The 72089-nt window shown below is 38.3% G+C and overlaps 4 protein-coding genes and 2 long non-coding RNA genes across 17 annotated transcripts in view; 3 read left to right on the top strand and 3 right to left on the bottom strand.

The window, feature by feature from the left end:
- The first annotated feature begins 16082 nt into the window (after nt 1-16082).
- Nucleotides 16083-17962, top strand: LOC113650018. The gene is made up of 3 exons (XR_007143553.1): nt 16083-16195; nt 17196-17255; nt 17375-17962. It is a non-coding gene; the product is annotated as an uncharacterized LOC113650018 (long non-coding RNA).
- A 15023-nt stretch (nt 17963-32985) lies between these two features.
- On the top strand, nt 32986-34458 carry LOC125145219. Its single transcript, XR_007143552.1, has 3 exons — nt 32986-33082; nt 34076-34135; nt 34271-34458. It is a non-coding gene; the product is annotated as an uncharacterized LOC125145219 (long non-coding RNA).
- Nucleotides 34459-48183: 13725 nt separating this feature from the next.
- dctn1a (dynactin 1a) lies at nt 48184-63630 on the top strand. Of its 9 annotated transcripts, XM_027157994.2 has the most exons (31): nt 48184-48338; nt 52462-52710; nt 52863-52944; nt 53419-53462; nt 53543-53629; nt 53805-53822; nt 54701-54724; nt 54906-54959; nt 55416-55580; nt 55749-55946; nt 56110-56314; nt 56449-56527; nt 56638-56797; nt 56942-57046; nt 57594-57785; nt 57897-58013; nt 58094-58246; nt 58383-58543; nt 58648-58816; nt 58901-58969; nt 59292-59504; nt 59605-59766; nt 59860-59991; nt 60095-60220; nt 60318-60460; nt 60569-60735; nt 60849-60979; nt 61265-61457; nt 62218-62291; nt 62386-62475; nt 62697-63630. In XM_027157994.2, exons 2-31 carry the CDS (start codon nt 52486-52488, stop codon nt 62832-62834), a joined length of 3876 nt encoding a protein of 1291 aa, XP_027013795.2. In that variant the 5' UTR covers nt 48184-48338; nt 52462-52485; the 3' UTR covers nt 62835-63630. The 9 variants fall into 9 exon arrangements, with proteins under 9 accessions (XP_027013795.2, XP_027013799.2, XP_027013796.2 ...); XM_027157998.2 differs by lacking the exon at nt 53543-53629; XM_027157995.2 differs by lacking the exon at nt 53805-53822.
- On the bottom strand, nt 48332-50884 carry LOC125145215 (salivary glue protein Sgs-3-like). 2 transcript variants are annotated; one of them, XR_007143543.1, is made up of 2 exons: nt 50563-50884; nt 48332-49142 (listed from the first exon to the last, which is right to left on the bottom strand). XR_007143543.1 is itself a non-coding variant. In XM_047816457.1 (2 exons), the coding sequence occupies exons 1-2, from the start codon at nt 49347-49349 to the stop codon at nt 48462-48464; spliced, it is 756 nt and encodes a 251-aa protein (XP_047672413.1). In that variant the 5' UTR covers nt 49350-49517; the 3' UTR covers nt 48332-48461. The 2 variants fall into 2 exon arrangements, 1 of the variants encoding a protein (XP_047672413.1); XM_047816457.1 differs by lacking the exon at nt 50563-50884 and adding an exon at nt 49275-49517.
- An 896-nt stretch (nt 63631-64526) lies between the features above and the next one.
- epdl1 (ependymin-like 1) lies at nt 64527-68610 on the bottom strand. Its single transcript, XM_027158001.2, has 6 exons — nt 68329-68610; nt 67557-67591; nt 66387-66521; nt 65305-65491; nt 64941-65028; nt 64527-64726 (listed from the first exon to the last, which is right to left on the bottom strand). Exons 1-6 carry the CDS (start codon nt 68402-68404, stop codon nt 64609-64611), a joined length of 639 nt encoding a protein of 212 aa, XP_027013802.1. The 5' UTR covers nt 68405-68610; the 3' UTR covers nt 64527-64608.
- Nucleotides 68611-69678: 1068 nt separating this feature from the next.
- alpk1 (alpha-kinase 1) overlaps nt 69679-72089 on the bottom strand; it is a 9372-nt gene continuing 6961 nt past the window's right edge. For all 3 annotated transcript variants that reach the window (XM_027158067.2, XM_047816442.1, XM_047816443.1), the window contains 2 exons: nt 70217-70403; nt 69679-70073 (listed from right to left, as the gene is read on the bottom strand). In XM_027158067.2, coding sequence (XP_027013868.2) covers nt 69877-70073; nt 70217-70403 — 384 coding nt within the window. In that variant the 3' untranslated portion in view covers nt 69679-69876. The remainder of the gene's footprint in view (nt 70074-70216; nt 70404-72089) is intronic.

Here is a 72089-nt window from a genome sequence, read left to right as displayed (position 1 = left end):
CAGTTTCGACAGCACCTACAACACCAGCACCTACACCAGCACCTACAAACGCTACAGCTACTACACAAGCAAATGCTACTACTGGTAATGTAACAGTTTCGACAGCACCTACAACACCAGCACCTACAAACGCTACAGCTACAACACAAGCAAATGCTACTACTGATAATGTAACAGTTTCGACAGCAACTACAGCAGCAGCACCTACAAACGCTACAGCTACTACACAAGCAAATGCTACTACTGATAATGTAACAGTTTCGACAGCAGCTACAACACCAGCACCTACAAACGCTACAGCTACTACACAAGCAAATGCTACTACTGGTAATGTAACAGTTTCGACAGCAGCTACAACAGCAGCACATACAAACGCTACAGCTACAACACAAGAAAATGCTACTACTGGTAATATAACAGTTTCGACAGCACCTACAACAACAGCACCTATAAACGCTACTACTGGTAATGTAACAGTTTCGACAGCACCTACAACACCAGCACCTACAAACGCTACAGCTACTACACAAGCAAATGCTACTACTGGTAATGTAACAGTTTCGACAGCACCTACAACAACAGCACCTATAAACGCTACAGCTACTACACAAGCAAATGCTACTACTGGTAATGTAACAGTTTCAACAGCACCTACAACACCAGCACCTACAAACACTACAGCTACTACACAAGCAAATGCTACTACTGGTAATGTAACAGTTTCGACAGCAGCTACAACAGCAGCACCTACAAACGCTACAGCTACTACACAAGCAAATGCTACTACTGACAATGTAACAGTTTCGACAGCAGCTACAACACCAGCACCTACAAACGCTACATCTACTACACAAGCAAATGCTCCTACTGGTAATGTAACAGTTTCGACAGCACCTACAACACCAGCACCTACAAACGCTACAGCTACTACACAAGCAAACGCTACTACTGGTAATGTTACAGTTTCGACAGCAGCTACAACACCAGCACCTACGAACGCTACAGCTACTACACAAGCAAACGCTACTACTGATAATGTAACAGTTTCGACAGCGCCTACAACACCAGCACCTACCAACGCTACAGCTACTACACAAGCAAACGCTACTACTGGTAATGTAACAGTTTCGACAGCACCTACAACACCAGCACCTACAAACGCTACAGCTACTACACAAGCAAATGCTACTACTGACAATGTAACAGTTTCGACAGCAGCTACAACCGCAGCAGCACCTACAAACGCTACAGCTACTACACAAGCAAATGCTACTACTGGTAATGTAACAATTTCGACAGCAGCTACAACAGCAGCACCTACAAACGCTACAGCTACTACACAAGCAAATGCTACTACTGGTAATGTAACAATTTCGACAGCAGCTACAACAGCAGCACATACAAACGCTACAGCTACAACACAAGCAAATGCTACTACTGGTAATGTAACAGTTTCGACAGCACCTACAACAACAGCACCTATAAACGCTACTACTGGTAATGTAACAGTTTCGACAGCACCTACAACACCAGCACCTACAAACGCTACAGCTACTACACAAGCAAATGCTACTACTGGTAATGTAACAGTTTCGACAGCACCTACAACAACAGCACCTATAAACGCTACTACTGGTAATGTAACAGTTTCAACAGCACCTACAACACCAGCACCTACAAACACTACAGCTACTACACAAGCAAATGCTACTACTGGTAATGTAACAGTTTCGACAGCAGCTACAACAGCAGCACCTACAAACGCTACAGCTACTACACAAGCAAATGCTACTACTGACAATGTAACAGTTTCGACAGCAGCTACAACACCAGCACCTACAAACGCTACAGCTACTACACAAACAAATGCTCCTACTGGTAATGTAACAGTTTCGACAGCACCTACAACACCAGCACCTACAAACGCTACAGCTACAACACAAGCAAATGCTACTACTGGTAATGTAACAGTTTCGACAGCAGCTACAACAGCAGCACCTACAAACGCTACAGCTACTACACAAGCAAATGCTACTACTGACAATGTAACAGTTTCGACAGCAGCTACAACACCAGCACCTACAAACGCTACAGCTACTACACAAGCAAATGCTCCTACTGGTAATGTAACAGTTTCGACAGCACCTACAACACCAGCACCTACAAACGCTACAGCTACTACACAAGCAAACGCTACTACTGGTAATGTTACAGTTTCGACAGCAGCTACAACACCAGCACCTACGAACGCTACAGCTACTACACAAGCAAACGCTACTACTGATAATGTAACAGTTTCGACAGCGCCTACAACACCAGCACCTACAAACGCTACAGCTACAACACAAGCAAACGCTACTACTGGTAATGTAACAGTTTCGACAGCACCTACAACACCAGCACCTACAAACGCTACAGCTACTACACAAGCAAATGCTACTACTGACAATGTAACAGTTTCGACAGCAGCTACAACCGCAGCAGCACCTACAAACGCTACAGCTACTACACAAGCAAATGCTACTACTGGTAATGTAACAATTTCGACAGCAGCTACAACAGCAGCACCTACAAACGCTACAGCTACTACACAAGCAAATGCTACTACTGGTAATGTAACAATTTCGACAGCAGCTACAACAGCAGCACATACAAACGCTACAGCTACAACACAAGCAAATGCTACTACTGGTAATGTAACAGTTTCGACAGCACCTACAACAACAGCACCTATAAACGCTACTACTGGTAATGTAACAGTTTCGACAGCACCTACAACACCAGCACCTACAAACGCTACAGCTACTACACAAGCAAATGCTACTACTGGTAATGTAACAGTTTCGACAGCACCTACAACAACAGCACCTATAAACGCTACTACTGGTAATGTAACAGTTTCAACAGCACCTACAACACCAGCACCTACAAACACTACAGCTACTACACAAGCAAATGCTACTACTGGTAATGTAACAGTTTCGACAGCAGCTACAACAGCAGCACCTACAAACGCTACAGCTACTACACAAGCAAATGCTACTACTGACAATGTAACAGTTTCGACAGCAGCTACAACACCAGCACCTACAAACGCTACAGCTACTACACAAACAAATGCTCCTACTGGTAATGTAACAGTTTCGACAGCACCTACAACACCAGCACCTACAAACGCTACAGCTACAACACAAGCAAATGCTACTACTGGTAATGTAACAGTTTCGACAGCACCTACAACACCAGCACCTACAAACGCTACTGCTACAACACAAGCAAGTGCTACTACTGACAATGTAACAGTTTCGACAGCAACTACAACACCAACACCTACAAACGCTACAGCTACTACACAATCAAACGCTACTACTGGTAATGTTACAGTTTCGACAGCAGCTACAACACCAGCACCTACAAACGCTACAGCTACTACACAAGCAAATGCTACTACTGGTAATGTAACAGTTTCGACAGCAGCTACAACATCAGCACCTACAAACGCTACAGATACTACACAAGCAAATGCTACAAATGGTAATGTAACAATTTCGACAGCAGGTACAACACCTGCACCTACAAACGCTACAGCTACTACACAATCAAACGCTACTACTGGTAATGTAACAGTTTCGCCAGCAGCTACAACAGCAGCACCTACAAACGCTACAGCTACTACACAAGCAAATGGTACTACTGGTAATGTAACAGTTTCGACAGCACCTACAACACCAGCACCTACAAACGCTACAGCTACTACACAAGCAAATGCTACTACTGGTAATGTAACAGTTTCGACAGCACCTACAACAACAGCACCTATAAACGCTACTACTGGTAATGTAACAGCTTCGACAGCACCTACAACACCAGCACCTACAAACGCTACAGCTACAACACAAGCAAATGCTACAGTTTCGACAGTACCTACAACACCAGCACCTACAAACGCTACAGCTACTACACAAGCAAATGCTACTACAGGAAATGTAACAGTTTCCACAGCAGCTACAACACCAGCAACTACAAACACTACAGCTACTACACAAGCAAATGCTACTACTGGTAATGTAACAGTTTCGACAGCAGCTACAACAGCAGAACCTACAAACGCTACAGCTACTACACAAGCAAATGCTACTACTGGAAATGTAACAGTTTCCACAGCAGCTACAACACCAGCACCTACAAACGCTACAACTACTACACAAGCAAATGCTACTACTGGTAATGTAACAGTTTTGACAGCAGCTACAACACCAGTACCTACAAACGCTACTACTGGTAATGTAACAGTTTCGACAGCACCTACAACACCAGCACCTACAAACGCTACAGCTACTACACAAGCAAATGCTACTACTGGTAATGTAACAGTTTCGACAGCACCTACAACACCAGCACCTACAAACGCTACAGCTACTTCACAAGCAAATGCTACTACTGGTAATGTAACAGTTTCGACAGCAGCTACAACAGCAGCACCTACAAACGCTACAGCTACTACACAAGCAAATGCTACTACTGGAAATGTAACAGTTTCCACAGCAGCTACAACACCAGCACCTACAAACGCTACAACTACTACACAAGCAAATGCTACTACTGGTAATGTAACAGTTTCGACAGCAGCTACAACACCAGCACCTATAAACGCTACTACTGGTAATGTAACAGTTTCGACAGCAGCTACAACAGCAGCACCTACAAACGCTACAGCTACTACACAAGCAAATGCTACTACAGGAAATGTAACAGTTTCCACAGCAGCTACAACACCAGCACCTACAAACACTACAGCTACTACACAAGCAAATGCTACTACTGGTAATGTAACAGTTTCAACAGCAGCTACAACACCAGCACCTACAAATGCTACAGCTACTACACAAGCAAATGCTACTACTGGTAATGTAACAGTTTCGACAGCATCTACAACACCATCACCTACAAACGCTACAGCTTCAACACAAGCCAATGCTACTACTGGTAATGTAACAGTTTCGACAGCACCTACAACACCAGCAACTACAAACGCTACAGCTACTACACAAGCAAATGCTACTACTGGTAATGTAACAGTTTCGACAGCACCTCCAACACCAGCACCTACAAACGCTACAGCTACTACACAAGCAAATGCTACTACTGGTAATGTAACAGTTTCGACAGCATCTACAACACCAGCACCTACAAATGCTACAGCTACTACACAAGCAAATGCTACTACTGGTAATGTAACAGTTTCGACAGCACCTACAACACCACCACCTACAAATGCTACTACTGGTAATGTAACAGTTTCGATAGCATCTACACCAGCACCTACAAATGCTACAGCTACTACACAAACAAATGCTACTACTGGTAATGTAACAGTTTCGACAGCAGCTACACCGGCACCTACAAACGCTACAGCTACTACACAAGCAAATGCTACTACTGGTAATGTAACAGTTTCGACAGCACCTACAACACCAGCAACTACAAACGCTACAGCTACTGCACAAGCAAATGCTACTACTGGTAATGTAACAGTTTCGACAGCACCTACAACACCAGCACCTACAAATGCTACAGCTACTACACAAGCAAATGCTACTACTGGTAATGTAACAGTTTCGACAGCGCCTACAACACCAGCACCTACAAATGTTACTACTGGTAATGTAACAGTTTCAATAGCATCTACACCAGCACCTACAAACGCTACAGCTACTACACAAACAAATGCTACTACTGGTAATGTAACAGTTTCGACAGCAGCTACACCGGCACCTACAAACGCTACAGCTACTACACAAGCAAATGCTACTACTGATAATGTAACAGTTTCGACAGCATCTACAACACTAGCACCTACAAACGCTACAGCTACTACACAAGCAAATGCTACTACTGGTAATGTAACAGTTTCAACAGCATCTACAACACCAACACCTACAAACGCTTCATCTACAACACAAGCAAATGCTACTAATGGTAATGTAACAGTTTCGACAGCATCTACAACACCAACACCTACAAATGCTACAGCTACTACACAAGCAAATGCTACTACTAGTAATGTAACAGTTTCGACAGCATCTACAACACCAGCACCTACAAACGCTACAGCTACTACACAAGCAAATGCTACTGCTGGTAATGTAACAGTTTCGACAGCACCTACAACACCAGCACCTACAAATGCTACTACTGGTAATGTAACAGTTTTAACAGCATCTACAACACGAGCACCTACAAACGCTACAGCTACTACACCAGCAAATGCTACTACTGGTAATGTAACAGTTTCGACAGCACCTACAACACCAGCACCTACAAATGCTACTACTGGTAATGTAACAGTTTCGACAGCATCTACAACACGAGCACCTACAAACGCTACAGCTACTACACAAGCAAATGCTACTACTGGTAATGTAACAGTTTCGACAGCACCTACAACACGAGCACCTACAAACGCTACAGCTACTACACAAGCAAATGCTACTACTGGTAATGTAACAGTTTCGACAGCACCTACAACACGAGCACCTACAAACGCTACAGCTACAACACAAGCAAATGCTACTACTGGTAATGTAACAATTTTGACAGCATCTACAACACGAGTATCTACAAACGCTACAGCTACTACACAAGCAAATGCTACTACTGGTAATGTAACAATTTCGACAGCATCTACAAGACCAGCACCTACAAACGCTACAGCTACTACACAAGCAAATGCTACTACTGGTAATGTAACAATTTTGACAGCATCTATAACACCAGCACCTACAAACGCTACAGCTACTACACAAGCAAATGCTACTACTGGTAATGTAACAGTTTCGACAGCATCTACAACACGAGCACCTACAAACGCTACAGCTACAACACAAGCAAATGCTACTACTGGTAATGTAACAGTTTCGACAGCACCTACAACACCAGCACCTACAAACGCTACAGCTACTACACAAGCCAATGCTACTACTGGTAATGTAACAATTTCGACAGCATCTACAACAGCAGCACCTACAAATGCTACAGCTACTACACAAGCAAATGCTACTACTGGTAATGTAACAGTTTCGACAGCACCTACAACACCAGCACCTACAAATGCTACTACTGGTAATGTAACAGTTTCGACAGCATCTACAACACCAGCACCTACAAACACTACAGCTACTACACAAGCAAATGCTACTACTGGTAATGTAACAGTTTTGACAGCAGCTACAACCCCAGCACCTACAAACACTACAGCTACTACACAAGTAAATGCTACTACTGGTAATGAAACACTTTCGACAGCAACTACTCCAGTGGCACCTATAAACTCTACAAATACTTCAACAGTAACTACTATTTCCAGCTCCCCAATAACAACAACAACAATAACAACAACACCAGCTGTAACACTTCGTCCACAGCCAACTGTCGACCTGAGTGTTGGTCTCACTACTCCCTTTACTACAGAATTAGGTGATCCAACTACTACTCAATTCAAAACTTTGGCTGCACAGGTGACTGAAACGGTACGTGTCAGACCATCCACTGAAATATTATGTAATTATGTGAAATAATTCATGAAATAATTTAGAACAGAAAACTATACATTTCACAATTGTGGTCAAAATTTAGATTTAAAATAGATGTTCTGTGAGATACATTTACAAAATATTTGTCTATTGACTGAACAGAAACAGTAATAAAAAGCTCTAACTGTAGGATAATAATAAATATCATCTTTTTGCAGTTGAATCCAATCTATAGAAATCGCTTTCCTTTTTTCCGCAACTGCAGAGTCAAAGCTTTCAGGTGAGACCGGTCTTAAATTTACAATTAACACATTTTTATAAATGCATGTTTCATACATTGTAGATAAGAAATTATGTTTTTATTCACAAGTAAAACTGTAATATTTTTCTGTTTAAAAGAGTAATTTATTCATGTTAATCCATCCCTAAGACAAATTCAGAGTTAAAGTTTGTTAGGACAAATTAGCATATTAAAAATGAGTTCGAAAGAATTTTATACAACACAAGAATGTAATATTAATTTTTATATTACATATTTTTATATTATATTTTTTGATTTTTTTCCTGCAGAGGTCGATCTACACGTGCTGTACAAAATACAGATGCAGATGTCGAGCTGATATTCGACGAGAACTCTACAACTCCCATCCCATCTGGACAAGCAGCAGCAACTGTTCTGAAGGAGGCTGTAGATAGTAACAGTAATTTGAGTGCGCTAATTAATTCCAGCGCAATCACTGTCCTTAGTGAGTATAACCTTAAAAAATAATAATTCTCAGAGGATTGGAGGTTATTATAACAAACAAGGGTGTAAAGGGAGAATTCTAATTAAAAAAAAAGTCAAATGACAAATTAAAACACTGTATTTGCATCATGTTTATCCTTCCAAATATTTGCATCCATACCCTATATTTCTCTTTTCAGGCCAGCCAATCGGTGTGACTGTGATTTTCGTAACAAATGGCACTTTTACAGCAGATCTCTCAAATACTAGTTCAAATTCATTCACAACCAGAACATTAATGATTAAAAAAGGAGTAAGTATGGAATTAGTACACCTTGGTTTAATTGATGAATGCGAAACAGAATTAGTTGCTTTCACAAATACAGCATAAAATGCAGAAATACAGATATAGACTAATAGTCACAGTAAGTTCAACTAATAAAAATCACTCAAATTTGGGATTTAATCACTGAAAGGCACATTAGAAACATTTTTATCTATAGCAAACTTGTCAAGTATGTCAAGAATATTATATAAATGTAAAAAGTTTTGTTTTATATTTAGATATTTTTATATATTATTCTTGACATATTTGACAAGTTTGCTATAGATAAAAAAGGTCCTATGACGGTGTAGTCTGATAGCTTGTTACCTTTAGATTACAGGTTCCTGCAGAGCTGAAAGAACACAATACACAATGATCACAAACTCTGCAGTGTTTTTATTTCAAATCCTACTAGAGTTGTACATGGTCCTGTTGTGCCTGTCTTGTATTTGTATTTATTTGCAGAATGTATTTTTCTAATTATGTACAGTATACGGTATATACATTTCAGCACTTTGCACACATGCTTGTATATGTGAAAGCTATTGATGTTGTTTTAATATATATATATATATATATATATATATATATATATATATATATATATATATATATATATATATATATTATTACATTTTAATATTATGATATTAATTGTAGAAAAGTTTCCCTTGTTAATCAACTGTTGACTTCTTTGCAGCTTAACCCTTTTTTCACTCAAGACTTCCCAAATTCATTCAGTCTCTTAACCATGTTAAACTACAGGTACTTAAAAGTTTATTTTAAGCATTTTGCCTCATAAACCATCCATATTCATATTATAAAACCAAATTTCAATACACACAGTTCTCTTTACTAACTTACTTTATCTTTGTCTAACCAGCACCGGAACGTTTAAAGCAGTTACTGATTCAATTCTGAACAGCATGGACTTGGCTTTTAACAGCTCTGCTGGAAATCCCAACACCACCCAAATTGCTCAAACTATGTTTCGAGCAGCCAAAAATGGCAACCTTCCATTTCAGATCTCTATCACCAGTATCACAGTGAATGGCACGGGTAAGTAATACATACATATTTTATGTAGTAAGAAATATCCATGCTTGGAATAAAACACTTAGGGATATTCAATAATATAATATCCTGTGACAGGGTGTTGTGGCATGACCCTGTACAAAGCAGAGTAACTGTTAACATGCTATAACTTTACAGGAATTTAGACAGAGACTGCAATTTGTAGTTTATAAAACCATGACATTTCATACTCTTTAACCATGAATCTTTATATCTAACATTATGGCAGCTAAAAGTGTGTTTTTAATTATGGGGATTATTTGGAGCGCTCGCCAGACAAGTTCATGAGTAAGCTGATTCAAAAACAATAACCTATTAGTCGGAATGTCAGATTTATTTGATGACTTCTGACCGATCAGCATTGAGAACTCGGAAGAACTTCGATACATTGGGGAAATGTTATTTCAGTGTTTAAAGTTCAAATTATAAATCACTGTATCACGGTATACTGTCCAACTGATAAGTCATCATGGTCCTGGTCCTGAGCATTAGAGAACACACCTTTCATTTTTATTTAACAACTGATCATCCTGTATTGTTGTTATCATAGTGCCTTTTGTTCTAACAAGTCATTTCTGATTTATTTCAACAGTATTTAATTCAGGTGATGTCAGCAGCAGGATCAGTGTGCTCATGGCGTGCTTCATGGTGGCTGTGTCGCTTCTGTTCACACGGTCCAGCTGATGCTAAACCACATCCTCCTCTAAGAATGAGAACTATTACCAAGTTTGACTCTCCTGTTCCCTCAATGTATCATGTGAATATACCGAGCTAAGATTTTAAATAATGTGTATGTGTAAAAAGTACAATAACAACAGCATTATAAGGATCTGCCAACCTGTATGAAAGTGCAATGATATGGATTGGTCAATACTTGTAGCTTTAATTATTTTGACATCTTGTAACATATTCTTTGTATTTGATTGTGGATTACTCAATCCTGGAGTCCAATTTACAGTGATAAATACAGTTGAATTTATCAAATGGAAACTATTCTATTATAGATCTAAGTTAACATTAGTAAGTACAGTATATTTGCACAGAAATGCACATACAAAAACATTAAGTATTACGGGTTTCTGCAAATGATTAAATATAATCCAGACGATGTAACATGCATGAAATAACAAATAAATGAACTGTTCTGTAAAACCCAGAATTGTGGTTTGACTGGATTTAATACATGTCTTTACCTGGAGTTCTTTCCTAATATATGAAGCAATAAAGGAGAAAATATGTTATTTAAACTGTAAGTTCTATAAACTGGTGCACTTTACAAAAAAATCCTCTTTTTTTGTTCTTTTGTAAGGTGCTTACATATACTATATATATTTATTTACTGCAGTGGGTATCTAGGTCTTTCTAAATTTTCTGTTTTTCTTAAAATAAGATTCATGGTGTATTGTACTTGCATTGAATGCAGCATTTTATATTTATAAATGGATAAATCAGTTTCAAATAAACTCATGAGGATCTATACTACTGGCTCTTATTTAATGTCAATTATCTTCTCTCATATAATCACTGCTTAGACAGTCGTTACTCCTTTAGGCAGCTTTTTCCTCCTGCTCTTGTATGTCCTATCCAAACCAGTTTAAGGTGTGACTATCCAGTATTTGTAATAATCCAGTCTAATCATTTTAATTGTGGTTATTTTTAAGTGTCTGACTGGCATAGTTTATCAACTGTTAGTGGTTTTCATTTTTAAAGCACACCCTCATGGTGATGGAGAAAAGGAATTTTACATTTGTGCATCCATAAAACATAAAATGTTCGAAGGGAATGTTACGATTTAAACTGGTAAAAAAAATATATATCATAAAAGTATTATAAATATAATCAGAATCACAAAAGATTCAGTATCATATACAAAATCAGAATCATAAAGATTCAGTATTATAAATCAAAATCATAAAGAGAATCTGTATTATAAATTGAATCTGAATAAAGAACTGAATCAAAATCATAAGTTGAATCAGTATCATAAACAGAATCAATATAATAAACCGAATAAGAATCATAACCAGATTCAGTGTCATAAGCAGACTCAGAATCATCATACAGTATGTGCCCACAAATGTATGTCACCTCCCTGGGACAGCTTTCTTGTGGTTTTAAATTTGTTCAGTCTAATTATTTGGGAATCTCCTTGATATGAGGAAGATTTATTCAAAAGAGTTCAATTTCCAGTCAAAAAGATACACCCAACTCCATATTGTGTATGTAGGTCAAACAAACTGTCTCCCTTTCCACTTCCCCTTACCACATCACTTCCTGTCTAACATGGCTGCCTACAGGAAGTGCCAAGGCAGGTGCAACTCTTCCGATTCACCACAGGGGAGCACAAAACACCATAAACAAGTGAACACGAACGTTGAGATAGTAAACGGTAAATTTACAATATTAAATACATATTTTACTTCATGGCTCCTACATTATTTGATTCTTTCCTAATTAATTCACTGACAAATTACATATCATTAGTTATGCACATGACAAGTAAACTTACAGAGACTGAATAATATTTCCAGAAAAAAAAAATAGTTTAATAGTCTTAAACCCCAAATTAGCTCTGAAATGTGAAATGAAACCTTTTTGATTTTCACTTTAATTTTTTGTTGGAGGCTTTAGGATCATTTTAATCTCTCCTTTAGTTCTTCTTGGTAGTACTTCATCCTGTTTAAATTAGACCACTAATTCAATCTCATCAGGAGTGAAATTGAAGAAGATTAAATCTGTATTTAAATATTTCTGATTACAATCTGAGTTGAGGATAATAATTTTTCATGGTGGTTCACAGCTTTCTAACAACGTAACTGAAGTGTGGCATTTGGTTTATGAAGAATGTAGTTTGTGAGGTTTTATTATCTTTATTATCTTTTTGGGACCGGTTTGCCTTTCCATGGGCTAGAGAGCCGTCATAGAGCCAAGTCTTACGTCACTGTATACGTCTTTCCCAGCAACGTTAGTGCAGCAGCAGCAAACACAAACACAACATCAACAGTGGCGGATGTTGCTTTACTGTTAATGCTCATGGCTTTGCAAACCTACATTGGAATCCAAACGCGATGAATCCAAAGTGTACAGTACGTGCAGCTCCATGTAATTTGTATAAACGGAGGTTGTAATCGAGAATAACGGAAAACACCTAACATCATTTTATCATTAACACAGAAAAAAGGTAGCCTTAGCATGTAGCTACCTACTATCATGTTTGCTGATAATTGATCATAAAGTAAAAGTGTATTAAACATTGGTATACTTAGGGTACATTATCAAAGGCGTTAACAGTAACCCAGCCCCGACCCCAGCCCCTTCTTAAGGTACATTATTAAAGGCATTAACAGTAACCCTGCCCCCAGCCCCAACCACAGCCCCTTCTTAAGGTACCTTATTAAAGGCGCTAACAGTAACCCTGCCCCCAGCCCCAACCACAGCCCCTTCTTAAGGTACCTTATTAAAGGCGCTAACAGTAACCCTGCCCCTAGCCCCTGACACAAGCAGTTCTTAAGTCTAGACCAGTTTTGGTGCTACTTAAAGGTGGTGTGCACGATGTTTGAAAGCCAATGTTGACATTTGAAATCACCAAAACAAACATGCCCCTAACCCAAATGGGTGCCACCTCTCTTTTGATAGCTCTGCCCCACACATACATACATAACCCAGGCAACTATTAAGGCAGAACCTGTTGGGGCAGCTGGCCGAGGGGATATTTTTATCAATAAATGAACACAAAGAGTAATACTATGGTAATTCAGGTCAAATGTGTTTTTGTCGTACTGTGTGTTGTACCGTGAAAGCTTTAGCTCCGTTTCCTATGTAAGACGTTCAGTTCTCTCCAGCGCTGGAAAGCTGATCCTATATTAACACGGGTCCTGCTTCTTGCCTTATCGTAAGACTTTTTTCGCTTTTTGTTTTTATCCGCCATGTCAATGATTCGATTGCTTTTGGCTAATGTCAGACATGCGCACTGAACACTCTCTCTGCCGCATATTGACAAGACATGCCCCTTTCTGCTCATTGGCTAAACGTTTGTTTTGTTAGTCGGCCCGACTCAGTTTTCTGAAGCATTTTTCAAACATTGTGCACCCCACCTTTAAGAACCACTTTTCCAGGTACAGAGCTGGTGATTTGGGTGTCGAAAAAAACACCCGCTGTTGGAACTCCCCCGGGAAAAGTACTGCAGTGAGACGCTCTTGCGTTCCTCCCCTCACTTCCACAGACACCTGCTGATTGTAGACTCTGTCTGGGACCTGATCAAGGTTGTCTCCATGGCAATTTGCTGTGTATCGCTATGACAATCTTGCGGACTGAGGCACCTAGATTTGATGCTGGGAGTAGCAACTCTCCAGGCCTACACATACAAGACAAGAACTTTGACATACATACATACACACACACACATTCGCACATATATAAAGATATGCATTCAACCCCCCACCCCCATCCCACACCTTCGCCGCTTTGTACCGCCAGTCTGACAAGCCGGTCTGTGACCAGCACTGAGAATGGCTGTAGGACCGGATGGCTGCTTGCCTGTGCTGGGTTACCTCCACCCCCCACTTCCCTCCCCTGTTGCAAGTCATGTGTTTTTATGGCATACTGATTATGTGCTTTTGTTTCTGAGGTGCTTTTCCTGTTCCCACACTGTACACCCCACAGGAGCATAGTCTGGGGGTTGTTTTTTTTTCTCCTCCCCTCCCTCATGTTATGCTGTATTTTTTCCTCTATCCCCTGTATTCCTGTCCTCCCCCCCCCCCTTTGTCATATTGTATGTATTATATGGACAGGTTGATGGCTAATTTCGCTGGTACCTGTGACCAGTGAGAATAAAGGCTACTACTACTACTACTATGTTTCTGAAAACAGGAGCCTTAATTAACATAACATTAAGTAAACCAGTGAGGAATGTGTAAAAATAGAAACATGCACATTGCATATGCTGTGAATCATAACATGATGTTGTGCGTATATGTGTCAGTTGTACATAGGCATCATGCTATTTCTAATATTTTATAAAATAGCTTCAACTTTCTGTGATTGCATGTGTGTTGATGAGGGAAAAAACATAACACTCAGTTTCTCATTTGCATAATTTAATTCTTAAAAAATAGAAAAACCATCAAGCATGCTAATTTAATTACCACATAATTCATCTAATTTAATTCATCATAATTCATCTACCTTTCTTTCTGTTCATGGTAATGCAGAGACTGTCAGAAATATACACAAGTGCTTCATAAACAGTTTTATATATTCAATTTTAAAAAACACAAAAATCAGTTCTAAATCATTATAAATAAATCAAGTAATTGTGGTTCTGTAAGAAATTCAAATAAATTAACCTACCTTCCCTACCATGACAGTTATTTGCTTATATGTCAGTAGTCAGATGCTAATACTAAGAAGTTCCATTATTAGTCATGTATCACTTAGCTCAAAGCAACAAACATGAAGAAACAGAAAACAAATGCGTCAGTGATGGATAACAAACTGATGCCTTGTCTTACGTCTTTAGACATCAGAATGCAAACAAAAAAATGTTCAGCATGTGAAAACCAAAATATCGTAGATGACATGCATTTATTAAACAAGGAAAGAGCACACACTAAAATAGAAAATTAATTCATTTTACCATCAATGTCTGTAAAAACATTTTTCAGCACATAAAATCGAGAAATCACATTCACATTAAATCAAATATGAATAAATTGTCAATTTTAATACATTTCACATTCAACTCCCTATGGAGTGAACCTGGAAGTTAAAGAAATCGGATAACATATACAGAAAGGCTATATAACATATACAGAATACATTTTGTGTGATTTTCATAAATTACAGTATATTTGCAGTAAATTTAGGTTAATGGCAACTTTTTCTCTTGTTACTATCTATACAACAAAAGATGCTACATTATCCAAGCCATTTAGGATTTCTGTATTTTAGAACCAAACAATAAATCTGTGATGAAACACAGTAGTGAAATTTAAGAGATTCTAAAATTACTGTTGTACAGCCTCTTTTGCATATATTTTAGAAGCCTACAAAACACCACATACATTATTTGTACTTCAAACCTTTATTTACTTTATATACATTTTATACTTCAAAATGATGTACTTTATCTGGAATGCCCAGATATATATATAAATATCAAATGTTGATTTTCAGCTTTGTTTCAAAAAATTTGTAATTGAAATATACTTCTATATAGGTTTGATAATACGGCTTATGATGCATGCTCCATCTCTGAACATAAGTCAACAGTGGAATGCAGTCTTTAACGTAAATACCAGACAAGCCTGAAGGTGTCATCAAGTTATGTGTGACGACGTGAAAGCTGATGACACGAATCACACCCAATCAGCATCACAGAGAAAAAAAAAGTGTTTATTCATTGTGTCAACTCATTGCCTATAAAAGCCACAAACCGACAAGCCTTAGTATCCTGAATACTGGGACTAAGATTCTGACCTGAAACTGAGGACTTTTTATAACACTCTAACTGAACACTTACGAAGATTACAAATCATCTGGGTGAGTTTAATATCTTGAGTTTAATATCTTAATATCTTATAAACTAGTGATGAAAGTAATAATGTATTCATATCTATGAAATAATGATCAAACTTATAATACATAATCAGTTTTTTAGATATAAATTGTTTGTATACAAGACTGATTTTAAGAAAATATTTTGTCATCTGTTTAAATGTTATTTGCTTTTTTGCTCTGGTTTTACCAATCAGGTACAATTCTAGACATAAGGATACTGTTCAATGAGATACTGTTAAATAAGCAAAGGCAGACCTAAATTGAAAATTCTTTTAGTTCTTTTGAATCTTGTGATATAAGGTGCATTCTATGTGTGCCGTTAACCAGATTAAAAAAAATAAAAACCTTTAATTGTCTGTGAATGCATATGTATATATATACCCGTATGTGTGTGTGTCAGCTAAGATCATAGATATTGCAAAGGAGAAAAATTTCAAGCTAGTTTAGATGAAAAATATTTAGTAATCTCTAGAAATCCACTGAGACCTGGCACTATCATGTTCTAGAAAGAATTAAGTAAAGGTTTTTCTTTCATTTTCCTAAAAGAATTAAGTAAAGGTTTTTAGTGAAAGAGCAGAGGAAAACATAAGACATGATTTTTAATTCTCAACCTGATATTAAATGTTAACAGTTATCTTAAAGCTGTCTTAAAAATATCTTGCCATCTTTTCTTGGAAATATCTTTACACATGAAGGCAGGCAGGTATTTCAGCATTGTGAAAACATCCCAGACTGGTTTAGGTGTTAAAACTTTAGCAGAAGTGAATGTCAGAGTGTTCAATAAATGCTGGTAGAAAAAAAAACACTGGTATCTAAAGATGATTAATAGTCTGTGATATTGCTTACCAATGTATAAAACTCTATAGAATGCAGATAAAGAATATTGTGTAATGTAATACAATAGAAAACACAATGTGGTAAAACATTTGAAAACGTTTTGATTTCTGAAAAGTATATAATAATTTGTGTAATATTATTTAAGGTTGTTATTGGGAAACATTCAGGATGACGAGAAAAGAACTGAGAATCGTGTTCATACTGAGTAAGTTCTTATTCTAGTCTTATTCTTATTATTTCACCCATAATGCCGTACTGCAGATTTGTAATAATAATAATAATAATAATAATAATAATAATAATAATAATAATATAATTCTATAGGTATCATTCTGAGATCTGTAACTGGACAAAGCACAAATGAAACATCTACAACACCAACACCTACAACACTAGCACCTACAAACGCTACAGCTACTACACAAGCAAATGCTACTACTGGTAATGTAACAGTTTCGACAGCAGCTACAACAGCAGCACCTACAAACGCTACAGCTGGTACACAAGCAAATGCTACTACTGGTAATGTAACAGTTTCGACAGCAGCTACAACACCAGCAACTACAAACGCTACAGCTGCTACACAAGCAAATGCTACTACTAGTAATGTAACAGTGTCGACAGCAGCTACAACAGCAGCACCTACAAACGCTACAGCTACTACACAAGCAAATGCTACTGCTGGTAATGTAACAGTTTCGACAGCAGCTACAACAGCAGCACCTACAAACGCTACAGCTACTACACAAGCAAATGCTACTACTAGTAATGTAACAGTGTCGACAGCAGCTACAACAGCAGCACCTACAAACGCTACAGCTACTACACAAGCAAATGCTACTGCTGGTAATGTAACAGTTTCGACAGCAGCTACAACAGCAGCATCTACAAACGCTACAGCTACTACACAAGCAAATGCTACTTCTGGTAATGTAACAGTTTCGACAGCAGCTACAACAGCAACACCTACAAACGCTACAGCTACTACACAAGCAAATGCTACTGCTGGTAATGTAACAGTTTCGACAGCAGCTACAACACCAGCACCTACAAACGCTACAGCTACTACACAAGCAAATGCTACTACTGGTAATGTAACAGTTTCGACAGCAGCTACAACATCAGCACCTACAAACGCTACAGGTACTACACAAGCAAATGCTACTTCTGGTAATGTAACAGTTTCGACGGCAGCTACAACAGCAGCACCTACAAACGCTACAGCTACTACACAAGCAAATGCTACTGCTGGTAATGTAACAGTTTCGACAGCAGCTACAACATCAGCACCTACAAACGCTACAGCTACTACACAAGCAAATGCTACTGCTGGTAATGTAACAGTTTCGACAGCAGCTACAACATCAGCACCTACAAACGCTACAGCTACTACACAAGCAAATGCTACTGCTGGTAATGTAACAGTTTCGACAGCAGCTACAACATCAGCACCTACAAACGCTACAGCTACTACACAAGCAAATGCTACTGCTGGTAATGTAACAGTTTCGACAGCAGCTACAACAGCAGCACCTACAAACGCTACAGCTACTACACAAGCAAATGCTACTGCTGGTAATGTAACAGTTTCGACAGCAGCTACAACATCAGCACCTACAAACGCTACAGCTACTACACAAGCAAATGCTACTGCTGGTAATGTAACAGTTTCGACAGCAGCTACAACACCAGCACCTACAAACGCTACAGGTACTACACAAGCAAATGCTACTTCTGGTAATGTAACAGTTTCGACAGCAGCTACAACATCAGCACCTACAAACGCTACAGCTACTACACAAGCAAATGCTACTACTGGTAATGTAACAGTCTCGACAGCACCTACAACAGCAGCACCTGCAAACGCTACAGCTACTACACAAGCAAATGCTACTGCTGGTAATGTAACAGTTTCGACAGCAGCTACAACAGCAGCACCTGCAAACGCTACAGCTACTCCACAAGCAAATGCTACTTCTGGTAATGTAACAGTTTCGACAGCAGCTACAACAGCAGCACCTGCAAACGCTACAGCTACTACACAAGCAAATGCTACGGCTGGTAATGTAACAGTTTCGACAGCAGCTACAACAGCAGCACCTGCAAACGCTACAGCTGCTACACAAGCAAATGCTACTTCTGGTAATGTAACAGTTTCGACAGCAGCTACAACAGCAGCACCAACAAACGCTACAGCTACTACACAAGCAAATGCTACTGCTGGTAATGTAACACCAGCACCTACAAATGCTACAGGTACTACACAAGCAAATGCTACTTCTGGTAATGTAACAGTTTCGACAGCAGCTACAACAGCAGCACCTACAAACGCTACAGCTACTACACAAGCAAATGCTACTACTGGTAATGTAACAGTTTCGACAGCAGCTACAACAGCAGCACCTACAAACGCTACAGCTACTACACAAGCAAATGCTACTGCTGGTAATGTAACAGTTTCGACAGCACCTACAACAGCAGCACCTACAAACGCTACAGCTACTACACAAGCAAATGCTACTACTGGTAATGTAACAGTTTCAACAGCACCTACAACACGAGCACCTACAAACGTTACAGCTACTACACAAGCAAATGCTACTACTGGTAATCTAACAGTTTCGACAGTATCTACACCACCAGCACCTACAAACGCTACAGCTACAACACAAGCAAATGCTACTACTGGTAATGTAACAGTTTCGACAGCATCTACAACACGAGCACCTACAAACGCTACAGCTACTACACAAGCAAATGCTACTATTGGTAATGTAACAGTTTCGACAGCATCTACACCACCAGCACCTACAAACGCTACAGCTACAACACAAGCAAATGCTACTACTGGTAATGTAACAGTTTCGACAGTATCTAGACCACCAGCACCTACAAACGCTACAGCTACTACACAAGCAAATGCTACTACTGGTAATGTAACAGTTTCAACAGCAGCTACAATACCAGCACCTACAAATGTTACTACTGGTAATGTAACAGTTTCGACAGCATCTACACCAGCACCTACAAACGCTACAGCTACTACACAAGTAAATGCTACTACTGTTAATGTAACAGTTTCGACAGCATCTACAACACCAGCAACTACAAACGCTACAGCTACTACACAAGCAAATGCTACTACTGGTAATGTAACAGTTGCGACAGCATCTACAACACGAGCACCTACAAACGCTACAGCTACTACACAAGCAAATGCTACTACTGGTAATGTAACAGTTTCGACAGCACCTACAAACGCTACAGCTACTACACAAGCAAATGCTACTACTGGTAACGTAACAGTTTCGACAGCACCTACAACACCAGCACCTACAAACGCTACAGCTACTACACAAGCAAATGCTACGGCTGGTAATGTAACAGTTTCGACAGCAGCTACAACAGCAGCACCTGCAAACGCTACAGCTGCTACACAAGCAAATGCTACTTCTGGTAATGTAACAGTTTCGACAGCAGCTACAACAGCAGCACCAACAAACGCTACAGCTACTACACAAGCAAATGCTACTGCTGGTAATGTAACACCAGCACCTACAAACGCTACAGGTACTACACAAGCAAATGCTACTTCTGGTAATGTAACAGTTTCGACAACTACTCCAGCGGCACCAATAAACTCTACAAATATTTCAACAGTAACTACTACCAGCCCCCCAATAACAACAACACCAGCTGTAACACTTCGTCCACAACCAACTGTCGACCTGAGTGTTGGTCTCACAACTCCTTTTACTACAGAATTAAGTGATCCAAACACTCCTCAATTCAAAACTTTGGCTGCACAGGTGACTGAAACGGTACGTGTCAGACCATCCACTGAAATATGAAATAACTTATGAAGTAATTCAGAACAGAAAACTATACATTTCATAGTTGTGGTCAAAATTTAGATCTAAAATAGATGTTCTGTGAGATACATTTACAAAATATTTGTCTATTGACTGAACAGAAACAGTAAAAAGCTCTAACTGTAGCATAATAATAAATATCACCTTTTTGCAGTTGAATCCAATCTATAGAAAACGCTTTGGCTCTAAGTACCGTGACTGCAGAGTCAAAGCTTTCAGGTGAGACCCATTTTAAGTTGACAATCAACACATTTTTATAAATGCATATTACATGTTACATACATTGTAGATAAGAAATGTTTCTATACTAGGATACATTGTTTAAAAATTTTCACATACAAGTAAAACTGTAATATTTTTTTGTTTAAAAGAGTAATTTATTCATGTTAATCCAACCCTAAGACAAACTCAGAGTTAAAGTTTGTTAGGACAAATTATATTATAATATATATTATATATTAAAAATAAGTTCGAAAGAATTTTATACAACACAAGAATGTAATATTAACGATTATTTTCCTGCAGAGGTCGATCTACACGTGCTGACCAAAATACAGATGCAGATGTCGAGCTGATATTCAACGAGAACTCTACAACTCCCATCCCATCTGGACAAGTAGCAGCAACTGTTCTGAAGGAGGCTGTAGATAGTAACAGTAATTTGAGTGCGCTAATTAATTCCAGCGCAATCACTGTTCTTAGTGAGTATAACCTTATAAAATAATAATTCCCAGATGAGTGGAGGTTATTATAACAAACAAGGGTGTAAAGGGAGAATTCTAATAAATAAATGTCAAAATGACTTTAAAACACTGTATTTGCATCATGTTTTTCCTTCCAAATATTTGCATTCATACCCTATATTTCTCTTTTCAGGCCAGCCAATCGGTGTGACTGTGAATTTCGTAACAAATGGCACTTTTACAGCAGATCTCTCAAATACTAGTTCAGATTCATTCACAACCAGAACATTAATGATTAAAAATGGAGTAAGTATGAAATTAGTACCCTTTGGTTTAATTGTGAACTTTTGAAAATGCAAAACAGAATTATTCGCTTTCACAAATACAAGCATGAAATGCAGAAATACAGATATAGACTAATAGTCACAGTAAGTTCCACTAATATAAATCACTCAAATTTGGGATTCAATCACTAAAATGCACATTAGAGACATTTTTATCCATAGCAAACCTGTCAAGTATGTCAAGAATAATATATTAAACATATCTGAATATAAAAAGTTTTGTTTTATATTCAGATATTTTTTATATATTATTCTTGACATACTTGTATAAAACAAAACTTTTTTATGTGTAAGTCTGTTGAATTTATTTGTGAGCAGCCATGACTACATTGTATTAATGTTGACGATGTAGCTTGATAGCTTGTTACCTTTATGTTTAATATCAAGATTTTAATTGTAGAAAAGTTTCCCTTGTTAATCAACTGTTGACTTCTTTGCAGCTTAACCCTTTTTTCACTCAAGACTTCCCAAATTCATTCAGTCTCTTAACCATGTTAAACTACAGGTACTTAAAAGTTTATTTTAAGCATTTTGCCTCATAAACCATCCATATTCATATTATAAAACCAAATTTCAATACACACAGTTCTCTTTACTAACTTACTTTATCTTTGTCTAACCAGCACCGGAACATTTAAAGCAGTTACTGATTCAATTCTGAACAGCATGGACTTGGCTTTTAACAGCTCTGCTGGAAATCCCAACACCACCCAAATTGCTCAAACTATGTTTCGAGCAGCCAAAAATGGCACCCTTCCTTTTCAGATCTCTATCACCAGTATCACAGTGAATGGCACGGGTAAGTAGTACATACATATTTTATGTAGTAAGAAATATCCATGCTTGGAATAAAACACTTAGGGATATTCAATAATATAATATCCTGTGACAGGGTGTTGTGGCATGACCCTGTACAAAGCAGAGTAACTGTTAACATGCTATAACTTTACAGGAATTTAGACAGAGACTGCAATTTGTAGTTTATAAAACCATGACATTTCATACTCTTTAACCATGAATCCTTATATCTAACATTATGGCAGCTAAATGTATGTTTTTAATTATGGGGATTATGTGGAGCGCTCACCAGACAAGTTCATGAGTAAGCCGATTCAAAAACAATAACCTATTAGTCGGAATGTCAGATTTATTTGACGACTTCTGACCGATCAGCATTGAGAACTCGGAAGAACTTCGATACATTGGGGAAATGTTATTTCCGTGTTTAATGTTCAAATTATAAATCACTGTATCACGGTATACTGTCCAACTGATAAGTCATCATGGTCCTGGTCCTGAGCATTAGAGAACACACCTTTCATTTATATTTAACAACTGATCATACTGTATTGTTGTTATCATAGTGCCTTTTGTTCTAACAAGTCATTTCTGTTTCAACAGTATTTAATTCAGGTGATGTCAGCAGCAGGATCAGTGTGCTCATGGCGTGCTTCATGGTGGCTGTGTCGCTTCTGTTCACACGGTCCAGCTGATGCTAAACCACATCCTCCTCTCAGAATGAGAACCTTTACCAAGTTTGACTCTCCTGTTCCCTCAATGTATCATGAGAATAAACCGAGCTATGATTTTAAATAATGTGTATGCGTAAAAAGTACAATAGGAACAGCATTATAAGAATCTGCCAACCTGTATGAATGTTCAATGATATGGTTTGGTCAGTACTTGTCCATTCAAAATAATTAAAGCTACATCCAATTTAAGCTACATCCAATTTACTGTGATGGAATTGTATTTATCAAATGGAAAATATTCTATGATAGATCTAAGTTAACATTAGTAAGTACAGTATATTTGTACTATCAAACAACCTTTAGTGATGCATGTGACATTAAATGCACGCTTTGGCTTTGGCTTAAAGTACTTTCCAAAGTATTATTTTCCAAAGGGATTCTGCAAATGATTAAATATAATCCAGGCGATGTCCTATATTATGTTTTAGTCAAAATTAATTAAGCATGAATAAACACATGAACACAAATTAATTGTTCTGTAAAACACAGAATTTTGGTTTGACTGGATTTAATACGTGTCTTAATCTGGAGTTCTTTCCTAATATACAAAGCAATGAAGGAGAAAATATATGTTATTTATACTGTAAGTTCTATAAACTGGTGCACTTTACAAAAAAATCCTCCTTTTTGTTCTTTTGTAAGGTGCTTATATATATTTATTTACTGCAGTGGGTATCTAGGTCTTTCTATATTTTCTGTTTTTTTTTTATTAAGATTCATGGTGTATTGTACTTGCATTGAATGCAGCACTTTATATTTATAAATGCATAAATCAGTTTCAAATAAACTCATGAGAATCTATACTACTGGCTCTTTTTTAATGTCAATTATCTTCTCTCATATAATCACTGCTTAGACAGTCGTTACTCCTTTAGGCAGCTTTTTCCTCCTGCTCTTGTATGTCCTAACCAAACCAGTTTAAGGTGTGACTATCCAGTATTTGTAATGATCCAGTCTAATCGGCTTAATTTTTCAGTTTCTGGCCGTCATAGTTCATGAACCATTAGTGGTTTTCATTTTTTAAAGCACACCCTCATGGTGATGGACAAAAGTATTTATTTTTTTCATTTGTGAATCCATAAAACATAAAATGTTATGATTTAAACTGGTTCAGAATCAGAATCACAAAAGATTCAGTATCATATACAAAATCAGAATCATAAAGATTCAGTATTATAAATCAGAATCATAAAGAGAATCTGTATCATACACTGAATCTGAATCAAGAACTGAATCAAAATCATAACTTGAATCATTATCACAAACAGAATCAATATAATAAACATAAGTATCATAACCAGAATCAGTGTCATAAACAGAATCAGAAATATCATACAGTATGTGCCCACAAACGTATGTCAGCTCTCTGCGACAGCTTGCTTATGGTTTTTAAATTTGTCCAGTCTAATTATTTGGGAATCTCCTGGGGGGTATTCCAGAAAGCTTGGTTAACTTACCATTTGATAAATCATAACCGGGTTGATTTACCCCAAACAGGCATACCATGAGAATGTCAGTTCCAAAACACCTGAGAAGAGTTTGTTTAATCAACCTCCAAATGGTTACCCAGAGTTTATGCGCGTGCACGGTGCATGTATAAAAAGACATTTTCAATGGATCGCCGATTTCACGAGTCACCATGGAAACTCAAAGCGAAAAAAAGAGAGCGGCGTATTTCACAGAGGCGGAGTTGGAGGATTTAATGCATGCTTATGAGGAGTTTAAGCCAGTAATATTAAAAAGAAGCGATACAGCTGCATCGGCTAAAGCAAGAGAGTTGGCTTGGCAAAAAATAACGGACAGAGTAAATGCATGAGTGTATTAAAGTTCTTGTGGCTCCAGAAGGATTACACCTTATTAAATAAGAAATATACATTATTATTTTAAACTAAAGAAATAAATGGCAGTAAAAGTAAATGCTTTCATAGTGATATAACGTATTCAAAAGGATGTATAAGTCATACTTCATTATTTTGCATTATAATAAAACGGGAGCCAATACCAAATTTGTAATTTAAGCCAAGTCAAAATGAAACACAAAAACATTCTGCAAAAAGGTAATATTTGATTACACAATTACTGAACTATTATTAACAGGATTTAGTATATTCATTCTGTCATAGAAAGAATAGAAAGAAGACTGAAGCCCGTCTAACTGGCGGGGGCCCACCACCACCTCCCTACAAGTGATGGTGAAAAAATGGTGACATGTAAGTTTACCTCTATGATTTGTTTTCATCTCTGTCACTTAAAGGCTTTTTGAACAAGATTAATTTTTATGTAGGCCTACTTTATTTAACTGCATATGATGTATGGGCTACTGTGATCTTAGTCTGACATGTTACTCTTTTCATGTATTATTTTCTTTGATAATATTGAGAATTTAATGGGTTGTGTGTTCTTATAGATACTGATGGACGGATTGTATTATTGGACCCTCCAGAAAGAACAGTCTGTCACAGTGATTTGTTGTCAGGTACCTTTAGATGCTTTTAGGTTGTGTTTTTTTTTTTGCCAGATAATGTATACTTGAATATTTCTCCTGTAGGATGAAGATGATGAAGATGACGATGAAGAGACCACATCTGCTGTGACAGAAGTGGACAATGCTGGTAGATCCACTGAGGTATGATGCATACCATTATAATGTATGGCCCCTTTTTGCATTAGAGTAACAAACTGTTATTGTCCTTTCACAGTACATACCTAGGGATTTGCCCACACATGAGGGTCCTTCAACCTCAGCACACAATCTAAGCAGGGTAAGAATTTGTGTCCAGGTGTCCATATTTGAATTTTATTGTCTGACCAAACAATCTCATTCATTAAATTTTTTCCACCTTCCTAGTTGCCAGCAAAGGAGCTGTATAAGGTCCATCTTCAAAAACAAATGAGAAAAAGTGACATGGAGATGGACCTTATACAGCTTCAAATGGAAGAGAAAAGGCTCCTCATTAAAAAAAGCAGCACTTGAAATTGAATTATGTATGTATGTATGTATGTATGTATGTATGTATGTATGTATGTATGTATGTATATGTGTATGTATGTGTAAAGCAATATAAAAAAAAACATTTTATTGAATTTTACTTTTATTGTTTTTCAGGAAATAAAGAAATAACCTGCCTGGCAGACCGGTGTAAAAAAATTAATAAAAGTCATTTTTTTACAGATCCTGTCTCTCAAAAGTCTTCTGTCTCTGTTGGCCTCTAAAATCTGTAGGTGTTCCTCTGGGCCATCTTCCTCAATACAAGGAGGGTGGCTCTCTCCTCTTATAGTGGCAATATTGTGAAGCACAACACAAGCCACTAAAATGTCGCATGCCCTCTCTGGACTAACCCGGAGCCCACGCAGACACTGAAACCGAGATTTGAGGATCCCTATAGTCATCTCCACCGTGGCCCGTGTTCGGTTGTGAGCCAGGTTAAACCGTGTCTGTGGTCCACGCTCAGGTTCAGGGTAGGATGTCATTAAATAGGGCAGACAAGGGTATCCTCTGTCCCCCAGCAAGAAACCATTGTACTGTCCTGTAATGATTGCAGTGTACAACACAAATGGAATGTAAAAAGGAAAAAAAAAAACAATTGTATAAAGCAAAACATACCCTGCTGAAATGTCTGGCATAATGATGACTCGCGGAAAATTCTGGCATCATGCACAGATCGTGGCCATTTTGCCTCGACATTGGTAATGATTTGGGTTGCCTCACATATTACCTAGTTAGTGGAAAAAGTAATGACTTTAATGATTTTAAGAAGGGAAAAAATTAAGTTGTTACCTTCACATTGATACTATGAATAGATTTCCTATTGACATATTCTCGCTCATTTATTGGTGGAGCTTTAATAGGAATGTGAGTGCCATCAATGCACCCAATTACATTTGGAAACCAGGAAACAGAAAGTTATGGAAGTAGGAAGTGTGTGTGCGCATAATGAATACATGTATAGATATAAATAATATGACTAAATATGCGTCATAGATTTTACTACAAAGGACAAACCTGCCACTCTGTGGAATTTGTCTTTAATAACAAGCAGAGGTTTATGGCCAGGGAACTGCACAAACGTGAGTAAGAACTGTTTAAGTGCCAGACATACTGTACGAACGGCTCTACACACAGTTGCCTTTCCCACATGCTCTGAATTGCCCACACTGTACAAAGAATGGCCAGACGCAAAAAAAAAATTTAAAAAAATTGCTAAGCGCATAAGTTTGTCACATTTGCGATATGTGGTTTTAAAAGACGTGTTAAATAAACTAACAAATCTTTTGAAAAACGATAACACTCTTTCAAATATTCATTAGGGTATGCAAACACATCAATACGCGGTCTTATAACCCTCTCCAGGCGGAAAAAACTCGTATAATTTGTGCTTCTACGTCCACAGGATCCTCATCAAAAGGGCACGCCATGCTCACCAACCTTCTGCAACGAAGTTACACTGAAACATAACCTGCTCCCGAGCAGGTTATCTTCAGAGAGTCAGTTGCTATGGTTACATACATACCCAGAAAGTTACCTCCGTTTTTGGAACCGAACTTACCCTTAAACATACCCAGGTATGTCACATAACCTGTTTTCTGGAATACCCCCCAGGTTCTTTGTTTTTGTTTGTTGTTCTTTCCCGCTCTCTCTTTGCTCCGCTATCTGTCTCCTCAGATCCCTGCCATTGGACACCTTTTCTGTCAATCCTGATTACCCTATGTGACGTCGCTCGCCGATTCACTAATCACCGCCTGATTCCACCTATTTAAACCCGCCACTATTCATTCATTCATTCATTCATTCATTCATTCATTCATTCATTCATGTTTGCCGATTTGTTTGTTGCGTTGTGTTTTTCTGTTGTATGTCATACTGTTCACATAACCCAACTCGTTAGTCACTCGTTCTGCGTCTGTAGGTTAGTGTTCATTCGCCCTGTGTGTGACACTGTGTATATTGGGGAAAGTGGACAGGTAAGTACGTCACGTGACATACATTGTGCAACACGTAGGTACTTGTTTCTGTATTAGACACATTAGGTTAGGAGCATGTGCCACACCCTCTGTACGTTTTGTTTGGGTAGGTAGTGTAGGTTAGTTAGGGCGTCTCATTACTTTTCCTTTGTAGGAAAATCCGTCTCATTACTTTTCCTTTGTAGTTTAGGATAGAGGGTTAATTTCAAGGTAGAGTGGTTTTTGTTTTGCTTATTTCTTTGTTTTGGCACAGCTCGTGTCCCTTTCCCACTTTGTGTCTTTTGTTATCTGTTTTTGTAAGTATTGTAAATATTGTAGATATTAGCTGTTCTTTCACTTGTCACCACCACTTGTGTATATAAAATACACAGCTTTTGCCCTCTATTTTGTTGTCCTGGTTGTTGATTGCCACATACACACCAAAGATGATCTAACCTTATCCTTTCATGTGTTGCATCCCATACTCCTAAACACCTTCTGGGATCATAACACTATCTATACAACAAAAGATGCTACATTATACAAGCCATTTAGGATTTCTGTATTTTAGAACCAAACAATAAATTTGTGATGAAAAACAGTGGTGAAATTTGAGAGATTCGAAAAATTGTACTTCAAACCTTTTAGAGATTTAAGCACTTCTGTACGTCGCTCTGGATAAGGGCATCTGCCAAATGCTGTAAATGTAAATATCATTAGTTATGCACATGACAAGTAAACTTACAGAGACTGAATAATATTTCTAGAAATAAAAATTGTTTAATAGTCTAATAGTAACATTTGGTTTATGAAGAATCTAGTTCGTGAGATTTTATCTTTATTATCTTCTGACAAAACTGTTAGTGTTAGTACTGCAGCAACATTAGTGCAGCAGCAAACACATCAACAATGGTGGATGTTGCTTTAATGTTAATGCTCATGGCTTTGCGAACCTACATTGGCATCCAAACGCGATGAATCCAACGTGTACGTGCAGCTCCATGTAATTTGTATAAACGGAGGTTGTAATCAAGAATAACGGAAAATACCTAAAATCATTTTATCATTAACACAGAAAAAAGTAGCCTTAGCATGTAGCTACCTACTATCATGTTTGCTGATAATTGATCATAAAGTAAAAGTGTATTAAACATTGGTATACTTAAGGTACATTATCAAAGGCGTTAACAGTAACCTTGCCCCCAGCCTCGACCCCAGCCCCTTCTTAAGGTACATTATTAAAGGTGCTAACAGTAACCCTGCCCCAACCCATGACGCAAGCAGTTCTTAAGTCTAGACCAGCAACGTTTTGGTGCTACTTAAAGGTGGGGTGCACGATGTTTGAAAGCCAATGTTGATTTTTATAATCACCAAAACAATCATGCCCCTATCCCAAATGGGTGTCACCCCTTTTTTGATAGCTCCACATATACATACATAACCCAGGCAACTATTATGGTGGAACCTGCTGGGGAAGCTGGCCAAGGGGATATTTTTTATCAATAAATGATCACAATGAGTAATATTATTTAATACAGGTCAAATGTGTTTTTGTAGTACTGTGTGTTTTACCGTGAAAGGTTTAGCTCTGTTTCACATGAAAGACGTTCAGTTCTCTTCAGCTCTGGAAAGCTGATCCCATCCCACGCCTTCGTCACTTTGTACCGCCAATCTGACAAGCCGGTCTGTGACCAACGCAGAGAATGGCTGCAGGACCAGATGGCTGTTTGCTTGTGCTGGGTTACCTCCACTCCCCTCCCCTGTTCCAAGTCATGTGTTTTTATGGCATACTGATTATATGATCATGTTGCATAGGTGTTTTTCCTGTTCCCGTACTGTACTCCCCAGAGGAGCATAGTCTGGGGGTTGGTTTTTTCTCCTCCCCTCCCTCATGTTATGCTGTATTTCTTCCTCAATACTTTGTCTTCCTGTCCTGTCCCCCCTTGTCATATTGTATGTATTGTATGGACACGTTTTAACCCCGATTTTATCATCTCTACACTGGCTACCTGTTAAGTTTTGAATCGATTACAAACTGCTGCTACTTACGTACAAGGCTCTTAATGGTTTAGCTCCCATGTATCTAACTAGTCTTCTAACACATCCTAGTTACAATCCTTCACGCTCTCTGAGATCACAAAACTCAGGACTTTTGGTAGTTCCCAGAATATCTAAGTCTACTAAAGGTGGTAGAGCATTTTCTTATTTAGCTCCCAAACTTTGGAATAGTGTTCGGGGCTCAGACACACTTTCCCAGTTTAAATGTAGATTAAAAACATCTCTTTAGTCAGACGTACACATAATACATCGTATAATATCATGCACCAATACATCAGACCTGTACATTTTTATGAACAGCAGATATGTTAATCCCTCTCCACTGCTTCTCTCTTTGTACCCATCCCGAGGCATCCAGACATTGTACCAGCTCCCAACTTCCTATGTAGGACGAAGCCTTTGGACGTCCACTGAGCCGAGGCGGACTCTAAGAATCCCGAGACATCTCCAGTTAGACTCTGTGATACTAAGGAGATCTGAAGTCCATGATCCTTACACCAATACAACATTTGTTTGACTGTATATTACAATCACACCCCCAGTGTCACCCATATGAGGATGAGGTCCCCCTTGAGTCCGGTTCCTCTCAAGGTTTCTTCCTTTAACAATTTAAGGGAGTTTTTCCTTGCCATTGCTGCCTGAGTCACCTCAGACTTGCTCATAGGGGGATAAATACATACAGATTGTGAACTATACTGTATATATCTAATAATAATCTTGAATTTTTATTCTGTTAATTCTTTTTCTTTGATTATTCGTTATTTCTTTTATTATTCCTTATGTTTACCTTCTGCTCTATGTTTATGGTCTGTAAAGCTGCTTTGAGACAATGTCTATTGTAAAAAGCGCTATACAAATAAACTTGAATTGAATTGAATGGCTAATTTTGGTATCTGTGACCAGTGAGAATAAGGCTACTACTACTACTACTACGTTTCTGAAAACAGGAGCCCTAATTAACATAAAATTAAGTAAACCAGTGAGGAATGTGAAAAAATAGAAACATGCACATTACATGTGCTGTGACTCATAACATGACGTTGTGTGTAAATGTGTCAGTTGTACATAGGCATCATGCTATTTCAAAAATTTATAAAATAGCTTCAACTTTCTGTCATTGCATATGTGTTGATGAGGGAAAAAACAACACTCAGTTTCTCATTTGCATAATTTAATTCTTATAATTGGAAAAACATCAAGCATGCTAATTTAATTACCACATAATTCATCTAATAGTCACTAGCACATACTGCTTCCTTATCAGACCTTTCTTTCTGTTCCTGGAAATGCAGAGACTGTCAGAAATATACACAAGTGTTTCCTGAACAGTTCTATATACTCAATTTAAAAATAACACAAAAATCAGTTCTAAAAAATTCTAAATAAATCAGGTAAATGTGGTTCTGTAAGAAATTCAAATCATTTAACCTACCTTCCCTATACTGACAGTTATTTGCTTATATGTCAGTAGTCAGATGCTAATATGAAAAAGTTTCATTATTAGTCATGTATCACTTAGCTCAAAGCAACAAACATGAAGAAACAGAAAACAAATGCGTCAGTGATGGATAACAAACTGATGCCTTGTCTTACGTCTTTAGACTTCAGAATGCAAACAAAAAAATGTTCAGCGTGTGAAAAAAACAAAATATCTTAGATGACGCATTTATTAAACAAGGAAAGAGCACACACTAAAACAGAAAATTAATTCATTTTACCATCAATGTCCGTAAAAACATTTTTCAGCACATAAAATCTAGAAATCACATTCACATTACATTTCAATCACATTTCACATTCAACTCCCCGTGGAGTGAACCAGGAAGTTAAAGAAATCGGATAACATATACAGAAAGGCTATATAACATATACAGAAGTACATTTTGTGTGATTTTCATAACTTACACAGTATATTTGCAGTAAATTTAGGCTAATGGCAACCTTTTCTCTTGTTACTATCTATACAACAAAAGATGCTACATTATCCAAGCCATTTAGGATTTCTGTATTTTAGAACCAAACAATAAATCTGTGATGAAACACAGTAGTGAAATTTAAGAGATTCTAAAATTACTGTTGTACAGCCTCTTTTGCATATATTTTAGAAGCCTACAAAACACCACATACATTATTTGTACTTCAAACCTTTATTTACTTTATATACATTTTATACTTCAAAATGATGTACTTTATCTGGAATGCCCAGATATATATCAAATGTTGATTTTCAGCTTTGTTTCAAAAATTTGTAATTGAAATATACTTCTATATAGGTTTGATAATACGGCTTATGATGCATGATCCATCTCTAAACTTGTATAAGTAAACAGTGGAATACAAAGTTTAATGTAAATACCAGACAAGCCTGAAGGTGTCATCAAGTTATGTGTGACGACGTGAAAGCTAATGACACGAATCACACCCAATCAGCATCACAGAGAAAAAAAATAAGTGTTTATTCATTGTGTCAACTCATTGCCTATAAAAGCCACAAACCGACAAGTCTTAGTATCCTGAATACTGGGACTAAGATTCTGACCTGAAACTGAGGACTTTTTATAACACTCTAACTGAACACTTACGAAGATTACAAATCATCTGGGTGAGTTTAATATCTTAATATCTTATAAATTAGTGATGAAAGTAATAATGTATTCATATCTATGAAATAATGATCAAACTTATAATACATAATCAGTTTTTTAGATATAAATTGTTTGTATACAAGACTGATAAGAAAATATTAAGAAAATATTTTGTCATCTGTTTAAATGTTATTTGCTTTTTTGCTCTTGTTTTACCAATCAGATACAATTCTAGACATAAGGATACTGTTCAATGAGATTGAGATTTTTAAATAAGCAAAGGCAGACCTAAATTGAAAATTCTTTTAATTCTTTTGAATGTTGTGATATAAGGTGCATTCTATGTGTGCCGTTAACCAGATCAAAAAAAAAAACATTTAATTGTCTGTGAATGCATATGTATATATATACCCGTATGTGTGTGTGTCAGCTAAGATCATAGATATTGCAAAGGAGAAAAATTTCAAGCTAGTTTAGATGAAAAATATTTAGTAATCTCTAGAAATCCACTGAGACCTGGCACTATCCTGTTCTAGAAAGAATTAAGTAAAGGTTTTTCTTTCATTTTCCTAAAAGAATTAAGTAAAGGTTTTTAGTGAAAGAGCAGAGGAAAACATAAGACATAATTTTTCATTCTCAACCTGATATTAAATGTTAACAGTTATCTTAAAGCTATCTTAAAAATATCTTGCCATATTTTCATGGAAATATCTTTACACATGAAGGCAGGCAGGTATTTCAGCATTGTGAAAACATCCCAGACTGGTTTAGGTGTTAAAACTTTAGCAGAAGTGAATGTCAGAGTGTTCAATAAATGCTGGTAGAAAAAAAAACTGGTATCTAAAAATGATTAATAGTCTGTGATATTGATTACCAATGTATAAAACTCTATAGAATGCAGATAAAGAATATTGTGTAATGTAATACAATAGAAAACACAATGTGGTAAAACATTTGAAAATGTTTTGATTTCTGAAAAGTGTGTGATAATTTGTGTAATATTATTTAAGGTTGTTATTGGGAAACATTCAGGATGACGAGAAAAGAACTGAGAATCGTGTTCATACTGAGTAAGTTCTTATTCTAGGCTTATTCTTATTATTTCACCCATAATGCCTTACTGCATATTTTGAATAATAATAATAATAATAATAATAATAATAATAATAATAATAATAATAATAATAATAATAATAATTTTATAGGTATCATTCTGAGATCTGTAACTGGACAAAGCACAAATGACACAACACCAGCAACTACAAATGCTACAGCTACTACACAAGCAATTGCTACCTCTGGTAATGTAACAGTTTCGACAGCAACTACAACAGCAGCACCTACAAACGCTACAGCTACTACACAAGCAAATGCTACTACTGGTAATGTAACAGTTTCGACAGCAGCTACAACAGCAGCACCTACAAACACTACAGCTACTACACAAGCAAACGCTACTACTGGTAATGTAACAGTTTCGACAGCATCTACAACACCAGCACCTACAAACGCTACAGCTACTACACAAGCAAATGCTACTACTGTTAATGTAACAGTTTCGACAGCATCTACAACACCAGCACCTACAAACGCTACAGCTACAACACAAGCAAATGCTACTACTGGTAATGTAACAGTTTCGACAGCACCTACAACACCAGCACCTACAAACGCTACAGCTACTACACAAGCAAATGCTACTACTGTTAATCTAACAGTTTCGACAGCATCTACAACACCAGCACCTACAAACGCTACAGCTACAACACAAGCAAATGCTACTACTGGTAATGTAACAGTTTCGACAGCATCTACAACACCAGCAACTACAAACGCTACAGCTACTACACAAGCAAATGCTACTACTGGTAATGTAACAATTTCCACAGCAGAAGCACCTACAAACGCTACAGCTACTACACAAGCAAATGCTACTACTGGTAATGTAACAGTTTCGACAGCATCTACAACACCAGCAACTACAAACGCTACAGCTACTACACAAGCAAATGCTACTACTGTTAATGTAACAGTTTCGACAGCATCTACACCAGCACCTACAAATGCTACAGCTACTACACAAGCAAATGCTACTACTGGTAACCTAACAGTTTCGACAGCATCTACAACACCAGTAACTACAAACGCTACAGCTACAACACAAGCAAATGCTACTACTGGTAATGTAACAGTTTCGACAGCATCTACAACAGCAACTACAAACGTTACAGCTGCTACACAAGCAAATGCTACTGCTGGTAATGTAACAGTTTCGACAGCACCTACAACACCAGTAACTACAAACGCTACAGCTACTACACAAGCAAATGCTACTACTGGTAATGTAACAGTTTCGACAGCATCTACACCAGCACCTACAAACGCTACAGCTGCTACACAAGCAAATGCTACTACTGGTAATGTAACAGTTTCGACAGCACCTCCAACACCAGCACCTACAAACGCTACAGCTACAACACAAGCAAATGCTACTACTGGTAATGTAACAATTTCAACAACTACTCCAGCGGCACCAATAAACTCTACAAATATTTCAACAGTAACTACTACCAGCCCCCCAATAACAACACCACCAGCTGTAACACTTCGTCCACAACCAACTGTCGACCTGAGTGTTGGTCTCACAACTCCTTTTACTACAGAATTAAGTGATCCAAACACTCCTCAATTCAAAACTTTGGCTGAAAGGGTGACTGAAACGGTACGTGTCAGACCATCCACTGAAATATTATGAAATAATTTATGAAATAATTCAGAACAGAAAACTATACATTTCATAGTTGTGGTCAAAATTTAGATTTAAAATAGATGTTCTGTGAGATACATTTACAAAATATTTGTCTATTGACTGAACAGAAACAGTAATAAAAAGCTCTAACTGTAGGATAATAATAAATATCACCTTTTTGCAGTTGAATCCAATCTATAGAAAACGCTTTGGCTCTAAGTACCGTAGCTGCAGAGTCAAAGCTTTCAGGTGAGACCCATTTTAAATTTACAATCAACACATTTTTATAAATGCATATTACATGTTTCATACATTGTAGATAAGAAATTATGTTTCTATACTCAAATTTACGTTTCTATACTAAAATTTTCACATACAGTACAAGTAAAACTGTAATATTTTTCTGTTTAAAATAGTAATTTATTCATGTTATTCTAACCCTAAGACAAATTCAAAATTAAAGTTTGTTAGGACAAATTAGCATATTAAAAATAAGTTTGAAAGAATTTTATACAACACAAGAAAGTAATATTAATGATTTTTTCCTGCAGAGGTCGATCTACACGTGCTGACCAAAATACAGATGCAGATGTCGAGCTGATATTCGACGAGAACTCTACAACTCCCATCCCATCTGGACAAGCAGCAGCAACTGTTCTGAAGGAGGCTGTAGATAGTAACAGTAATTTTAGTGCGCTAATTAATTCCAGTGCAATCACTGTCCTTAGTGAGTATAACCTTATAAAATAATAATTCTCAGATGGGTGGAGGTTATTATAACAAACAAGGGTGTAAAGGGAGAATTCTAATAAAAAAAAATGTCAAATGACTCAAATGACAAATTAAAACACTGTATTTGCATCATGTTTGTCCTTCCAAATATTTGCATTCATACCCTATATTTCTCTTTTCAGATCAGCCAATCGGTGTGACTGTGAATTTCGTAACAAATGGCACTTTTACAGCAGATCTCTCAAATACTAGTTCAGATTCATTCACAACCAGAACATTAATGATTAAAAATGGAGTAAGTATGAAATTAGTACCCTTTGGTTTAATTGTGAACTTGTAAAAATGCGAAATAGAATTATTCGCTTTCACAAATACAAGCATGAAATGCAGAAATACAGATATAGACTAATAGTCACAGTAAGTTTCACTAATATAAATCACTCAAATTTGGGATTCAATCACTAAAATGCACATTAGATACATTTGTATCTATAGCAAACCTGTCAAGTATGTCAAGAATAATATATTAAACATATCTGAATATAAAAAGTTTTGTTTTATATTCAGATATTTTTTATATATTATTCTTGACATACTTGTATAAAACAAAACTTTTTTATGTGTAAGTCTGTTGAATTTATTTGTGAGCAGCCATGACTACATTGTATTAATGTTGACGATGTAGCTTGATAGCTTGTTACCTTTATGTTTAAAATCTCGATTTTAATTGTAGAAAAGTTTCCCTTGTTAATCAACTGTTGACTTCTTTGCAGCTTAACCCTTTTTTCACTCAAGACTTCCCAAATTCATTCAGTCTCTTAACCATGTTAAACTACAGGTAATTAAAAGTTTATTTTAAGCATTTTGCCTCATAAACCATCCATATTCATATTATAAAACCAAATTTCAATACACACATTTCTCTTTACTAACTCACTTTATCTTTGTCTAACCAGCACCGGAACGTTTAAAGCCGATAATGATTCAATTCTAAACAGCATGGACTTGGCTTTTAACAGCTCTGCTGGAAATCCCAACACCACCCAAATTGCTCAAACTATGTTTCGAGCAGCCAAAAATGGCACCCTTCCTTTTCAGATCTCTATCACCAGTATCACAGTGAATGGCACGGGTAAGTAATACATACATATTTTATGTAGTAAGGAATATCCATGCTTGAAATAAAACACTTAGGGATATTCAATAATATAATATCCTGTGACAGGGTGTTGTGGCATGACCCTGTACAAAGCAGAGTAACTGTTAACATGCTATAACTTTACAGGAATTTAGACAGAGACTGCAATTTGTAGTTTATAAAACCATGACATTTCATACTCTTTAACCATGAATCCTTATATCTAACATTATGGCAGCTAAATGTATGTTTTTAATTATGGGGATTATGTGGAGCGCTCGCCAGACAAGTTCATGAGTAAGCCGATTCAAAAACAATAACCTATTAGTCGGAATGTCAGATTTATTTGATGACTTCTGACCGATCAGCATTGAGAACTCGGAAGAACTTCGATACATTGGGGAAATGTTATTTCAGTGTTTAAAGTTCAAATTATAAATCACTGTATCACGGTATACTGTCCAACTGATAAGTCATCATGGTCCTGGTCCTGAGCATTAGAGAACACACCTTTCATTTATATTTAACAACTGATCATACTGTATTGTTGTTATCATAGTGCCTTTTGTTCTAACAAGTCATTTCTGTTTTATTTCAACAGTATTTAATTCAGGTGATGTCAGCAGCAGGATCAGTGTGCTCATTGCATTCTTCATGGTGGCTGTGTCGCTTCTGTTCACACGGTCCAGCTGATGCTAAACCACATCTCTCAGAATGAGAACTATTACCAAGTTTGACTCTCCTGTTCCCTCAATGTATCATGTGAATATACCGAGCTAAGATTTTAAATAATGTGTATGTGTAAAAAGTACAATAGTAACAGCATTATAAGAATCTGCCAACCTGTATGAATGTGCAATGATATGGTTTGGTCACTTGTAGCTTTAATTATTTTTAATGGACATCTTGTAACATATTCTTTGTATTTGATTGTGGATTACTCAATCCTGGAGTCGAACTTTTGTATGATAGATCTAAGTTAACATTAGTAAGTACAGTATATTTGTACTATCAAACCAGTTTTAGTGATGCATGTGACATTAAATGCACACCTTGGCTTAGGCTTAAAATACATTCAAAAATATTACGGGTTTCTGCAAATGATTAAATATAACCCAGAGGATGTCTTAAATTATGTTTTAGTTAAATTAATTAAGCATGAATGAAATAACACATAAATGAATTGTTCTGTAAAACACAGAATTGTGGTTTGACTGGATTTAATACGTGTCTTAATCTGGAGTTCCTTTAATATAAAAAGCAATGACGGAGAAAATATGTTATTTATACTGCAAGTTCTATAAACTGGTGCACTTTACAAAAAAATCCTCTTTTTTTGTTTTTTTGTAAGGTGCTTATCACTATATATATTTATTTACTGCAGTGGGTATCTAGGTCTTTCTATATTTTCTGTTTTTTTTAAATAAGATTCATGGTGTATTGTACTTGCATTGAATGCAGCACTTTATATTTATAAATGCATAAATCAGTTTCAAATAAACTCATGAGAATCTATACTACTGGCTCTTTTTTAATGTCAATTATCTTCTCTCATATAATCACTGCTTAGACAGTCGTTACTCCTTTAGGCAGCTTTTTCCTCCTGCTCTTGTATGTCCTAACCAAACCAGTTTAAGGTGTGACTATCCAGTATTTGTAATAATCCAGTTTAATCGGCTTAATGTTTCAGTTTCCCGACTGTCATAGTTTATGAACCATTAGTGGTTTTCATTTAAAAGCACACCCTCATGGTGATGGACAAAAGGATTTTTTTTTCATTTGCGAATCCATAAAACTATGGAATTTGAAGGGAATGTTATGATTTAATCTGGTTGAAAAACATATTATATTATATTAAAAAAGTATTATAAATATAATCAGAATCACAAAAGATTCAGTATCATATACAAAATCAAAATCATAAAGATTCAGTATTACAAATCATAATCATAAAAGAGAATCTGTATCATAAATTGAATCTGAATCAAGAACTGAATCAAAATCATAAGTTGAATCAGAATCATAGCTTGATTCAGTATCAAACAGATTTAATACAATAAACTGAATCTAAGTTATAACTTGAATCATTATCACAAACAGAATCAATATAATAAACATAAGTATCATAACCAGAATCAGTGTCATAAACAGAATCAGAAATATCATACAGTATGTGCCCACAAACGTATGTCAGCTCTCTGCGACAGCTTGCTTATGGTTTTTAAATTTGTCCAGTCTAAATATTTGGGAATCTCCTGCTCAGTATTTGAATCTTTCGTAATTAATTCATTTTCAAATTACATATCATTAGTTATGCACATGACAAGTAAACTTACAGAGACTGAATAATATTTCAGAAAAAAAAATAGTTTAATTGTCAACCTCTTTAGGACCGCCGTGCCGTGCAAGGCACGGAAGACAAAGTGACCACTAGGGGATGAGCCAGAAACAAGCCTCATTGTAGCTTTAAAGCATTAAATCCTCTAAAAACACGAAAAAACCTATTTAGCTAGTAAAGTTTATACTCTCAAGATTTTTTTAAGCCCACAAACAAAGCATAATATGATTCATAGCCGTCATACTATTTGAAATTTTTTTTGGAGAAAACTGACCTAGGTGGCGCTAGACCAGTTTTTCTCTTACCTTTAGACGCTTCCCTTTCTTCACTGGGGTAATATATTACAAATATTCCACAAAAATCCACACAGGTCCAAGGAACTGGAATCTGTAAGCCTTTTAATCCAAAACGCTTTGGTCGCCTCGCAAATATTCCGTTTGTGTTCCGAAAACTGGAAACAGTAGTGCGCCACCATCTTGTTTTTCGGCTCTAACTTCTCATTGGGGGTGTCGCTACTCGATCCGTACAACAACACGATCGGTTCCGCGCATGTGCGAAATGACGTCACTTCCTGTCATGGCCGACCGCAGTTTCGGAAATTAACGCTATCCTTACCGTTGTCATAGCACTTTATTTGTATTGCTCGTTTAATGTCTGTTTTGTGTGCAAGTTTGCTTTCTCTAACTTGTTTTTATGGTATTGTTGTCCTAAGCAGTCACTAAAATAATGTATCAAATTTTTAAGGTTAATATGTGACACAAAATAAAACGTATGAGAAAATGTAGTAAAATTAAACTATAGTTTACATATGTTACACATAATTTGGGAAATACAGATGTGTGTGTTTACATTTACAAAAACACAGGACTAAACTGATTTATTCAACTGATTTATTCATAAATTAATTTGTTCCCTCCCTCCCTCACTGTACATTGCATTGACCTTTAAGCCTTTTTTTATCAATGCAGTAGAACAAAAATGTTTCCATGTCCTCTTGACATTGAAAAATAAACATAAAGTCATCCTTTGCCTCAGAGAATTCATCACACATGACCCTTTTGAGGGCAGTTTTTATTATTTTTTTTTATTTTCCGTGAGTGAGGGAGGGAGGGAACATGAATAAATCAGTTGAATAAATCAGTTTTGTCCTGTTTTTGTAAATGTAAACTATTGAAAGGCAGACAAATAAGAGTTGCAAATAATAAGACTTGCAAATAAAGTGCTATGACAACGGTAAGGATAGCGTTAATATCCGAAACTGCCATCTGCGATGACAGGAAGTGACGCCATTTCGCACATGCGCGGAACCGATCGTGTTGCTGGTACAGATCGAGTAGCGACAGGGGGTTTCAAAAATTCTAAATTTACGTCATATTTATAGCCCAGGGCCTAACGAATCAAACAAGCCCTCACTTGAACCAATCGGCGCTTGTATTGCAGAGATAGACGGCTGAGAAGCCAATGATGTCATGACATCATTTTTGGGAACCCGCCTTTGACTATTACTCCTTCCAATAGCAATGAAATGGGCCGGGACCTCTACAGCTCTTTAGCCAATAAGGAGACGATTCCAACGGTATGCAACATCCCCCGTCTCCGCTGCCTGGATCTGCGTGAAAAAGCTGCGCACAAGAATTATTGCGCAATCCTTGACCTTTTCATGCTCTCACAGCTCAGGGTGTCAGGTCACACCCGACTTGTAGACAGAGAGGCTCTGTGTGTTTTAAGCCTTTTAAACTGAGCATGCAGTCTTTTAATTCAAAGTTATACAGTAAACAAGTACACAAAAACACATGACCGGACGGACATGTCCGTAGAAAAATATTTTTATTGAAGCCATTTTTGGGTCTTTTGACTTGAATTTTTTTTTGGTGAAAGCCAAGACATGTGGCTATGACCCTCAGTTGTTATTTGGTCCCTAATATGTTCCAGAGAAATAAGATTAATCAGTTTATCAGGTAAACAACCCAGGCAGAAATCAAAACTTCCATTCTAGCCTCTGTAACTTTGTGCCAGTAAGGCCTAGAATCAATCTGACACTTGTATCTGAAACCAGAGAATCTCTTCTTTCCAAGAGACGGCTCATCCCTGTGTGTCAAAGTATGTGGGAGCTGTACCACTTTTTGTTGGGTAGGTCATGTAGGCGAAAAACCTGCAATAGGGGGCGAGATCCTTAAGAGGAAACCCGGAATCAACTCTAAAATGTGAAATAAATCCTTTTTAAATTTCCCTTTAATTTTTTTGTTTGAGGTTTTAAGGATCATTTTAAGCTTTCCGTCGGTTCTTCTTGGTAGTACTTAATCCTGTTTAAATTAGGCACTGATTATACAGTTGTTTGTGCTCATAACTAACCCATTGGTTTACATGTATTTAACTGCACCTTTAATAAACATGGAATGTCATCCTCCCCACTTTGTAACTTCCTTGCATGACATAATTCTATATTCATAATTCTTTCTTCCTGGTTCTATTCTGAGCTATGTGCTTGTCACTAAAATTTATCTGCTAATGTGTGAAGCAATTTCTAAAAGGATGCTTGTCTATTCAGTGGTTATCTGATGTGCATATGAATTGAATATTCAGCAGGTCAGACACGACGTGCGTCACACCTGTATGTCAACAACTGATGAGAACAGGTACATGATAAGCAAGAGTGACGACTGATCACTTCAGAGACTGACAGAGAGCGAGAGAGAGAGAGAGAGAGAGAGAGAGAGAGAGAGAGAGAGAGAGAGAGAGAAGAAATGCATGCCTTGCATTCAAGGTGTAGCTGGTGTATATTTAAAACATTTGTCTAAAAGGTATTACAGTGTACATCCGCAGTCCTTAAGGTAATTAAGTGACTTAAGTGTACCCTTGAGCATGCCCCGCCCCCCATTTGTTAACAAATGCACTGACTTTACTATTTTGAATCACCCATGGTTATGAAAAGATGTTTGGATGTGATGTACAGTCATTTATTTTATTTAAACACTCTTTATATACTGTTTTAAAACCTCAGGGTTTTTTTTTTTTCACACACAATTAGAATGAGGGTGTGACTGGTTTTCACTTTATTTTCAATGTCTTCACTCCAAATTCATAACACTAGAATTGTACTGAAGCATCATTTTCTTTTGAATTAAATTTAAAAATCAAAACTGACATTTCATTTCATTTATTTCTTTGTTTCTTTCCATTATTTGATTTGTTTGTAAGTATCCTTATAACATCCCTGGAGCAATCCATGTCTGTATAATTATTACAATCATATAATCTTTATAAGCTATTTATGGCTTTGCTATTTAAATCTTTATATGGGTTACTTAAACGATAACAGTATGATATGGGTGGGACCCTAAACAAAACCTGATGAATCAAGTCCAGCCCAAGCATTCTGTGTCACTTTTAGAAACATGAGTTTCCTTTTGTCTTCAAACCTGTTTTATACCAGACGTGTTAAGACAGAGAGAAAGACGTTGATCCGAACACGACCAACCAAAACATTCCTGGTCAGGGCGAAGCAGGAACTTTAATTCCATTCTTAGCATTTACGAGATGGAATCATGTCCAGTCAACGTTTCATTTCCTTTATTCCTCTGTGACACTCTAGCAAGCTAAATATATCATGAATTCACCTGGATGTTAAAATACAAATATGAGGACTCATTTGCATCTAGTGTTAATTTTGTCACCTATTTTTAATTTAGTCTTAGTCTTGTGCCAAAGGTCCTTGTTAGTTTTAGTTATATTTAGTCATTCACATATCTTTTTTTGTTAGTCAAGTTTTAGTCGCCTAAAAGTCTCGTCATTTTAGTCTAGTTTTAGTCAAAAGAAAACTCAAGGTATCTTAGTCAAGTTTTAGTCGACTAAAAGTCTTTTAACTTTAGTCTTGTTTTAGTCAAAACAATTGTAGTAATTTCTGATTTAGGAGACACATGATTAACCTGTTCTGAAGGGTATTTTATTTTAACCAACACAATTCAAAAGCTGGGGCCCAACAGACTCCGACTGACAACTAAAGTTACAAAGGTTTTAAAGTTTTGGTTGCCTTGTGTCTCATGTTTCTGTTCAAATCATAGATAAAATAAATATACTCAGAAAAACTGAAAATAATAGGCCTACTTTACTGTGGGCCTGTGGGAAATATCATTTAACACAAAAAGCCACCTAGACGGTGCACTTGTGCTCAGGTTTTTTTATTTATTTATTTTGAGCGGCGTGTGGACGAATTCTTTCTACTCACACACTAAACAGCACTAAACAGGGTAACAAAACTAACAGATGTCCAATACAGGAAGCTGCAATTCAACTTGACTCAGGAAAACATCAAATAAGAGACTAAACAGTCAAATTGAGTTACATGGATCATTTGATTTAAAAGATTTAATTTAAGACTATTATTAACATGTAACACATGCCCAGAAATTATGTATTGTTCACAAACGAGTCGAGTCATTGAATTGACTCTTTAAGGTCAATTCTTCTTAAAGCATAATTTAATTAACATACTTTGGTGTTATAAAACTTCTTAATAATTAACAAAACAGTAGACTTAGTAATATTAATTAATATAATCAATACTGTATTATTAAGTGAATTATACTGATCTATAAAATGTACAATATCACGTGTAATATCATACCATGTGCAATATTATTTTAATTCTCAATCACTCTATTTACTTCTCTTGCATTGATAAAATCTCTTATTTTATTGCATTGATAATTCTCTTATTTCATCTTTTCTTTCGTACCAGAACCAGCATGTTGATGGTCAGTATTTTCCCACAACCATAAACCTACTGATGACCTCTATATTATGCATACTCTCTGTACCTACATTGTATATTATCCTGGTTATTGTTGTACATACAATGTACATAATACACACTTATAGCATCTGTCTGTCTGGCTGTCTGTCTGTTTGTCTGGCTGTCTGTCGTTTTCAAATGTGTATGTATTTTTATTTGAATGTAAAGAAAAAAAAAGAAAAAAAAAACACCCATACTGCCACCTAGTGACAGAAGTACAGAGACGATCAAAATGAGCTGCACTGTGGATTTAGAGAGAACATATGACAGGGTGCCGAGAGAGGAGCTATGGTACTGTATGAGTATGAGTATGAGGAGTGGCAGAGAAGTACGTCAGAGTAGTTTAGTGTATGTATGAGAGGAGTATGACACCAGTGAGACGTGCTGGAGAAGAGTGTCAGAAGAGTGTCAGGAGTGTTGTGCATGACAGAAGAGTGTCAGGAGTGTTGTGTGTGTGACAGAAGAATGTCAGGAGTGTTGTGTGTGTGACAGAAGAGTGTCATGGGTGTTGTGTGTGTGACAGAAGAGTGTCATGGGTGTTGTGTGTGTGACAGAAGAGTGTCAGGGGTGTTGTGTGTGTGACAGAAGAGTGTCAGGGGTGTTGTGTGTGTGACAGAAAAGTGTCAGGGGTGTTGTGTGTGTGTGTGTGACACAGAAGAGTGTCAGGAGTGTTGTGTGTGTGACAGAAGAGTGTCAGGGGTGTTGTGTGTGTGACAGAAGAGTGTCAGGGGTGTTGTGTGTGTGTGTCACAGAAGAGTGTCAGGAGTGTTGTGTGTGACAGAAGATTGACAGCAAGAATCATAGGAAAGGTGTAGAAGACAGTAGTGAGAGCAGCTCTGCTGTATGAGTTAGAGACTGTAGCAGTGAGGAAAAGACATGAGGTAGAGATGGAGGTAGCAGGGATGAGGATGTTGAGGTTCTCTTTAGGAGTGACGAGGATGGACAGGATTATGAACGAGCACATCAGAGGGACAGATCAGGTTGGCTGTTTTGGAGACAAGGCCAGAGAGACTAGATTGAGATGCGGACATGTACAGAGAAGGGAGGTGGTTATACTGGTAGAAGGATGTTGGAGATGGAGCTGCAAGGTAAGAAGAGGTCAAGAGGAAAGACAAAGCGGGGATATATGAATGTGTTAAATGAGGACATGAAGGTAATTGGTGTGAGAGTAGAGGATGATGAGGATATAGTGAGATGGGAACAGATTATTCACTCTGGTGACCCTTAATGGGAAAGTAGAAGTAGATTTAGTGGTTGCAAAAATAATTATTGTCCATCAAGACAATGTAGAAAAGTGCAAAACAACATTGAAGTCTTGAGGAGGGAAAATATTAAAATTCATTCATTAATTCATTTTCTACCGCTTATCCGAACTTCTCGGGTCACGGTAAATATTAAAATATCGTAGAATATTTTTTAAATATGAATTGATCAATCTAAAGATTTCTTGATTGATTAAAATAAATTACTGATTAAACTGATAAAATGTTTTAATATCATGTCATAAAACCCCTGAGTTTACTAAACAAGATGCCTGCGTAAGTAGTACGAAGTTTTGACACAGAGAATGGTGCAAACGGTGTATTTCCGGCACAGGCGACTGTCGCGAAGTCACTCTAAATACGTCAGCTTCGTCGCCATGTTGGAGGGGGCAGATTCCCCAAAAGAGCTCATTGACTTGAATCATGACATCAGATCTGTGCGCAGGTCTGTTGTTTAAAACCAGCTCCTGCTTGCACATTTTGCTTTTTTTTGTTTTTTTGTTTTTTAAATAATAAACAGCATTTGGACTTCAATAATAAAAACCTCTGCTGGGTGTTTTGTACACATGGAGTACATACACAGGTCCTTGGTGTAATAGCTTTCTGAATGGAATAATAGGCTGTTATATTTTTTTCACTATTTTGTGCCGACCTGCCTGGAGAGAACCTACTGATTTTTATTTTATTTGTGACTCTGGAGGTAAAATTTGGTGGCTGTATGTTTATGTGATTGTCATTTAATATTATTTATTATTGTTGCTTCCTGTTATGGAAAGTAAAAATAGTTGTTTTTTTTTATTTATTCTCTACTTCTCTGATATTAGTAATCTGTTATTTTTCACAACCGATTATTTACTCTTTTTTCAACACTTGGAGTTTGTAATCGGCTCAATCCGATGTCTATGTCCATGAATCCAATCCAATCATCATGAATCACCTTTAATACATTTATGTGAGGATATGGTTAAGGTGTTGGATGATTGACCAGAAGGTCATGAGTTTGAATCCCAGGTTCACCAAGCCCCTGAGCAAGGCTCTTAACACTCAATTGTAACCCTTAACCCCACATTGTAAGTCACTGTGGATAAAGGTGTCTGTTAAATGTATACATATTTATCCAGTTATTTTTAGACTACATATCAGCGTGTTGCTAGTATTGAAGAGTAATAAGCCTGTTATCCTTTTTGTACAATATACAGCAGCATTAGTGTGTGTAACGTATACGGATGATGTGATGACTGACAGTTCTGATAATGCAGCACTTATAGATATGAAGCAGGGAATCTAATTATGGTGTGTTGTTAATCAGGGTGATTGTCTGGGGAAATAAACTGTTCCTGTGTCTGGCAGTTTTGGTAAACAAAGCTCTGTAGCGCCTGAGAAAAGGGAGGAGCTGAAAGAGGTTGTGTCCAGGGTTTGAAGGGCCAGTAGTGATTTTCCCTGCCCGGTTTCTGGTTCTTGTATTGTAAAAGTCCTGGGGAGTGGGCAGAGTACATTCCCATTTCAGGTCTTGGGGAAATGGTAGTGCCCAGAAACTTGAAGGACTCCACAGATGACAGCGAGTTGTTGGATATTGTGAGTGGGAGTAGTGTTGAGGGGTCTTTATTAAAGTTCACTATCATCTGCACAGTTTTGAGGGTGTTTAGCTCTAGGCTGTTCTGACTGCACCATAGCACCAGCCGCATAGTATCATCTGCAAATTTCAGGAGTTTAAAGAAGTGAGAGAAAGTGGAGTGTCCTTGGAGCTTATGGTTATACCAAGGATCCTCTAGTTGTGAGGTGACAATGCAACCTCAACCATATTAGTTTTAGATAGATAGATAGATAGATAGATAGATAGATAGATAGATAGATAGATAGATAGATACTTTATTGATCCTGGAGGAAATTTAATCAATTATTTTAAATTATTAGTTTCTTTGGAAATGTTTTGTGTCAATAACAAATCACACGTTTCAAATTCAATTTAATTTTAATATGAGGGGCGGACCGGCGTGTCTCAATAGAGCAAAATAATAAATATGTAAATATTTATAAAAAATGACCTTTTCAATATGGCGGACGTGTTGCCGTATGTCAATATCTAAGAACAATGGCGCACAGCGACCTGCATAATTATTGCGCAGCCTTGACACAGAGAATGTCTCCGTCTGTTTGTTTCCGGCACCTCTCTGAGTTGGAGCTTTATTATTGTCTTGAACAAGCAAATGATTTAAACTGCACACTTTCCTGGAATAAACAGATTTTCAGCATAATTATCAGGTAAGGATTGAAGAATTAACTGTTTTTTTTAGTGGACAAATCGTACTAAGAAAGCTGTAGTGAATATTGTGAAGCTAGCAACGTTAGCAAGCTAGCATTAGCGTTAGCATTAGCAACAAAACACTATTCTAATAAGAAATGGAGCATCGGGTCTTGTGTAGTGGGACATCGGGTCTTGTGTAGTGGGACATCGGGTCTTGTGAAGTGGGACATCGGGTCTTGTGTAGTGGGACATCGGGTCTTGTGTAGTGGGACATCGGGTCTTGTGTAGTGGGACATCGGGTCTTGTGTAGTGGGACATCGCGTCTTGTGAAGTGGGACATCGGGTCTTGTGTAGTTGGGACATCGGGTCTTGTGTAGTTGGGACATCGGGTCTTGTGTAGTTGGGACATCGGGTCTTGTGTAGTGGGACATCGGGTCTTGTGTAGTGGGACATCGGGTCTTGTGTAGTGGGACATCGGGTCTTGTGTAGTGGGACATCGCGTCTTGTGTAGTTGGGACATCGGGTCTTGTGTAGTTGGGACATCGGGTCTTGTGTAGTTGGGACATCGGGTCTTGTGTAGTTGGGACATCGGGTCTTGTGTAGTGGGACATCGGGTCTTGTGTAGTGGGACATCGGGTCTTGTACAGTGGGACATCGGGTCTTGCACACATGGTAATGCTTGCCCCTCTCTGTCCTGGCACATAAACTGTGGCCCTTTTTCCAATTATATTTCGTCCACGTCGACGCCTTTTGGATAGATTGAATCCTGCCTCATCTATGTAAATGAATTCATGAGAGTCCTGGTTGGCCTTCAATTCTGTCTGAAACAAAGTTTATGTGCATCATGTCATTACTGTATACCATATTGTACTGTAACCTATTACTGTGTAGGTTACCTACTGTACAAGTGCAGAGCTTATAGAACTGGACATTGAATTGAATATACACTATACCTGGACATATTGTCGTCGTAGCTCCTCGACTCTCTCACTGTTCCTCTCAAAGGGAACAGTGTAGAGCTGCTTCATCTGCGCTCTGTGTTTGGACAATGTCCATGTAATGGTTGTGAGGCTGATGCTTTCTATATTGCCAAATATCTCATGGTCCTCCACAATTGTAGTTTTAATTTCATGCAGTTTTATTGCATTATTTGCAACGACCGTTTCTACAATGGCAAGCTCTTGATCATTACTGAGGAGCTTTCCTCTTCCCCCAGAGGGTGGAAGATGTTGCATTCTTTGGAGGTGAAAAAATCAACATATGCATTACTGTATGACCTTATTGACATGTCAAGTGAGAATATAACAATCCATGTATAAGCTCAATCCTAGCAAAACTGACCTGCTGTTCATCCCAGGTGATTTATCCCCAGGTCATGATCTTGCTATATCTTTGCACAACGATCTGATCTCCCCTTCAGCCACAGCTCGCAACCTTGGGGTAACCATGGACAAGCAACTGTCCTTTTCCTCTCATGTTGCTAATGTGACTCGCTCATGTCGGTTTCTTCTCTACAACATTAGAAGGATTCGGCCATTTTTGTCCACACAGACTGCTCAGGTACTTGTTCAGTCTCGTGTCATTTCTAGACTGGATTACTGCAATGCGCTGATGGCAGGTCTACCTATGAACACAATCCATCCTCTGCAAATGATCCAAAATGCAGCTGCCTGGCTTGTTTTCAACCTGCCAAAGTTCTCTCATACCACCCCGCTGCTGCGATCCCTCCACTGGCTTCCGGTAGCTGCACGCATCCGATTCAAAACACTGATGCTGGCCTACAAAGCCAAAAACAAACCAGCTCCCTTTTACCTCAAAGCCCTCATCATTCCTCGCACTGCACCCCGCAACCTCCGATCTACCAGCACTGCTCGACTGGTCCCACCATCTCTCAGGGTAAGAGGCAAGTATACTACTAGACTCTTCTCTGTTCTGGCACCAAGGTGGTGGAATGAACTTCCCCTTGAGGTCCGGACAGCTGAGTCACTGGCTATTTTCAAGCGGCTTATTCAGGAAACACTTCAACTAGCACTTATTTCCTTATCTTTTGCATTAAAAAAAAAACCCCTTTGACACTTTTTCATTGTAACTTTGAACAAATGTTTTAAACTCATGGTATCTTAAGTATGTAACCTAGTGAACCAGCATTAATGTATTCAATGCTAGAGATTTAAGCACTTCTGTATGTCGCTCTGGATAAGGGCGTCTGCCAAATGCTGTAAATGTAAACGCAATACTTACCTGTTGGTTTGTTGAAAGATGCGAATAATGGAGGCAACCGTTGACCGCCTCAAATTGGGTTGCAGTCTTTCACCAGCCTCTCTTAGTGAGAGACCGTGTTGATTACATGGTCAATGATAGTGGCACGAATTTCATCACTGACTACTGTTCTTGCAGCCCTTGGAATGCCACCACCACACATTCTTACACCTCTACCTTGCCCTCTCCTTGGGCCTGCTCCTCTTCCTCCCCCTGCACCTCCCACTGCACCTCCCCCTACACCTCCCCCTGCACCTCTCACTGCACCTCTCACTGCACCTCTCACTGCACCTCTCACTGCACCCCCCACTGCACCTCTCACTGCACCTCCCACTGCACCTCCCACTGCACCTCCCACTGCATCTCCCACTGCACCTCCTACTGCACCTCCTCCTGCACCTCTCCCTGGCCCTGCATCTCTCACTGGAGCTGGTCTTCTCCCTGGGCCCCTTGCTCTTCCTCTTCCACGTCCAGACATTACAGTGTTTTTTTTTCCTGTTTCTGTTTCCAAAAGCATCTCTCCTCAAAGTCCTCATTTTATAGTAATAGAAAAAAATGAACCCCTGCCACTGAGTCTAAGCCAGACTGTGCTCAGCTGTGGTTGGCCCAATTCACCCAACATAAATCAGCTGTGTGTCAATTATTCAATTGTTTGTTTATTATCAGCTGAGAGATATATTGTTTTTGAACTGATATCATTGCAGAAGCAGAGGTTTTTATATTGTATCTAAGGTTTGGAATATTGTTTTTTACTATTGTGGGATGTTGTGTGTTAACATTCGTGAATACTACAAATACAATCTATAATTTTGTTGGGAGCTACAGTATAGCTTGTCTGTTAAGAAAATGTAAGCATTGTGGAAATGTGTTCACTGTTTGCATATTGTGTGAAAATGACATGAAATGTGTGAATGGTATGGCCACAAAAGACCGATGCTGTGCTAATTGTGTTAAAAATGTGACAACTGTTTGGACAAACGCTTGTTAGCGACTGAAAAAAACTGCAGTCATAATAATAATAATAATAATAATAATAATGAATCCGTCCCCCTTTGATTGTCCTGTGGTGAGAGAGTCCTGCTCACTCCTCCCTGTTTGCTGAGCTCTTATTTAAGACTTTTATAAACCCACATTACGTTCTAAAGACACACAGCAGGATGTCTATGGCAAGGAGAAGCTCGTGTACACCCAGGGTGAGTGAACAGGGTATAAATACTTCTCTTTACTCTAATGGATTTAGAGACGATTCATTTTTTTACACTAATTCTGTATCACTGTGTCGACCTGCTCTTTACCCACAACTATAAACAGATTTGATGTATTTTTATAGCCTCACCGTAACGCGAGCCTTGAGCTGTTCCGTCTTCGCTGTAAATCCCCTCCATTGCCGTATAGTTTAGAATAAATTTTGTGTTTGATATACAAATATTTTATGTTCATCTGTTTCTCAGTCTGATGTAAAAAAGAAAGGAAACAGCCTGGTCATGTACTAAAGACATGTGATGTGCAGAAGACGTTTAGCCCTGGAGGGACACACGCACACACTCTCTCACTCACACACACACACACACACACACACACACACACACACACACACACACATACTTACACACACACACACACACATACACACACACATACTTACACACTCACACACACACACACACACACACACACACATACTTACACACACACACACACATACTTACACACACACACACACATACTTACACACTCACACACATACACACACACACACACACACTCACACACATACACACACACACACACACACACACACACACACACACAGTTTTGTTTTAATTTCTTTCTATGCCACTAAGGCCTCTCCCTCCTTCTCCCTCTCTCCCTCCTCACCAGCTGTCAAGTGGAGTGATAGCGAGGATGAGTTCAGATGGAGGGAAGCCAGTGAAGGTGGGCTCTCTGGTGGAGGTGATTGGTAAAGGACAGCGTGGCACTGTGGCATACGTTGGTGCAACACTCTTCGCCTCAGGGAAATGGGTCGGCGTCATCCTGGACGAGCCAAAGGGCAAAAACGATGGCACTGTGCAGGGCAAGGCCTACTTCACCTGCAAGGAGAATCATGGGATATTCGTCCGCCAGTCTCAGGTCAGAACACACACAGAGAGAGAGAGAGAGAGAGAGAGAGAGAGAGAGAGCTGTAAATGGCTCTACATAACTGTTGGGTATAAATGATGATGTAAAATATCAAAACGCTCAGTGATTTTATCATAGTCTCTTTCGTATGTCCGTGTCCTCAGATCCAGCTGATTGAAGACGGAGGAAGCTCAGCTACTTCACCTGACACGCCCGAGTCAGGCATCGCCAAAGTGCCTCGGAAAGGTACGACCTCTGCTTCTGACTCTGACAGTTTTAAGGACAGTGGCACAAATAGAAACGTAAAGAAATATCAGCATGAATAGAATTAAGACTATCAGAGTGAAAGGAATGATTGGGCCATTTCTGTTGTATTTAGGAGAATGGCCAGGTGGAGGCGCTGTGTTCACCATAACACAAGAATACTTTTATAAAAAAGTTACAAATAATTTTTAATTATATATATATATATATATATATATATATATATATATCCCTGATCCTTAAAAAAAAAAAAATATATATATATATATATATATATATATATATATATATATAATTAAAATATATATATATCCCTGATCCTTAAAAAATATATATATATATATATATATATATATATATATATATATATATATATATATATATATATATATATATATAATAAAATCATTTTATTATAATATGATATTAAATTTGTGTTGTTGTTTTTCCCCCCAGCTGTTTCGGAAATTGCAGAAACACCTGGAAAAGGAAGCAGACAGGTTTGTTTCCTTTATTTAATCCCTTCAGTGGTTTGACTGAACTAGCTGTAATGAAAAAGAATGAATTCTTCATGTTTCAGATGTTTTATCATGCGATCAATCGTTCAGCTTTAAAAGGTCTTTATAAGACGAACAGAACCTCCTTCGGATCACCATCGGTAGAAAAGGTCTATTGAGTTTGATCTGTTTTGCCTTTCAGCGTTATTTATTAAAACACGTTGTCTGGTGTATTTTTCTCTCTGGTTCGTCTCCCTTCTGTTTATTTATTAGCACGTACACTGACAGAAGATCTGCTCTCTCTTGTATTTATGTGTGTGTTTATTTGCTAACATGACGTTAAAGACTCCAACTACAAAGAAGGTACAGATGTTTTAAGTGTTTCGTGTTCACCGGTGTTTTGGTGTCATCTCACTTGGCTTCGTCACCATGGAATGAATCCATGACTCTCATGCATTGTCTTTTTTATTTCTCTCTCTCTCTTTTTTTTTTTTTTCTTTCTTCCTGTCCAGTCACATTGGGTCTTGTTACATTCACAGTCGTGTTTTCATTACAGCGACACACTCATCACCCTGTGGATTGATGACATTTGGTCAGAACCCATTTTTTTTCACTGGGATGTTACACAATATTGTTGATGATTGATTGATAAATAAATAAATAAATAAATAAATAAAACTCAGATGTAGGCTACAGAGAATATTTATAGTGCTGATGATCATGTTGATCGTTTCTGAGAATGCAGTTGATGCTCATTTCTGTGTGTTTCTGCTTTTTGAAATCCCTCTCAACTCTTTTTCATTTGTCCTTTCTTTCATCATCCTGGCATCTTTCATTTCTTTCTCTCTCTCACTCTTTCCTTTCTTTTTTCCTTCATCATCCTAACCTCTCTCCTTTCCATCCTTCTTTTCCCCTCTCATTTCTCTCTCTTGCGCTCTCTCTCTCTCCTTTCATCATCTTAACCTCTCCTTCCTTCCTTTTCCCCCCTCCCATCTCTCTCTCTCTTGCTCTGTCTCTCCTTTCTTTTTTTCTTCATCATCCTAACTTCTCTTTCCCTTCCTACTTTCCCCCTCCTATTTCTCTCTCTCTCTCTCTCTCTCTCTCTCTCTCTCTCTCTCCCCGTTCTTTCTTTTTTCTCTATCATCCTGACCTCTCTCTCTCTCTCTCTCTCTCTCTCTCTCTCAATCTCACCCCTACCCCTCCTACTTCTCTCTCTTCCCCCCCGATGTCGTTTCCTCCAGGCCGTCGTGCGCCGTAGCGCCAAGGTGAGCATGAACAAGCAAGGGATTCTGGGAAATGTCGTTTCTGCAGTAATTCACAAACGCACGTCTTTCACCGTGGTCACTGTTAGCGCAGTCACACACTCACTCAAAGTTAACCGGTCTGTGTAGATTATAAACACTCCGAGTGTACAAGCTAATATATTCGCTCTGTATTCACGTACAGTGGAATACTCTGGGACGACTCTCCTACTCCAGCTCCCTCCCCTCCCTTGTAATGGTATGTCCCAAAGCTCTATATCACCCTCATTGTGGTGGTACAGCCCAGTCCTGGAGGTGCTGCAAAAAAGACTAGTTTCTAAATGTTCAGGAAATCATTTAAATCCCAGCGTCCCCTCTCATGACTGAGCTTCATCTTGTTGAGCACGGTCGGTGAATCTGACTTCTCAGGAAAAGTCAGTCTCTTCACATGGAATATTTGGGTTTTCCTCTGTTTTTTTCTCTCTCTGCACTATGGACTTCATCCTGTAATAAACACAGAGGACTGATATCTCATGGACGTGGGTTTAAACTGCTTGTATACTGAGTAGAAAAATGATATTTTTTGTTTTTTTTCCTAATGAAATGCGGCACAAGCATATATTTACTCCCTCTCTTTTTATTGCTTGTCTCTCTCTCTGTCTCTATCCCTCTTTCACTCCCTATCCTTCTGTCTCGTTTTCTCCTATTTGTACAGACTGGCCGTCCCTCTGTTGCTGGATCTGATCTATCAGGATCAGTCTTGGTGGAGAGCGACCAGGCCGCTCCTTCCCAGACTGCACTGGGGGCTCCCATGATGCCACAGCCCAGCAGGACCTCTAGTGAGCTGCCCAGCAGCCCTGCTCCATCTATCTCCAGCAAAGTGAGACTGAAATAAATAAATACTATAATGATAATAATTTCTTTCATTCTGTCTTCTTTTACTCTTATACACGTTCATTTTAATTTGCAAGTCGGTTCTTTTAAAAACACGGTCTTTATATTTGTGAGTTAAAGTCTGACGAGTCGTCCGATTCTCTGTCCGTCTCAGGAGGAGGAAGCTCTGCGTGGTCAGGTGAAGGATTTGGAGGAGAAGTTGGAGACGCTCCGTATGAAGCGGACAGAGGACAAAGCAAAGCTGAAGGAACTCGAGAAGCACAAAATCCAGCTGGAGCAGCTGCAGGAGTGGAAGAGCAAAATGCAGGAGCAGCAGAACGAGCTGCAGAAACAACTCAAAGAAGCCAAGAAGGTCCGGCGTGCACACACACACACACACACACACACACACACACACACACACACACACACACACATATATATATTATTAAATAATATTAAATATATATACACACACACATTAAATTTACACTGTTGCTTGCTTTGTTTTCTAACGTTGCGTGTAACGTGTGCAGGAAGCACGTGAGGCTCATGAAGCTAAAGACCGTTACATGGAAGAGATGGCAGACACGGCAGACGCGATCGAGATGGCCACTCTGGATAAAGAAATGGCCGAGGAAAGGGCGGAGTCTCTGCAGCAAGAGGTGGAGAGTCTGAAGGAGAAAGTGGAGGAGTTAACCATGGACCTGGAGATCCTTAAACATGAGATTGAAGAAAAAGGTGGGACACACACTCTGACTTGTGCTTTTTAAATCGATCTAGCACTCGTAATGGAGTGTTGTGTGAAAACCGATTCCATAAAACACTCTCAGACTCGATTCGACACTCATGTCTTTATTTTCCTTCGTGCGCAGGTTCCGACGGTGCGGCTTCCAGTTATCAGGTGAAACAGCTGGAGGAGCAGAATGCACGACTGAAAGAGGCGCTGGTCAGGTATTAGTTAGTATTAACATTTAGCAGAGCTGCAAGCATAAGCATAAAAGCTTCGGGCTCTTGTGCTCGATCGTTTTAGTCTAACAGCTGCTTGTTGGCTTTGTACCCAGGATGCGTGACCTGTCATCATCTGAGAAGCAGGAGCACGTGAAGCTGCAGAAGCAGATGGAGAAGAAGAACTCTGAGCTTGAGACGCTGCGAGTGCAGAAGCAGAAACTACAAGAGGAGATGAAGCAGGCCGAGGCCACGATCGATGAGCTTAAAGAGCAGGTCAGATAAAAGACGAACAGCCAGCTCGGTCTGTAACGTGCACAGCAGTGTACTGTAAAAGAGTATTTTCAATTGCAAAGAAGACAACAACGCACTTGGGTTCATTTATGCAGTTTAGGTCACGTGGAACTTGTCATGTCCTAGGTGGATGCCGCACTGGGAGCAGAAGAGATGGTGGAAACTCTGACTGAGAGAAATCTGGATCTGGAGGAGAAAGTGAGAGAGCTCAGAGAGACCGTCATTGATTTGGTAAGACGACTACAACGTACCGATACTAACACAGACTTATTGAAATATATCCGCCAGATGGAACTGAGATAAGGGGCACGGTGGCTTAGTGGTTAGCACGTTCGCCTCACACCTAAAGGGTTGGGGGTTCGATTCCCGCCCCCGCCTTGTGTGTGTGGAGTGTGCATGTTCTCCCCGTGCCTCGGGGGTTTCCTCCGGGTACTCCGGTTTCCTCCCCCGGTCCAAAGACATGCATGGTAGGTTGATTGGCATCTCTGGAAAATTGTCCGTAGTGTGTGAGTGAATGAGAGTGTGTGTGCCCTGTGATGGGTTGGCACTCCGTCCAGGGTGTATCCTGCCTCGATGCCCGATGACGCCTGAGGTAGGCCCAGGCTCCCCGTGACCCGAGAAGTTCGGATAAGCGGTAGTGAATGAATGAATGAATGAATGGAACTGAGATACCGGCCATACACGATCTAAAATAAAATAACAATGAAAATACAAACATGTTAGACCTTCTTCTACTCTCCTATGATTTTATTCTGACCCATGAAACTTGGTTCTCCAGGAAGCAATAAATGAGATGAACGATGAGCTGCAGGAGAATGCGCGAGAAACGGAGCTTGAGCTGCGCGAGCAGTTGGACTTGGCAGGAGCTCGAGTCCGTGAAGCCAACAAGAGAGTGGAAGCAGCTCAGGAGACTGTAGCTGATTATCAGCAGACCATCAACAAATACAGGGAACTCACTACTCACCTACAGGTCAGACATGGGGCAAAACCAATAGATAGACAGCTGAAAGAACATCAGTGCTGTGTGACTAACCTACTAGACTGTAAATTTCTCTTCGCCGCTTTCTCCTCTCAAAAACAGGAAGTAAACCGAGAGCTGACCAATCAGCAGAGTGCCACTGCCGAGCAGCTCCAGCAGCCTCCCGCTGAGCTTTTTGACTTCAAAATCAAATTCGCTGAGACCAAAGCTTATGCCAAGGTAGTTCTTCTTCTGTAGATCCATTATACTCATCAGTGTAAAAGTTGCACAGCTATATCTGTGTATGTTTTCCTGTGTAGGCCATTGAGATGGAGCTGCGTAAGATGGAGGTCCAGCAGGCGAACAGACAAGTGTCACTGCTTACGTCATTCATGCCCGACTCCTTCTTGAGGCACGGAGGAGATCATGACTGCATCCTGGTGCTGCTACTCATCCCCAGACTCATCTGTAAGGTACTACAGCAGTGTAGGAGTCTTTGGCTCTAGATAATCACCAGGAATACTGGAGAATTAAGCACAGGAATGTTCTCACCACTCATTGGAGCAGCAAAACGCCGATCTGAATATTATTTTCTTTGTGCTTCCGCAGGCAGAGTTAATCAGTAAGCAGGCTGAGGAGAAGTTTGAACTAAACGAGAACATTACAGAGCGCAGTGGGCTACGTGGATCAGCTGGGGAGCAGCTTAGCTTCGCCTCGGGCATTGTGTATTCCCTCACAATGCTACAGGCTACACTGCACAAATACGAGCAGTACGTGTCACCTACATACAAACACCGGGAAACAAAACTACATAAAGAAAGAAAAAGAAATGCATCAAATTTTCCCTGTCTGTTTTTTTCTCTTCTGCTCTCAGGGCACTAAACCAGTGCAGCGTGGATGTGTTTAAGCGGATGGGGACTCTGCACTCTGAAATGAGCGTACACGAGCGCTCTCTCGACTTCCTCATCGAGCTACTGCATAAAGATCAGCTAGATGAGACGGTGCAAGTGGAGCCTCTTACCAAGGCCATCAAATACTACCAGGTACATATACTACCAGAAAATTCTGATTGAAAACTGGATGTGACCGTTCAATCTTTCATGAATTATTTTTTATTTTTTTCCTAGCATCTGTACAGCATCCACCTGGCCGACCAACCCGAAGACTGCACCGTGCAGCTGGCAGATCACATCAAGGTAAACACAGACTGACCGGAACTAAACATTCTGTAATCACACATTCACTAACACGTATAGGGTAGATAAGGGGACGTCCAGTGGTTAAGGCATTGGACTAAAAACCCCAGGTCTACCAAGCTGCCCCTGCCGAGCACCTAAGCAAGGACCTTAACCCTCAATCGATCAATTCCTCAGTTGTATAAAATGAGAGAAAATTGTATGACGTGCTGGATATACAGTAGGTTGTAATGTCAAAACATCATCTGCTACACCTTCACGCCAGAGAAATGACAGCTTGAGTACAGCACCATAAAGATGGATTCTGTGTTTCTCCCTTTAGTTTGTCCAGAGTGCCCTGGACTGTATGGGGGCAGAGCTTGGGCGCCTACGTTCCTTCCTGCAACCTGGGCAAGAAGGGGCGGAGTTTATGGTGCTGCTGAAGGACCTGGAGACTTCCTGTGGAGACATTCATCAGTTCTGTAAGAAAATCCGCAGGAGGATGCCTGGGACTGATGCTCCCGGGATACCTGCCGCACTCTCTTACTCTCCTCAGGTGTGTGTGTGTGTGTGTGTGTGTGTACATGTACAGATCCAGATATAAGTGCCTTTAGTCGTATCAGTGTGTGTTTTAATTCATATTTGTGTGTTTGCAGGTGGGCGAGGCCCTGGCGGAAAGCAGGAAGCAGCTGAGTTGTGTAGTTGCAGTGCTCCAGGAGACAGCAGCAACAGGAGCTCAGCTCATTGCTACCCTTTCAGAGCAGGAGGGGCTCAGCGCACACACGCTCCAGGATGAAATCTTTAAAGCATTGGAGCAGGTAATCGCACACTTTTCTTCATATGACACTGGAAACGAACAGACACGAGAGGTTCGAGTATTTCCGTAACAAAGCGTGTGCGCCTTTGCATAGATTTACGGCCCTCACGGACAGAACCTGCGCGAGTGCCTGCACCAGTCTTGCGCCGGCGTCATAGCAACCATGAACAAGATGGCCACTGCCATGCAAGAAGGAGAGTATGATTCGGAGAAACCGCAACGTGTGGTGAGATACAGAGTCTTTTGTAGACCTTACAGGTGAATAGAACTTTGAAGAAAACATGCCCCTAATCTTAATCTGCATGTGTATATTTATGCATGTGTTACAGACTCCTCCTGTAGAGTTGCGTTCCACTGCTCTGAGAGCCGAGATCACAGATGCTGAAGGACTCGGCCTTAAACTGGAGGACAGAGAGACAGTCATTAAAGAACTTAAGAAGTCCCTGAAGATCAAGGTAAGATACAAAACCCTGAGTCAAGTAACTGACTCTAACTTAGATTAATAGCTTAAATGGAGAACGAGAGACTCCCATCACATCGTATCTCTTTCAGGGGGAGGAGTTAAGTGAGGCAAACGTGCGTCTGAGTTTGCTGGAGAAGAAGTTGGACACGTCTACTAAAGATGCAGACGAAAGAGTGGAGAAGATCCAGACCAAACTAGACGAGACAAACGCACTGCTGAAGAAAAAAGAGAAGTGTGTTCTGTGTGTGTGTGTGTGTGTGTGTGAACATGTGCATGTGTGGATGTCTTTTGTCATCTATAACGTACAGTAAGTGAGTTATTTGTGTGTGTGCACGTACAGAGAGTTTGAGGAAACCATGGATGCACTGCAGGCTGATATTGACCAGTTGGAGGCAGAGAAGGCAGAGCTTAAACAGAGGCTCAACAGCCAATCACGGATGACTATCGAAGGGCTGCGTGGAACACCAGCATCTGGCATCGCCTCCATTGTCACAGGGGGCAATACAGGTGACACACGCTGTGGCGCTTGGGCTTAATGTTTATTATGAATCTTTCTTTTTTTATTATTATTATTGGTTATAATAATTCTGCATAGCGGTGATGAGTGTTTGTGTGCTCAGGAGGCGTAGTGTCCGGTATCGCGAGTGTACCAGGTACCGTGCAAGTGGTGGATTCTCCTCTTCTGAAGCAACAAATGGATGTTCAGAGGCTTGCAATCAAACACCTGAAGAATGAAAACTACAGACTCAAGGTGAACAACACAGGACAAGCATAATAGGTTTTATTCAAGGAATCATATGAATCAATTGTCAAAACCCCGACTTAATAACTTAGGATTGTCATAGAATCCTAAAATCTAACATCAAATAGGAATCAGAAAAATGGTAAACAAATTGTCGAATCTTACAAAAATCAATCTAAGAATTTTTAGACTCATGGACGATTGAATAAACAATTTTTGACTAATGGTTATCAAAGAACTACTGAAACAGAGAGTCATTGTCATCTTAATGTTCACCGTAACCGATGAATCCAGGCTGAGAAGATGAAGACTCAGCTGGCGTCTCTTCCTCCTTTGAGCGTGCCCAACATGACTGGTGTGATGAAGGACGGTTCACTGAATGATGGTATTTCTGGAACTCTGTACCGGAGAACGGACCTGCTGCTGAGCAACCTGCTCAAAATGAGCGCCGGTGTCAAAGTGGTGGATATCACAGGAAAAACACCTGGTGAGTGTGTGTGTGTGTGTGTGTGTGTGTGTGTGTGTGTGTATGTGTGTGTGTGTATGTGTGTGTGTGTATGTGTGTGTGTGTTTGAGTGTGTGTTTGAGTGTGAGTGTGTGAGTGTTTGAGTGTGTGAGTGTTTGAGTGTGTGAGTGTTTGAGTGTGTGAGTGTTTGAGTGTGTGAGTGTTTGAGTGTGTGAGTGTTTGAGTGTGTGAGTGTTTGAGTGTGTGTGAGGGTGAGTGTGTGTGAGGGTGAGTGTGTGTGAGGGTGAGTGTGTGTGAGGGTGAGTGTTTTATTGATTGAGTTTTTTAGTTTTATTTTTTGTTATGTTTATTTTTTGTTATTTTGATTATTTTTTATTTATTTATTTTTTTTTTTTTTATTTTTTTATTTTTTTATTTATTTATTTTTTTTATTTATTTATTTATTTTTTTATATTTTTTATTTTTTTTTTAATTTTTTTTATTTTTTTTCTTTTATTTCTTTCATTTTGTTATTTTTTTATTTATTTTTTTATATTTCTTTATTTTTCTATTTATTTATTTTTTTAATTTATTTTTTTTTTTTTTCTTTCTTTTTTATATTAAATTATTTTTTTATTTATTATATTTTTTTTATTTTTTTATTTTTTTTTTTTTTTTTTTTTTTTTTATTTTTTTTAATCTTATTCATACTTTTTTATTTTTTTTTTGTCTTTTTTTTTTTTTTTTTTTGTGTTGAGAGAGAGTGTAAACACTAACTTTGTGTTTATCTCTCATACCGCAGTAAGTGCCAGCGCTCAACTGTTAGAGCAGACGGCTAGACTGCAGTCTCTGAGTGATGCACTAGACAAACTAAAGGTAAACACACAAATAATAATAATGTTCAGTTGCACTTACAATTTTCTTTATTCTTATATTAATTATATTGTTTTTGTTTCTTTCACCATCTCAGAATGAAGTATCAGAGCATGTAGTAAGCCAACAGGTGGGAGCTCGAGTTCGCTCTGATTTCGCCACGTTCCCTTCATCCACGTTCATCAAGGTGAGACCACACACACTTGTATATCAGCGCAGCACTTGTTCTGTTCTCTTCTGATGATCGTTGCGAAAAGAATCTCGTACTATATTTAGTCACGTATCCATACAGACAGAAAACAAAATGTAGAGAATGTACATTAAAAATCTATATCTGTATCTGTTAAGTCAGGCTTATATTATTTCCATAATAGACTTGATGTCTAGGTGTAAATTTCTGTCTTCCAGGCGGAAGGGGAGAAGAAGTACGGCACCGTTCTGGTAGGTAAAGTGATGATCCCTTGTGCTCGCGGTAAAGAACAAACCCACTCTCTGGTCCTGTCGCAGCATCAGCTTCAGCACGTGCACCAGCTCCTCATGACCTAATCACTTCATTTCTTTGGAACAACTCAGTCAAGAAAAAAAAAAACTTCTCTACCTATCAGAGGCACCCTTTCGCAGCACTTCCTGTTTTCTCTCAGGAACTTCAGTCCAGGCTTTCATACTTCTTCTGTCTTTCCAAACCAAAGAGAATCACCTCTGTTCAATAGCTTCAGGTTATTCAAGGTCTGAGGACGTTCAGGCTCGGCTCGTACAAACCGTTCATTTTGTACTCCGTCGTTATTTTTTTGAACGATTTCAATTTGTACCTCAAAGTCAAATGAAATTGCAAATTTGTTAAAACACTACCACTATAAAGTATTCCTACTTCTTACCCGCTCTGACGACTTTGGACGTCGTTTTCTCCTCGAATACAGAGTATTCAGAGATCATTATGCAATTTTTAACATGAGTCGTTAAGAAACAAATGAAATCTGGTTTAGATTTAAGCGACAAAATATCGAATAAGTGAATCTAGATGGGTAAAAGCGGTCTGTAGTTTATTCATGGTTGTAATTCTGAATGCAAGTTACATGAAAACAAAGTATATGCAGATTTATGCAAATGTTTGTGTCTGTTAGTAATTCTGAATATCACGCCTTTTTAAAATGCTCGCTCACTTTAGAATAGTATTCACATATTTTGATACGATCTTAATACCAGAGCCAAGTGCTATCCGAATACCGATTTGTCATTAATAATCGCAAGCATCCTGCTTCCTTTTGTTCCCTTTCAGTTCTTCATAAATAAAGAGGAACACTAAATTAACTGTTTAAGATGCTGATTAAAAAAAAGAAAAGAATTTGTTCACTTGTATTTCTCTTTAGCACACAGAAAGGACCAAATCAATACCAGGCGATTTTCTAAATTCTTGCTCGTCAATTATTAAGACAAGAAATCTGCCAGATCATTATGGGATGTAACGAACGCAGCGCTCTCACTAACACATGCTACAATGTCTTTGGCTCTATTATTGTTTATTTAAATGTCTGTTGCTGGTAAAGAAGGAAGATTGTTCACACCCTTTAACTAATATGACATCATTTCATCCCTGGATAATGATCCATGTCATGTAATATTTAATGACTTTTGCATTTGAACTTAAATAAAAGTTAAAAAAAAAAAAATCTATAAGGGCATTTCTGTTATACGCAGAATTCCAAATGTGTATCGACTATTTCTGTGATTTTCACATTTTTGATTTTGTTTATATTGTGATTAATAATACAGACTTTGGCAGATTCTTATCCAGAGCGACTTATTTATAAAATTAAGCAGATGAGCGTACAGGGCCTTGTTCAAGGGCCCTGCAGTGGCAGCTTGGAGATCCTGGGAGTTGAACTCATAGCATTTCAATCAGTAGTCCAACACTTTAACTACAGAGCTACAACCTCTTTTTATATACAGCGCTATATCCAGTCACTTAACGTTCATTATTTAAATTTCATTTTCAATCATTTCCAAAGATTTTAACCGATCAGAGCACAAAGAAATGATGTGTGTGTACAGCATTGGTACATGAGATCTTATAAAGTTCCTTCTGAAACTACTAGAAAAGCCCCTGATAAATCATTGACTCGCCCTATGATAAAGTGCCACCTGGATTAATTAGGATTTGGAAGATGTATTAATTTAGTTAGATAGTGAAATAGATCATTTCATTACCTTTTTTTTTTACAACTCAGCATATTGTACACATTTCAATTTGCTGAACTCTTTATTTAAGTAGATTAATGTTCAGTGATGTTACATAGGGGTCATATAAAGCAGTAGTATCGACTCAGAAGAAAGCACTGAAGAAATTTCCTTCGGTTTCTGTTTCCAGTGAAGCATTCTTGCAGAAAGGTGGAGGAATGAACAGGGCTGGATCCTTGATCCCACGAATGTTGTTAAAATAACTGGGGGGGGAATAAAAACAATCAGATAAGACAGTATTTGTTTCTCCTAATTTGGTCATAAACAATTGAACAATTAAACACAATTAAACCTTTAATACTTTAAATCCTTTAATATTAACATATCAATTAAATCCTGGCTTTCTATATACACACACACAACATGTATCCATGTTCTCTCTCTCACACACACACACACACACACTCATATACTTACTTGGTCACAACCCATCCAGTCTTAGGGCTGTTGAACAGGACAGTGACAGGAAGGCAGCCAAACTCTGTAAACGTCAGGACGTACTGGCCTAGAGGTAAGAAAAAGAAACGTCTGATATTAGTGTGAGTATCAAAACGGAGAAAATTACAGTTTCCTTTAATATTTATATCTAAATTCAAAACTAAACATTTTACCGTTAGTCAGAATGTTGGTTGTTGATCACAATCAAGGTTAGACAATACTGCACATGCCCTAGCTAACTTTTTAAAGCAATTGAATATGAGGAAACACATAGATACTTATGCGTAAAAATTTAAAGAATGGCAGTAGAATTTTTTCAGACATCATGCTTTGGTGTCTGTACCTTGGTCCTCGGGTGTCTCTTTAGTCCATGAATTGACAAGCAGACCTTCTCCAGGTGCAGAGAGACTTCCTATCACCACCTGCCCAAGAAAAGTAGAGTTGCAAGGGATCTTCATCGGGTGGAACTGGGACGTCAGCTTCTGCTTTTGGCACGTCTTGTTTTTGTGGTCGATCAGGTACATCACATGCTGATTAAACAAGATAAACAAGTTTCACTGTACTGCAACAGCTATATATATATATATATATATATATATATATATATATATATATATATATATATATATATATATATATATATATTTGAAATGACAACAAATATAAGCTTCTTGACTTGAAACATTAGCTTGAGTGGCATCCATTTATCATATCAGAATAATGTTAACAAATTAACATGAACTAGCAAGCTAGCTAGTTGAGGAACCTAGCAAACTACTTAAACCAAGAGAGGTCAAGAAAGCAGATCAGCTGCTGCTCCTTTTCTTTATACTATATTGTTGATCATTGTTAGTGTTGATGGATAAATTTAACAGGAACCAGATTGTTCAGAGAGGAAGTGAGATGACCCAAGTGACTTTTTCAGAAATTAAAAAGGTTCCTGTTAAATAATTATGTTCTTTAAAATTAACATTACACAATATCTGGATGTGTGTTTGTTCCTTAATTTGGTTTCTGTCTCCATGTGCCATGTGATTGCTGACTGATATATAATCAACGTTGCATGTAATATGCTACATGGACCTCTTGGGATCATTCTGATATAATTATGCTGATTCTATTAATTAACTGTTACTCATTAGACCTTATGCAATGTAAACTACATTTTCTAATTGTGTGTAATGTATTTCTTTGATTAGAAATGATTATACAGAAATTATTATACATTTAATCATTGTAAGATATGCTCTTATCAAAACAAACAGAATCCAGACTGTTCAGAGAGGAAGAACATGACCCATGTATGAAAAATATGAAATTGTTTCATTGTTTTTCTCCATCATTTAAATCCTGACAACTAATGTTATAAAATATATTGATGATGTGTGAAGGTTCCTCGGTTTGGTTTCTCTGTGTGTGTCTTACCTCTTGAAAGAGCAGCAGAACATCCTTAATAAGTGTTTTATTATTGGTATTAATAAGCTCTCCAAGGCGGATGCGCTGGAAAAACGCATCATAGGCGTACTTCCCATATGCGCTGTAAGCTCCATTTTGAGTTACCTGAGAAGACGAAAGATCGACGTGAAGATTTAGTAAAAGTAAAATGATTAGTGAAAAAACTACTGTGATCGTGAATGAATGTAGACTATAAGAGATGTTCTTGATCACTTGCAGGTGCTACTGTAGCCTTGAATAGTGAATTTTCTGAAGTCCACTAAAGTTTTCTCTGGTATGAATTGACAAGTTGTGACACTTTGCACAGAAGTTAGCAGCTGATGCTAAGTGCAATACCTGTCATTTTAGTAATATGAGGGTTTTAATGATTTGATAAGAAGATTGTTGATATTTTGGTCACATTTGTTTAGTTTCTTCCTAAAGTGATTTTGCTTTATTTTTTACGTCGTCTGAGAGTCCATGGGGTTGATCAAAAATTTATGGTAATCTTTTACCAGGCAGTGATTGAGAGTTTATTCAGATACTGTATCACAGTATGGTTTGGGAATCTATCTGTGTAGTCGAGATCAAAGCTGATACGAATGATACACACTGCTTGGAAAATTATAGGAGTGAAAGAATTGACACCATTGCAAACTACTGTATGTATGAACATGTCACTGTAAGACACGCTGAGAGGATCGTCTGTGATTTTTCCCATGTTTTGAATACGGAGTATGAGTTGTTGCCTTCTGGCAGGAGGTTCAGAGTTCCTCGCTGCAGACTAAATAGATTTAAAAACTGTCTGTGAAGTTGTTAAATAGGGGAAGGACATAGGTGCTATTTTATGTATTCAATAGTTTGTGAATTGTATCTGTCTAATGTGTGTACTGTATGTTTGCAGCATGGGTGATGGCCCAAGACAAATTTCCCTACTGGGGACAATAAAACTTTACCTTACCTTACCTTATCATTATTAAAGATACAACATTTACATGCTTTTCCAGATGCTTAGTAATCAATTCTGGTATAAATATAAATCATTTGGAAATTCTGATACAAAATAATTGGCACGTGATTGTACTACAAAATCTCCATATGATTGTCTGGTAAGGATATTGAGAATTGATGCTGACGGAATAGAAAACGTTTCACACTTACCACGCTAAAGCTTCCTTCAAGTAGAGGTGGACTTCCTGTAAATAATTAACCATGGACATATTTATTTCAATCCAAATGCACCGCACTGTATTTCTATAGTTTGTGTTTTCTGATAGTGATTAGATAATGTATAGGCAAAGGCAGGTACTGATATTAAATTACTTTTCATAATGAATTTTTATCACAGTTTACTTTAACAGCACATTATGGTCAATCTTCTAAAACAAGTTCAAGTGACTGCCATGTCCTGCTTTTTGATTTAAACCCATGTGTGTGTAAGATTTGTAATATATATGTATAATTTTTTTGTCCATTCAATGCCCTTTCAGATTTTTTTCAATATAAGAAACACATAAGATCTTATCACAAATACTAAAGCACTATCTGTCTAACTAGGACCATTTAAAAATTGGAAAAAGAGCTTAATTGTAATGCAATCATCCAATCAGAATTTTATGGTTAGGTCAGCCTGTCCCAGATCTACGACCGTAATACTATGTATGCATTCTGGAGATGCTTTTCCGCTCACCACGGTTGTAAAGAGTGGTTATGTGAGTTACGATAATCTTTCTTGACAGTTTTAATTTGTTTGTATTTTATGTTACAACCTCGTATAATACTTTCTTGTTTTAAAAAAATGTAAACCCTAGAGGTGTGCGTGCAACACGGGTTATATAAGATGTAAAGTATTCGAATAAGTGTATATAAAGACAATTTTATTTTACAGAATCTTGAACGATCTCTAGTACAAACACTGACGTCCTATACTTACTGCAAGGACGAGGTCTCTGTGCCAAGCAGCCTCCTGCCGCAAACACCAACAGAGTGCAATACAACCACAGCTGCATGTCTTTTCACTTCAGTGTTTTCACTTGTCTGAGTTATGCTCCCTCATGCCTTATATAGTGCATTGCTAACACCACCACACTGTAAAACACTCTTACTTCCTCTTTTTCATTCGGAATTGTAATCGTTCTCCGCGTGAAGGTTGCTGTATGACACTGTGTAATAACACGTTCTTGGGTAACACGGCCTTATCTTTGAATCAGATGTGTTTATTTCTTTTGAGTTTATCCTTTATGCCAATGTTGTGCAATATTTTACCAAATGTCTGACAAACACAGGAAGATTGTTTGCAGGTTTCCTGAGTCATGCTTACACAGCTCCCATGACCTAATGACGTCGTTGTCATCTGATCCGTGCGCGTGCACTGGAGAGTTATTACATCATACATGGTCAACCACTTACAGTAGTCTAATATGGTTTACTTGATTAATCGTGTTTATTTAGTTCTATATGCACATAACTAATTAGAATTTTTATCATGACTAATAATTTTAAGTTAGACAACAAAACTAAAACAACGAACGTAACGCTGCACATTTTCTCCTCCCTCTCACAAGATGACAGATAATCTCTAGAGAAAATTGTTCAGCAGGTGTTAAAACCACTCGTGACCTGCTTAAATGTGATCCCGTGCAACAAGAATATCAACGCACACCCAAAACCACACACCTAAAATCTTTACTAGGCTATACACATTGTTTATTTAAATGTCTTAAAATCATGGACAATTCGACATAACATGGACATTAAAACGGAAATTATAAAAAAAATTGCAAAAAATTATATAGAACGGGGCATAGAAGCCTTTATTATTGCCACATATACATTTACAGCACAGTGGAATTCTTTTCTTCACATACCCCAACTGAGGAGGTTTGGGTCAGAGTGCAGGGGCAGATATGATACAGCGCCCCTGGAGCAGGGAGGGTTGAGGGCCTTGCTGAAGGGGCCTGTGCTGGGACTTGAACTAGAGGTCTTCTCAGGTCTAAAGAAATGTACCCGACCCGAAGTGACCCGAATCACTTTTTACCCGAACCTGATGTGCATAATTATTTATTTATTTATTTAAAGAAAGACCCGACCCAAGACAGACCCGAAAAAAATTAGACCCGAGTCCGACCCGTTGGCAATTTTTTTTAACCCGACTGGACCTGAATGTTGCATAACTCTACACTAAAGTAACCGCTACAGTGTGGATTCAAAATTGATTGACAGGTCAAAAGGACTGGAGTCGATGCACACACACGAGATACAGTAGTTCGGGTCTTCTCGGGTCCGTTCGGTAAAAACACATTCATTTTAAATTACCCGAGACCTGGTCGGACCTCAGGTTTTCGGATCTAAGTGGACCCGTGAAGACCTCTACCAAACCTCTACCAAACAACAACCCAGAGCCTTAAACAGTTGATTCACCACTAAAGCGAATGTTTCTTAAATGAGGTACTTGTGCCCTTTGCATACTTGGGGTAAGTGTCTATCTGTCTATCTGTAGTGGGAGTGTGTGTAGGGCAGCCCTTGTACAGATGGAGTTGCAATGCTTTCCGTGCTGATCCTCTAGGAACTTCCTTATTCCATTGTAATGGAAGTTATTGACAGATTTGGGTTTCCTGATTGTATGGATCTGGGGATCTGTAAGATACATCAGTCCTTTCCCATTTGCCGTCATCCAGCCTGACAAACACACAAATGTGTAGACTTTGTAATTTGAGCTTGTTTTACACACACAGATTGGGTGTCAATTTACAAGGGCAACACAATCGTATCGTAAATAAAAATGCATTTTAAAGCATTAGTGTTGCCTTTTTCTCCCGTACCTTGCAGGTCTACCACCACCTCCTGGCTGTTGGAGAACTCGTATGTAAAATGTCCAAAAGCGATGCCATAATCTGTGGTTGAATGTTGGTTGTTGATTTTTGTGGTGTTGTTGGTGAGTTTCACGAATTCCCCCAGCATGTATGGTTCTACTGATATACAGGCCAAGATGGTGTCGGATTCCAGGAGCTGAAACACAAAGAATCGACAGAGCTAAAACAGTGCAGCCATTATCATTAAGGATTAAGTAGGCATATTCACTTGTATTCGTTAAGGATCAGACACACAAATCCGTCAGTTTTTACAAAGTGCCTCTGATGCACTACAGTGATTTTGTTGCTGGTGGATAAATGTTCAACGTTCATTGCGTCTGCCTGCATTTCTTAATAATACTCTTTAGGGATGTCTATCATTTTGAGAGAAACAAGTTCTCAAGGCAACCTTTTCAGTTTCCATTTGATTGCTATGAAATAATTATGGGAAGCATAAATGGATAAATTTTTTGGACCTCCACTGAGATGAGGCCGACTCAGCGAGGCATCTAGAGATCTACCAGCTCCAGTTAGACCTGGGGTGGGCAAACCTTTTGACTCGCGGACCACAATGGTTTCTAAAATTTGACAGAAGGGCCGGGCCAGAATAGGAGATTGGTGTGTTTGTGTGAACTAATAGAAATTAAATGTAAAAACCATTACATGATAAGATTTGGCCTTTAACAGGCAGCAAAACACCATTGTGCTTAGTTTATTGTAAAAATTGTTTTACAAATTTATTAATTTAATAACGTAGTAATAAACTCCCATTCAGTTTCAGTGGGAACAGTGTTGTTGGTCTCCTTTTTTTGCAAGTGCATCAGTGTCTGGCTTTATATTTGTTGTGGCAATTCTCAAGATAGATCCGAGGTGTTGGTCAGTTAACTTGGATCTGTGACGGGCTTTGTTGATATTCATGACGCTGAATGTCTGTTCACACACATAGGTTGAGCCAAACAACTTCAGCATCTTCTTTGCCATCCTCCGGAGGTTTGGAAACGTGGCTTCGTTAAGTGAAGCATAAAAGTTTTAAAAATACGCCTTTGGAGAAAGGCTTACTGGCCTTTGCTAATTTGAATGCCAGCAAAAAACTCGCCTCAGTACTTGACTTTTGATTTGCAGTTTGTCTGTGAAAAAGGTTTTGCTGAGTCTGTAAATTAGTTGTCAATCTCTGAGCTGTGGACACCCGTTCCTGGCGAGACTGTTTACTAGCGTAGTTAGCATGTTTTGTGGCGAATTGACATCTGACGTATTCTTTAAAAACTGCTACAGTTTCTTGACATACAGCTGTTGAATGGACTTCAGTGAAAAATATTTTGTTGTCCACTCTTTATTGAACACTCGGCAATCTCTGTCTATTTTTCTTTTCTTCGGTCCGCTCATTTTTACTGAAGGGCTGAAAGTGCAAAGCGCCAAAATTAAGTAGAGAGTAACCGTTATGCATCACACTTAAGGGTCAATGTCTTCAGGTGGGACATCTGCTGGGGAAAGATGGGAATTACAGCTAGGTAAAACGTTTGTGGTGTCTTATAATAAAATTTAATTTAATAATATAACGTGGACAAGTTCAGCAGGCCGGATTAAAAAGCCCAACGATCCGTATATGGCCCGCGGGCCGTAGTTTGCCCATGTCTGAGTTATCCTTACACCAATACAACATTTGCTTGACTGTATTTTTATAATCACACCCTCCACCCTCAAGGTTTCTACCTTTATCACCTAAGGGAGTTTTTCCTCACCACTGCTGCCTGAGTAACCTCAGCTCATTGGGGATAAATACATACACATTGTGAACTAAATAGATCTAATATTAATCTTGAATTTTGCATTCCATTAATCTTTA

Source organism: Tachysurus fulvidraco, chromosome 7 (genome assembly GCF_022655615.1).
Source record: "Tachysurus fulvidraco isolate hzauxx_2018 chromosome 7, HZAU_PFXX_2.0, whole genome shotgun sequence".
Taxonomy (NCBI): domain Eukaryota; kingdom Metazoa; phylum Chordata; class Actinopteri; order Siluriformes; family Bagridae; genus Tachysurus; species Tachysurus fulvidraco.
The sequence above is the reverse complement of the archived record's forward strand: the minus strand, read 5'-3'. Positions and strand labels throughout refer to the sequence as shown.

Excerpts from the sequence above, each read along its gene's own strand:
- LOC125145215 (XM_047816457.1), bottom strand. The coding sequence starts at position 49,349 with ATGAAGCAGCTCTACACTGTTCCCTTTGAGAGGAACAGTGAGAGAGTC. Across the intron at positions 49,143-49,274 it reads TACGACGACAATATGTCCAG|ACAGAATTGAAGGCCAACCA; the intron begins GTATAGTGTATA and ends ACTTTGTTTCAG.
- dctn1a (XM_027157994.2), top strand. The coding sequence starts at position 52,486 with ATGAGTTCAGATGGAGGGAAGCCAGTGAAGGTGGGCTCTCTGGTGGAG. Across the intron at positions 52,711-52,862 it reads TATTCGTCCGCCAGTCTCAG|ATCCAGCTGATTGAAGACGG; the intron begins GTCAGAACACAC and ends CCGTGTCCTCAG. Across the intron at positions 54,960-55,415 it reads CCCTCCCCTCCCTTGTAATG|ACTGGCCGTCCCTCTGTTGC; the intron begins GTATGTCCCAAA and ends CTATTTGTACAG.
- epdl1 (XM_027158001.2), bottom strand. The coding sequence starts at position 68,404 with ATGCAGCTGTGGTTGTATTGCACTCTGTTGGTGTTTGCGGCAGGAGGC. Across the intron at positions 67,592-68,328 it reads ACAGAGACCTCGTCCTTGCA|GAAGTCCACCTCTACTTGAA; the intron begins GTAAGTATAGGA and ends AATTATTTACAG. Across the intron at positions 65,492-66,386 it reads TTCTGCTGCTCTTTCAAGAG|CATGTGATGTACCTGATCGA; the intron begins GTAAGACACACA and ends TTGTTTAATCAG.